The sequence below is a fragment of the Oryctolagus cuniculus genome, chromosome 11, assembly GCF_051225735.1.
Source record: "Oryctolagus cuniculus isolate XC-2025 breed Fujian yellow rabbit chromosome 11, ASM5122573v1, whole genome shotgun sequence".
NCBI classification, from domain to species: domain Eukaryota; kingdom Metazoa; phylum Chordata; class Mammalia; order Lagomorpha; family Leporidae; genus Oryctolagus; species Oryctolagus cuniculus.
The window spans coordinates 55,953,980-56,022,670 of NC_142877.1; the positions used below are offsets into that span (position 1 = coordinate 55,953,980).

The 68,691-nt window shown below is 56.7% G+C and overlaps 2 protein-coding genes and 2 long non-coding RNA genes across 4 annotated transcripts; 2 read left to right on the plus strand and 2 right to left on the minus strand.

The window, feature by feature from the left end:
* Nucleotides 1-8,382: 8,382 nt before the first annotated feature.
* Nucleotides 8,383-15,644, minus strand: KRT8 (keratin 8). Its single transcript, XM_008256496.5, has 9 exons — nucleotides 15,233-15,644; nucleotides 12,360-12,568; nucleotides 11,799-11,859; nucleotides 11,338-11,433; nucleotides 10,558-10,722; nucleotides 10,293-10,418; nucleotides 9,754-9,974; nucleotides 9,572-9,630; nucleotides 8,383-8,762 (listed from the first exon to the last, which is right to left on the minus strand). Exons 1-9 carry the CDS (start codon nucleotides 15,563-15,565, stop codon nucleotides 8,575-8,577), a joined length of 1,458 nt encoding a protein of 485 aa, XP_008254718.2. The 5' UTR covers nucleotides 15,566-15,644; the 3' UTR covers nucleotides 8,383-8,574.
* Nucleotides 12,458-13,298, plus strand: LOC138844216 (uncharacterized). The gene is made up of 2 exons (XR_011379775.2): nucleotides 12,458-12,596; nucleotides 12,914-13,298. It is a non-coding gene; the product is annotated as an uncharacterized LOC138844216 (long non-coding RNA).
* Nucleotides 15,645-21,631: 5,987 nt separating the features above from the next.
* On the minus strand, nucleotides 21,632-29,711 carry LOC103348274 (uncharacterized). Its single transcript, XR_016216753.1, has 2 exons — nucleotides 29,365-29,711; nucleotides 21,632-21,901 (listed from the first exon to the last, which is right to left on the minus strand). It is a non-coding gene; the product is annotated as an uncharacterized LOC103348274 (long non-coding RNA).
* Nucleotides 29,712-46,238: 16,527 nt separating this feature from the next.
* KRT18 (keratin 18) lies at nucleotides 46,239-49,222 on the plus strand. Its single transcript, XM_089308404.1, has 7 exons — nucleotides 46,239-46,696; nucleotides 47,345-47,427; nucleotides 47,725-47,881; nucleotides 48,166-48,330; nucleotides 48,408-48,533; nucleotides 48,706-48,929; nucleotides 49,040-49,222. The coding sequence occupies exons 1-7, from the start codon at nucleotides 46,277-46,279 to the stop codon at nucleotides 49,158-49,160; spliced, it is 1,296 nt and encodes a 431-aa protein (XP_089164530.1). The 5' UTR covers nucleotides 46,239-46,276; the 3' UTR covers nucleotides 49,161-49,222.
* The last annotated feature ends 19,469 nt before the right edge of the window (nucleotides 49,223-68,691 follow it).

Here is a 68,691-nt window from a genome sequence, read left to right on the forward strand (position 1 = left end):
GGATTGGCCCAGCTCTGGCCATTGCAGCCAACTGGGAAGTGAACCAGCAGTGGGTTCAGCAGAGAGTGAACCTCTCTCTCTCTCTCTCTCTCTCTCTCTCTGCCTCTCTGTAACTCTGCCTTTAAAGTAAAATAAATAAATCTTTAAAAAAAAAACAGATTTCAGGTAAAACTAGATTTGTGACTTCTGTGGCCAAGTTGAACTGCACTCCTGGGTGGCTGTGTTATGGGAAAGCAGCTGCGGAGAAATTATTGTTACCTCGGGTCTTTGTCTCACATGGAAGGAGAATTTCCAAGCGGACGGCAAAGAGATTTAAAAGTATTTACTAGAGTCAAGGACCTCAGCCAGTGCAGCGTGGGTGGAGGGGGGCTTCCAAAGGGCTGGCAGCAGCGGGCTTCAAGTACAATTTCTAAGAGAAAAAGTCTTGACAATCATATTGGCATTTAGTTACCAGGCGGGGACAAAAACCCTCAAAAGACCTCATTGACAGTTCTCCATCCCGCCCGCCTGCTAAGGGTGGGGTAGGTAACTTGTTTTCACAGTAAGCCATGAGCTCTGGAAGAGATCCCTTGGTAAATTTGGAGATTCCAAAGGAGGGAAGGGTGGCCTGTTTGTTCTTGCTAAAGATAACATTTTGGGGAAGGAAGCAAGTATTTGATACCACAAATTTCACTGGGGTCCCCTGACTATTTTTATTATTTATTTGAGAGGTAGAGTTACAGACATGAGAGGGAGAGACAGAGAAAGGTCTTCCTTCCGTTGGTTCACTCCCCAAATGGCTGCAAAAGTCGGAGCTGAGTCAGGAGCCCAAGGACTTGGGCCATCTTCTACTGCTTTCCCAGGCCACTGCAGAGAGCTGGATTGGAAGAGGGGCAGCCAGGACTAGAACCCGAGTCCATATGGGATGCCAGTGCCACAGGCGGAGGATTAACCCACTGCGCCACAGCGCCGGCACCGGGATCCCCTGACTATTAACCCATCTGACTCCTCGCAGCTGTATTGACAGAGGCTGGGTGGAGAGGCTGCCCCAGGCCTGGCCCCACCATCTGGGGCCCCAGGAAAGGCTGCAGAAGGAAAGCCACAGCGCCTGCTCCCCCAACCCCAGTGCCTCCCTGCACTCGAAAGACCCCACCCACAGGCCATGGACGCCTCCCCTGCTTCACAGCCACTGCCCCTGCCCGCCCAGAGGAAGGACAGCGTAACCCTGCGACGCGAGCCAGGAGTGCCGATGCCGGAAGAAGTCCTGGAAAATCGCTTCGCGGGCCGGTTTGGGGTAGGCTTTGTGGCACAGAGCCTAAAGCTCCATCCAGCTCTCCCACACAGGTGCAGGGACCCAAGGACTTGGGCCATCTTCTGCTTCACAGGCCATAACGGAGAGCTGGATCGGAAGTGAAGCAGCCGGGACTCGAACCAGCACCTGTATGGGATGCCGGCACTGCAGGCGGCAGCTTAACTCACCGCACCACAACACCAGCCCCTTATACTTGATTCTTTAAGATTTGTCAAATTTGTACTTATTTGAGAGACACGGGGTGGGGGACAGAAAGACCGAGTTCCACTGATCCCCTCAACTCCCCCAAGATGCTCACAAAGACCAAAGCTTGGCCAGGGCCCAAACGAGAAGGCAGAAATGCAATCCAAGTCTCCTTTGTCGGGAGCCATCACCACTGCCTCTCAGGGGCCGGGTCAGCAGGGAGCTGGAATCAGGGGCAGAGGACAGAGCGGAACGCGGGCACTGGGTGTCTTAACCCGAGATATCTGGCATTCTGCTTCTCTCACGCTAAGTCTCCCATACCTGCTGTTCCGTGTCCCAGCGCAGCCACATGGGACCAGAGGCGCCCTTGGACAGGGCAGCCCCAGCAGCCCCCTGTGCCCACCCCAGCCACCCCAGGGCTAACAGGGCACAGGAGGCTGTGCCCAGAAGTGGGCGTGGCCACCGAGGCTCAGTCCGGGGGGGTGCGGCCCCAGGAACAGGGCAGGTCTCACAAAAGCACGGCCAAGCCCTAGCCCGGGACCCAAATGATGCTAACTGTCCTTTGTCTGGTGCAAGCAACGCATCTCCCTCACCACCCCCTGGTCCGTCCATCCCGACCATGAAGCGGAGTGCTAGGACGTGATAGGATGATGAGAGAATGAAGCTGCTCTGAGCCCAAACTTCAGTGTGATTGCTTCACACAACCATAGCAAAGCATGGCTCTCGGTGAACGTGCGAAATGTTCCAAAGTTTTAACTGGCAACCAGCATGTGCGTGTCCTCAAACTTCTTGCCCCCAGACCGACTTTTCTCTCCTGCTTTGGCTGCCTGGATGCAATTGGCATTTGGCATTGCGACCCTCTAAACCAAAAACCTCTACACGGTGCCCGTATTGGTACTGTTGCAGTGAACACACACTCAGAGGAAAATGCAGACGCTGCGTCGCAGGGCACGTCCCATAGTTCCCACGAGGGGGCGCCAAAGCCCAAGTAGAGAGACGCGCAGGTGCAAAGGTGCCTGGAGCCCCTGCGTTCTAGCCAGAGCCCGCCCCGCGCTCCCCACTGCCTTGCCCTCGGCAGGAGCGGGCATTTGGAAGCTCGGGCTTAAAGCCCTGTGTTATCCGAGCCCTGCCGCCAGATAGGCAAATCACTAGGAACTGAGCCCACTGCGTAGAGAACCTGAGGACCAAACCAAACAGCCAGGTGCAGGCGTGCAGCCCGGCAGTTTGGAGCCCGCTAAGACGCCCCCAACCCGCGTCACAGTGCCTGAGTCCAGGTCCAGTGTGGACCCTCCGAGACGGCACGGATGGCCCAAGTCCCTGGGCCCCTGCGCCCACGTGCGAGGAGACCAGGATGGCGCTCCTGGCTCCTTGGCTTCAGCCTGGCCCCGCTCCAGCCGTCGCAGGCATTTGGGGAGTGAACCTGCGGATGGATAGGAGCCCCCCTCCCCCATCGTGCGCGCGCTCTCTCTCTCTCTCTCTCTGATAAATAAAAATGTTCAAAAGAAAGTCGCACCAGGAACCGATGCTGAAGGGACACGGCGCCATAGCAGGACGCCAGAGGCCGCCCAGCTCTGCAGAACCAAGAGGTTTCTTCTGGCTCCGGGTTCCGAAGGTTCAAAGTCGAGGCCTCGTGGCTGGCAGAGACCTGAGTCGGGGCGGAGCCGCACACGGGAGAGACCAAGTGTGCATGTCCGGCTGCGTCTGCCTGGGCTTGGGGGTCTCCAGGAGGAGGGGATGGGGGGCGGCATCCCAATTCCCTAATCCGGTCTCTTCCCCAGGCGCCCCCCCACCCCGCCAACACCTAAGGCTCCGCCCACTCAGGACTTCGGAGTCGCCAGTCCTGCGTGCGTTTGGGGACCGCATCTCACTGGAGCCACAGCACAGGGATGTCGGCTCAGAGCTCGTCCCCCTCCCCCAGGGCCCGGCTCGCTGTGCCGGGTGACCCGAGCCCAGAGGCAAGAACCTTCTCCCTAAAGCGCTCGCCTCCTAACCACGCAGGAGAACATTCTCCGTGGAAATGCAGTGCTTCTGGGACCCAGGGGCAGGTGTCCCGCGGCACAGCGGAGCAAATCCGTGCCTGGGACCCCCGCGTCTGCACCCGAGAGCCGCTGGGGTCCCCGCTGGAGTCCCGGCTGCTCGGCTTCGGAGCCAGCTTCCCGCTGGTGCGTCCCAGAAAGGCAACGGGTGATGGCCCAGACACCTGGGCCCCTGCCCACCACGCGCCAGACCAGGAGGGTGTCCTGGGCTCCTGGCTTCAGCCTGGCCCAGCTGGCTGTTGTGGGCATTTGAAAGAAAGAGCTTTCTCTCTCCTTTCTCTCTGTCCCTCCCGTGTGTGTGTGTCCGTGTGTGTGCCCGTGTGTGTGTGTGTGTCCGTGTGTGTGTGTGTGTGTGTGTCTCCCTCTGTGTCCGTCTTTCACATACTTTTTTTTCTTTTACAAAATTCTCAGTTCAGCGTCCTGGGCTTCCACCAAAACATCAGAGGACAAAGCGGGTGAGCTAGAAGACATTTCTTCAGTTTTAAAAATGGAGTCCAAACCCTCTTTGTTCAAGAAAAAAAAAGCCCAAAGGGGAATCCCCCCCAAAACAGCCCAGAGCAAACTATCCCAGGCCTGGAAGTCATTGGCTGCCCCACCCCCATCCCATGCCCTCTCTGTTCCCCACACCCACACCCACACATGAGGCCGCCATATGTGTGACCCAGGCTGCAAGGCCAGGGGGGCTCTCTATGATGGCAAGGACCAGGGTCTCGTCTGTACCCAGGTCACCTCATGACCCAAGGCAGCTGCCGAGCGGCAGCCATTGTGTGTGCATCCCTGCCAGCAGGAAGGAGAGGTGGAAGCTCTAGCTCTCTGCCTTCAGGGAAGCTTTCTCCAGTTCCCCTTCTGCCCCTTCGATGGTTGGCGGAAGCTAATTGGGAACGGGACTGTAGGCTTGTGGGCACCACCAGCAGTCACGGCCTCACTGGGTCCCCAGAGCCGCCCTGCACACTGCCTCCTCCGCCTGGGCCAAGGTCTGCTTCTCCCCAGAAGCTCACGAGTGTTCACGCTGGACAGCGGAACGAGTGAGGTGGACGGCGCTGGGGCTGACGCTGCTTTTGCCGATGCGTTGGAGGCAGGGAGCAGCCAAGGCCCCCCCACACCCCGCAAGCCCCTGCAACACCCGCCTCTCACTGCTGGGGGAGCCCCAGGCCCGCCCAGCCCTCAGGCATTTGCACAGACACCGCCTGGTGTGTCCTGGGCTGGGCGCGGTTTTCCTCGAAGGCCACTTCATGGGGAGATCCAGGTGCTCCTGGATTTCCAACAGCCCCTTGGAAACCTAACTGGGAAACCCGCAGTCCACCTCCCTCCGAGCACCCTGACCTAGGTGCACAGCGCAGGGCTGCCTGGCGGTGAACACTGCCACCACCCGATCTGGCTTCTTCTGTGTGTGTGTCACCTTCGCGTCATTATTAAGCTGAGAACCGGGGCCGGCACTGTGACGTAGCGGGTAAAGCTGCCGCCTGCAGTGCTGGCATCCATATGGGCACCGGTTGGAGTCCTGGCTGCTCCACTTCCGATCCAGCTCTCTGCTATAGTCTGGGAAAGCAGTAGAAGATGGCCCAAGTCCTTGGGCCCCTGCACCCATGTGGGAGACTCGGAAGAAGCTACTGGCTCCTTGGCCAGTGCCGCGGCTCACTAGGTTAATCCTCCGCCTGCGGCGCCGGCAACCCTGGGTTCTAGTCCCTGTTGGGGTGCCAGATTCTGTCCCGGTTGCCCCTCTTCCAGTCCAGCTCTCTGCTGTGGCCCGGGAAGGCAGTGGAGGACGGCCCAGGTCCTTGGGCCCTGCGCCCGCATGGGAGACCAGGAGGAGCACCTGGCTCCTGGCTTCAGATCAGCGCAGTGCACTGGCCACGGCGGCCATTGGGGGGTGAACCAACGGAAAAGGAAGACCTTTCTCTCTGTCTCTCTCTCTCTCTCACTGTCCACTCTTCCTGTCAAAAAAATAATAAAAAATAAATAAATAAAAAAAAGGAGCTCCTGGCCCCTGGCTTCTGATCAGGGCAGCTCCGGTTGTTGAACCATCTGGGGAGTGAACCAGTGAAAGAAGATACCTCTCTCTCTCTCTCTCTCTCTGCCTCTCTATGACCTCGCTATGACTCTGCCTTTCAAATAAATAAATCTAAAGAAAGAAAGGAAGAGGGTGGGGCAGGCCCCTCCCTGCTGACACTAATGTCAGAGCACGGATGTGGAGACTTCATGGGAAAATGGAATTTAAAGTCTCAGTTCATTTTGATGTAAAAAAAAAAAAAGGTGGTGAAAAATTGTTCATAATGCTTGAAACACACATTCTGAGAAAGCTATGTCTCACAAAAATCTCACACTTTTTGTTTCTTTTGTTTTCCACAAACTCATTCTGAATGACAGAGAGACAGACAGCGCTCATCTCATAGTTCACTCCCCCCAAGAACCCACACCAGCCAGGGCTGAGCTGCAGTGCAATGCTGGAAGCCCCACCGCCTTCCTAGAGTGAGCAGGAAGCCCGGGTCGGGAGCCCGAGTCTGGAATGGGATGCGGGTACTCTGATGTGCTCTGTGCCTACCTTAACCACAAAGCTAAACTCCTACGCCCGCCAGGAACTTCTAGAAGTAGCCGAGTATGTACCCAAGTCGTTACACCTGCCTGCACCCTACCTGGAATGAACCACAAGAAACCGGAAGCATTTGCTGTGCTTAGAGAGAGAGAACCGGAGCGACTGGTGAGCTACCGGGTCTTCTAGAACTTGGGAGTTGCACAGGACATGAATTTACTGCCTATACAGAAACCAGGGAGAGCCAACATTGTTCAGCTAGCATTATCAGAAGGGTGCTGGCCGAGAGTCAGGACCCCGCGGATGCAGCCTTGGATAGAGTCTCTCTTTTAAAACAGTATTTTTCTTTTGCATGGATTTGTTTTGAAAGGCAAAGACAGTCAGATCTCCCGTCGGCTGGTGCGCTCTCCAAACGCCCATAGCAACCAGAGCCGGGCCAGGCAGAAGTCAGGAGCCAGGATCTCAATTCTGTCTCTCCTGTGGGAGGCAGGGACCCCAGCACTCGAGCCATCACCTGCGCCATCCAGGGTCTGCATTAGAAGAAGCTGGAATGAGAAGCGGAGGCAGGACTTGAACCCAAGCATTGCACTGTGGGATGCAGGTTCCTAGGCGGCATCTTTAACAGAGCAGGCGCCAAGCATGCCCCGCCCCGCGTGTCCGCGCCTGTATGAGAGCCGGGGCTCTGGCTCCCGTGGGGATTTACACAGGATGGTGTCTTCCCAATGATCCCAAGGACCTGCAAGAAAGCAGGGAAGGGCTTTCTCCCTGGAGCCATCCTGCCCTTCCCTCAGCTAACAGCCAGGGTGCAGAAACTCCCAGGAGATGGGGGGGGGGGGCTGCCCCCAGCACACCCACTGCCTAGGGCCAGGGCCTGATAAGACAGGTGGCTGGCTTCAGAGAGCAGTCGGGTCTGGGTGTGGCCCCACTGGCAATATTTACCCGGGCAGGAGGTCCCTTCTCCATGGCCTGCACCCCGCCCTCTTGCTTCCTAGAACCCTGGAGACAGACCAGGTCGGGTGGGGTCGAACGTGGGCAGGTGGAAGTTGGTATTGTTTTATGACGCTTTTATTTCAGATCTTTATATGTGTGTAGGTGGGGATAAAAGTGCAACAGAGCGCCCCCCACACCCTCCCCGCTCTCCCTTTGCCCCTCCCCATAAATAATGGTGCTGTCAGCTTTATGGGTGACTGAAGCCCCACCCCCTCCCCCGGATTTCGTGGAAAGGAGTGGGAGAGGGGGATGGCCTGGACGTGCGGGTTGCTAGGGAGCCCCCCCACCCCTGCGCATGTGCCTGCCTCGCCCAGGGAGAGCCCAGGGCCCAGGCAGCCAGCGCCAGATGTCGCCTCCCTGCACCTGCTGCCCCCCGCGGCTGACTCCTCTGCATGTCTGCTTATTCTCTGGCATTTTTGGAAGCGGAGGCCGTGAGAGCAAAGTGGGCGCAGCTGCCCTGGAACCCGTGGCCGCAGGAAGCTGTGCCCCTGCTGCCGCATTCCTGAACCCCCTCCTGCCCTCCGCCTTGTGGACCGCTCCCACAGAGGCCAGCCCCTTCACACACTTCATGGAACCCGTCCACACCCGTAGACACACAGGACACCCCCCACGTGCAAACACAGGATGCACACACGCCCTCTGTATCATAAACAACGCCTAAAAGGCGGGGTGGCCAGGTGGAGCAGGGCAGGTCCTGCGCAGCGCCCTCTGGGGCTCTTAAAACTGCAGGCATGGCACAGCCCGTGGTGAACAGGCCCGGAGCTAGGAAGCACGCAGGAGCCCGGGCTGGGCTGGCCACTGGGCTCCGACCCGGGGCTCTCTGCGAGGAGCCATGGTGGGTTGGTCTTGGGGCAAGGAGCTGGAACCCTCGGGGTAACGCCGCATTGAAGACACCAGGGTCTCATCCCCAAGTGCCTGGGTTCAAATCCCGGCTCAGGCTCCTGACCCCAGCTTCCTTGCTGGTGCAGACGTGCGGAGGCAGCGGGGATGGCTCCAGGGACTGGGACCCTGCCACCCACGTGGGGGACCTGGAGTTTCAGCTCTTTGCTTCTGGCCAGCCCTCATGCTTGCGGGAGTTTGTAGAGCGAACCAGCTTGCTTTCTCAAACCGATTTTCTTTCATTAAATTAAAGCTCTTTTATCTAGCTCAGAGTGTGTTGTACGGGTTAGATGAGTATCTTCAAGCACGCTGAAACCACACAGCTTACAGGTGCAGAATGGGGGCCCAGCAATGGCCAAGCCGCCAAAGCAGGGCTCAGCAAGGGGGTCTCTTGGGGAAGCGGCTGGAGCCAGCCAGCCAGCCCTGCCCTGCACCCTCCCACCCCATGGACATGGAATGTACTTGCAGCCAGGTTAGGTGGGCCGGGTTAGAGCCGGCTGAGTTTTTATTTTGAAAAAGACGTGCATTGATTCTTCATTGGGGGCACGGGCAAGAGGGCAGTAGGCTCCCCCCAGGGTGGGCTAAGGGCTTGGGCTGAGCCTCTCGGGTGACTGTCTTGCTCCCCAACCCCCCCGGGGGACAGCCTGGGGGAGGGGTGTGGCCGTTCACTTGGCCAGCACGTCGGAGGATTCGGACACCAGCTTCCCGTCACGGGTCTCGATCTTCTTCACCACCACGGCCTTGGAGCGGGTAAAGGAGCTGGAGCCCCCGCCGGGGCCGAAGCCAGACTGGAAACTCAGGCCGTAGTTGAGGCCAGGGCTCGCGAGGCTCCCAAAGCCAGAGCTCAGCCCACCTGCAGGGACGGAGGGAACTGGATGAGCACCTGGGCCCCTCAACACAAAGGGGTCTGAGTCTCTTCTCTTTGCCTTTGCCCTGGACAGTGGTGGGAGAGGGGAGCCCAGCCCAGGGCTGTGGGACCAGTGACTGCAGCCATCACTGCTCCAGAGCTGGCTGGTGGCAAAGAGCGCCCCTGGCGGCTGGGTGACCTGGGACAAGGCATGTAACTGCCTCCGCTGCACAGCAGGAAAGGGTATAGGAGTTGTACAGAAAGGGCAGGCATTCAGCATGATGGTTTAAGACGCCACTTGGGAAATCCACAGCCCATATCCGAGAGCCTGGGCTCCTGTCCCAGCTCTGCACCCAATTCCAGCTTCCTGCAGATGTGCAGCCTGGGAGGCAGCCGTGATGTCACCCACGTGGGCAACCTGGATTGTGTTTCGGGCTCCTGCCTTTGGCCTGGCCCAGTCCCAGCTGTTGCAGACATTTGGGGAGTGAACCAGTGGATGAGAGTTCACTGGTGCGTGCTCTCTCTCTCTCTCTCTCTTTCTCTAGCTCCCCCTGCCTCTCATATAAGTCAATAGATAGCTCATTTGTAAGTGCACAAAGCATGCAAAGCCCTGGGCACAGGGCCTGGCACATGGGTGCTTGCACCAGAAACTACACTAAATGGGGTCCTGCATGTCACCCCTCATCCAGGCTTCTCCCAAGAACAGGAGTCCTGTTCTGCCTCTCCCCCAGGGTCACACAGAGCTCCTGAGCCCCAGGCCTCCCCGGTCCCGCCCTGCTCCCTGTACCCCGGGGCAGCCCACCCCCCACACTCACCCGCGTAGCCAGTGGTGGTCTTGGTGTGGATACTCATGTTCTGCATCCCAGACTCCAGCCTGCACCCAGACACACGGGGAGTCAGGGCCGGGCCCTCCCCCTTCTGCACAGGCAGCCCCCACCCCCTCCCCACCCAGGTGCAGGCAGAACCCCCGCCCCGCCCCCACCCCCGCCGGGCGCACCTGCTCTCCTCGCCCTCCAGCAGCTTCCTGTAGGTGGCGATCTCGATGTCCAGGGCCAGCTTCACGTTCATGAGCTCCTGGTACTCGCGCAGCTGCCGCGCCATGTCCTGCTTGGCCCTCTGCAGGGCGGCCTCCAGCTCGGCCAGCTTGGCATTGGCATCCTTAATGGCCAGCTCCCCACGCTGCTCGGCGTCGGCGATGGCAGCCTCCAGGGTGGCCCTCTGTAGGGGGCGGGACAGAGAAGCTGCTAGAGCTGACTCCTCCCTCCCTGCCTCACCCTAAGGTGTCACCTGTGTCCCCCTACCCTAAGTGCACTAGACCTTGAAGTGCTTAAGGCAGCAGGACCCTGTCTGACTGACATATAAGCAGGCTTAGGGGAACACGTCCCGGGCCCCAGCCCCCACGCACTCCCGTCCCATGCTGTAGACACCTGCTCAGCGCCGCTCAGCTTCCCCGGAAGCTCCCAGCCCCTTGCTCGCTCCCACGGTAGACCCAGGTGCGCGCGTCCAAGGATCCCTCCCAGCCCCGCCAGCCCGCACCTGGCCTTTGAGGGCCTCGATCTCGGCCTGGATGCGGCTGATGTTCCGGTTCATCTCGGAGATCTCGGTCTTCGTGCGCCGCAGGTCGTCCCCGTGCTTGCCAGCCTGGGTCTGCAACTCCTCGTACTGCAGGCGGGAGAGGAAGTGAGGAAGTGCCCTCGATCCAAGGCAGGGTGCTGTCTGCAGAGCCACGGGGCCTGGGCATCTCACCCCCTCCATGCACCCCAACAATACCCCCACGGCTCCCAGCAACACGGCTCCTCACCTTGACCTGGTACATGCTCTCAGCCTCGGCGCGGCTGCGGTTGGCGATGTCCTCGTACTGGGCGCGCACCTCGGCGATGATGCCGTCCATGTCCAGGGAGCGGCTGTTGTCCATGGACAGCACCACGGACGTGTCGGAGATCTGGGACTGCAGCTCGCGGATCTCCTGCGGGAGAAGGGGCAGGGAGTGAGGCTCTCACCACACACAAGGGAGCCCGTCCCCCGAGGAATCCCACGCGGCCGGAGCTCAGAAGTAAAGGTGCAGGCTGAGCCACCCTCCCTGTGAGATGACCCTAGAAAGCTTATTGTACTTCTTTCTCCCAGCCCATTCCTCTGTGAAATACAGAGTGCCTAGGACAGCATCACCTGGGCTGACACTGGTCGCTGTTGGGGCGCTGCGGGCTGGGAGGAGCCTCTGGCTGGGTCCTAGGCTGGAGGGGAGCAAACGGGGCCGGGGGAGGGGGGCCTCTGACTGGGTCCCAGGCTGGGGAGGGTGCCAACAGGGCTGGGGGGAAACCTCTGGCTGGGTCCCAGGCTGGGGAGAGTGCCAACAGGGCTGGGGGGAAACCTCTGGCTGGGTTCCAGGCAGGGGGCACCAATTGGGGCCAGGAGGAGAAGGCAGCCTCCGGCTGGGTCCCAGGCTGGGGGTGGCGCCAAAGGGGCCAGGGGGGAAGCCTCTGGCTGGGTCCCAGGCTGGGGGCGGTACCAACAGGGCTAGGGGGAGGGGGAACCTCTGGCTGGGTCCCAGGCTGGGAGCCACTTTTCGGCCCCAAGAACACACCTCTTCGTACAGCTGCCGGAGGAAGTTGATCTCGTCCGTCAGCCCCTCCAAGCGAGACTCCAGCTCAACCTTGTTCATGTAAGCTTCATCCACGTCCTGGGGGTGGGGCAAAGGGCAAGGGGGGATCTGAGCCAAGTGTCCCCCTTCAACTCCAACCCAGGGGCTCCCCAACATCCGTCCACTCAGTGGCCCGGATGTAGGTCCTTCTACCCAACTGCCCTCCCCACCCCACTTTGTGGCCTGATTCTCCAGGACACCTCTGCACCTGCGCTCCAAATGCACCTAACCATCTGTCCTCGGCTTCCTGTCCATGCTGTATTAACCAGAAAGCGCTCTGACACTGAAATAAACCAACCCTTCCCACGACTTAGAAACGCGTCAAGACAAAACCTAGGGAGCCGCAGCCTCTGAGCCCCAGGCCACAGCCCCCAGTGTCCGGCTGGGGTACAGGAGCTCCTCACCTTCTTAATGAGGACAAACTCATTCTCCATCTCCGTGCGTTTGTTGATCTCATCCTCGTACCTGGTGTGGGAGATTCAGCATCAGACGGTGGAGGCGAAGGCAGGGGAGCCCAGGGTCTGGGGGTGTGGTCAGGGCCGGGGCGGTGGGGGGGGGGGGGTAGGCTATCTAGAAAATTCAGCTCATGGTCATGCAAGATGCAAGACAGCTGCTCCTGCTGCCTGCCCCAGCGCAACCTCAGCCAGTGGAGAAGCCTAGAGCAGAAACTCTCTCTCTCTCGCAGATCCATAAAGATGCATGGCACTGGGCATGCTGGCTGAAGGTCAAGGGTCAGAAATAAGCAGGGGCCAGGGCTTAAGTATCAACGTGAGCGCTGGTGGCCACCAGCTCCCTGGTCTCAGGGTCACTGCATGAGCAAATAATTTGCTGTCGAAACCTGGACAGTTAGAGGACGGAGAGGAGGTGAGTCACAGGGTCACCTAGCAACACAGGGCCGCATGGCAGGCTGGGCCCAGGGCAGGCTGCACCGAGCTGGGCGGGCACGCTGGGCTGGGGCTGCTCACTTGTTCTTGAAGTCCTCCACCAGCCCCTGCATGTTGCCAAGCTCCGCCTCCAACTTCAGCTTCTCCTGGCCCAGCGCCTCCAGCTGCCGCCGCAGGTTGTTGATGTAGCTCTCGAACATGTTGTCCATGTTGCTGCGAGCTGTCTTCTGCTGCTGCAGGAGGCTCCACTTGGTCTCCAGCATCTTGTTCTGCTGCTCCAGGAAGCGCACCTGCACGGGGGGAGGATCGAGCAAAGAGGTGCTGAGCCGGCCAGGGATCGAAGGGGGCTGGCACCCAGGCACTGTCTCTCCCCAAAGCTGTGAGGTCCCCCAGGGTCCCCGTCAGCTGTCTGGGAGGATCAGCCAGGACCGGGGCGGGGGACAGGGGCACAGCATGGTGAGCTGGCCGGCAGGTCCCTCTAGCCTTGGCAGTCGGGGCGGAGGGGCGTTTTCATAGCTACTGGCGTGATTTTAAAGCGGCATTTGCAGAATAAGCTTTTGTTTACTTAGTTTGTATGTTACAGACCAACAGAAATAGATAAGCAGTGTAAAGATGCTTTGCTTTCCGTTCTGTAGAAGATTGATAAAGAAAATGTTGGGGCTGGCGTTGGGGCACAGTGGGTGAAGCCGCAGCCTGCGACAGCAGCATCTCATGCAGGACCAAGTTCAAGATCGGCTACTCTCTTCTAATCCAGCTCCCAGCTAATGCACCTGGGAAAGCAGCAGAGGATGGCCCAAGTGCTCAGGTGCCCACGTGGGAGACCCAGTGGAGTGCTGGGTTCTTGGCTTCTGCCTGGCCCAGCCCCAGCCAATGTGGCCATTTCAGAATCAATGGTTGGAAGATATCTATCTCTCTGTCTCTGTCTGTGTGTGTGTGTGTGTAACTCTGCCTTTCAACTAAGTAAACCTTTTTTAAAAGAAAATGGAGATGATTTATATTAAATACTATTGCCACCCTTAGTATTTGGAGTGACTTTGAAGGATTCGTGCAGATGGCAGAATCGGCAACCCCACCCCGAGGACAGCCGTGGCCAGGAGACCTGTGTCCCAGCCACCCGGTGGGAGCCGCTTCCCTTCTCACAGCCTGGTCCCCCCCCATGGCAGCGGCCCGGGCCCTCTCAGGAGCCCCACCTCTGCAGGGAGCTCCGGCAAGAGACCAGGGTGCTGGGCCTGCAGGCTTGACCTCCGAGCATTCCCCTCTGCCCCAACCACAGAGGCCTTGGTCCCTTAGGCTCCAAGAACCCAGATTGCAGAATGACAATAAGGCAACTTTTAGGGGGATTTTTTTTATAAAGAGAAACAACAATAGATTTGTTCCAAGAAGGGGAAATGTATTCTCTTTTTTTGTTGTTAAATACATAGATATATTCTATTTGTCAAGAGATGTCAGTTTCATTTAGAATATTCAAGTACAAAAAAATGAAAATTTATATACGCATATGGCTGTTCAAAAAAGTTAGAAACCATTAAAACGTTCTGAGAATTCTACTACGGCAATGAATGCAAATATCCCTGAGACAGGGCATCTAAATAATGGATTCTTTTTTAATTCACACAAATTCGTAACTCTGTAAACTAGGGAGACTTGGGAGAGAAGGGTATCCCAAGGCTGCAGTCTCGTTCACACAATTCTGCAAATCCATTTTCTTTCCCAGGCTCATTCCAGCCCCTCAAATCATTAAAAATACCAGTCAGGACTAAGGGAACGCTTAGCACGGGCCAATCACTGCCAAGGTCTCTACGAAGATCGTATGTCTGAACAGGCCAGAAACTCTTTGGTTCCGGCATCATCAAGCCCGTTTTTACACATGAGAAAAACGACTCCGCAAGGCAGGCCCCGCCAGGTTGCACCGTGAACCAGCACTGGGGACTGCACAGCTCAACTGTTCTCTGCAAGGCCCCCAGGACCCGCCAGCGCCGACCAAGGCTGCCCTGAGGGCGCTGCGGGAGCCCTGCCAGCGGCTGGGGGCCTCCCCGCAGAGGGGGCGTCGCGGGGGCGGGGGCACTCCAGCTCCTACAGCGGAGATCTGCCTCGGGACTTGGCTCCTCCCGTTCCCACAATGCCTGCCTGGGGCCTGCCAGCGCCCAGGCGCCCAACCCTGGGGCCCCCGAGGCGGCTCAGCCCCAGGGCTGCAAAACCCGGCCTGGCTCCTTTGTGCAGGCGGAGCCGGGGTAGGAAGAGCGACAGAGGCGAAAGGCCGCGAGGGCAAAGGGGCGTGGACGGGCGCGTTATCTGAAGCCATAAACTCTGGGGTTTAACAGGACCCGAAACACGGGCGGGGTGTGCTACGCCCGCAGACTTTGAATCCCGGATGGGCTTTCCTGGCCTCTCCCCTCTCCCTGGCCCTGACAACCGCGCGAATGCAGCCAGGTGCAGGCGCGCACGCACGGTCCCCGCGCCCAGCGCGGAGCTCAGCCCCGCACCCCTCGGCGGGGACCGGGGCGGGGCTCGTCCCCGCCCACTGCCGCCTCCCGGGCAGGGGCCAAGTCCTGACTCATACGGGCGCCCCCAGCACTCGCGCCCTGGGGCCTCAGAGGCCTCCCTCGATATTTGCCCGAGGGAATCCACACATCCTACTTTCTTCTAGAAACCCATCGACCCCCGCCCCGCACCCCGACCCCCGCCCCGCACCCCGCGTTGGAAAGTGTGAAAAGGGGAAGAAAGCGGCAGGTGGCCGTGTTGGGGAGCTCCTGGGGACTGCCCTGCCCCTTCCCCGCCTACTCCCCCAACAGCTGTTCCAGCTGGGAGCGAGGCTGGCGCTGGGGGAGAGACCACTTGGAATTACAGGCACGCCTGTGCCCCACCCCAAGCCAAAGTGGCCTGGATGGGTGGGACCAGCAGGACACCACAGCGAGCCTGGGAGGGTGGCCAGGAGAAAGGGCGGGGACCCTCACCTTGTCGATGAAGGAGGCGAACTTGTTGTTGAGCGACTTGATCTGCTCCTTCTCCTGCGTGCGCACCGCCTGGATGTTGGGGTCCACCTCCAGCTTCAGCGGGCTCAGCAGGCTCTGGTTCACTGTGACGGCTGTGATGCCCCCGGCCCCAACCGGTGCACCACCGTAGCCCCCGGCCAGACCCATGCCAGCACCCCGGAAGCTGCTACCCACGCGGGAGAAGCTCGAGGAACTGATGCGGGCACCGGGCGCGCTCGTGTACGAGCGGCTGCTGAACGCCCGTGGGCCGGAGGTGGACACCTTGTAGGACTTCTGGGTCACTCGGATGGACATGGTGGAGGCTGGAGCGGAGGCAGGAGGGCCGAGCCAGGCGGAGGGTGCAGACGGAGCCGGAAGAGCTGCTTCCAGGTGCAGGAGCAGCTCCCAGGGGTGGCCCTTTATAGCGGAGAGCCCAGCCCACAGGGAGGGAGAAAGGCCTCGTACCTGAGTGGCTAGGTCCAAAGGGGCCGGGCCTAACCCGACACCTGCCACCTCCAGAGAGGACTCAGGTGGGGGCAGCAGAGAGCTGCTCCCACCCCGGAGCCGGCCCCAGCCCTGAGCCCACTCCCGAGCTACCCCAGAAACCCAGGAAAGGAATTCCAAGAAGGAAGGAACCCGCCTGGCCTGCCGTGGGCGGTGGACCAAGCGCGCAAGCTATGGAGACACTTGCGCGGTCGGCCGGACGCTGGCGTCCTGGCTGCTTCCCGCCTGTGGGGAATACACCCAGGCCTGGGAAACCCGGCAGGAAGGGGGCCCCTGGCGGTCAGGGCAGCAGACACCCCAAAGACACACCCTCCTGCTTTGAGTAGCCACAGGGGTCTTAGGAGACCCTTGGGTTCTGAAGCCTCGGCTGTGAGGTCAACCTTTAGCCGTGTTTCTCCAAGTTCCTGCTGTAGCCCCCACCCCCCGTGCCTCGTATGCTGCCAAGGGGGGCTGGGTAAATATTTGTGGAATGAATGAAACACACACAGGTTGGCTGTCATCCCTCTGGGTTTGTACTGAGGGGAGATACAGATCTAATAACAGCACTTTTCCTGGGCCCAACCCAGTGCCCCACACTCCTCCCAAGATCCCAGGAGTCCCTGGGCCACGCTGGGCACTGGGAGCCTTGCAGAGAATGCACAGCCGGGGCTGAGAGGCAGGGAAGGCAGGGTGGGGGGTGGGGTGGGGCACTGGTACAGGGGAGCTGCACTGGGAGTCTTGGACATCCTTCCCACGGCTCCCCGTGGGTCATTCGTGGGAAGTGAGACAGTGTGGTGGGCATGGGTGGAGTGGGCGGCGCTGGTGTGCCAGGCACCAGATCCTCTTCTCTGCCCAGGCCCCCAGCTGGCCAGAGGAGCTGGAGCCAGAGCCAGAGTCCCTGCACCTGTCTCCCTGAACCCATTACCTGAGTGAGTCAGGAGAGCAGGCCAGGGCGCGGCCTGCCCCGTGGGAGGTTAGAGACTGGGGAGCTGCAGGCCTGGGTGGGGCCAGGCGGGGCAGGCTGTGGGTGGAAGGCAGAGGTTTGGGTCCCCAAGGCAGAGATTCCGCCTGCAATTACCTGATGGCTGGGGCTGGGTTCTCTGGAAGACACCGCGGGGCATTGTGGAGGGACTGGATGGGTTGGAGCTTAGCTAAGGGGGCCGACAGGTGCCAGACACCCAGGGGCCCTGGGGAGAGGGAAGGTGGCACACAGCCCCCACCCAGGGAGGCAGCAGGTGCACGGATTGCATCCAGTCCTCCAGGACACACACCAGGCTCCCAAAAGGATAGGCACTTGGGACTCTTACCCAGAGGGACACCCAGAAGCTCCCTCCGGGGGGGGGGGGGGGCAAAAGACACAGACACACTGAAGTCCCTTCCAGAAAGAAAAACCCAGGGACCCCCATCGAGGACACCATAGCCACACCCCTCCCCCTCCCCCTCCTCCTCCAGCCCTGGCCCCGTCTGCAGAGGGAAATCCACTTAGAACCTGCTAACTCGGGGCCCTCCTCCCCCAACCCCTTTCAACAAAGCCTAATGTTCCAAAGCTGTGGTGGGAACACTTGCCCCCCTCCCCTCGCCAACACCCACCCCCAGCAGGGCGAAGTGGCTTCTTCCAAAAGACCAGAACGCACAGGGTTGGGCCCATGCCAAACCTGAGACAGGGGAGGCGGAAGGAGAGAGAGAGAGAGAGAGAGAGAGAGAGAGGTGCTGGTCAAACAGGTATGGCAGCCCTGGCAAGTGAGAGCCAGCTCTCCCTTTCTCCCCTCCCCCACACCGCCGGGCAGGGGGCTCAGAGGGAAGGGGCCGCCCCCACCCCCACCCGGGTCCCCATTTGTGCAGCCAGAGGAGTGTCCCACAGCAACCCAGAGCCCCTCCCGAAATCTCCCTACCCCCAGCTACCTGGGTCCCTGGTTCTAAAAGTGTCCCTAGCTTACAGTGAGGACAAGAGGGGCTGCAAGGCACCGTGGGGGAGTACACGCGGGGTGGGGGGTGGCTGGCTCTGACCTCACCCAGAGCAAGGGCCTCTTTCCTGGGCAGCCCGGCCTGGCCTGAGCTGAAAGCATTTGCGTCTCACTTGTCAGCTCCTTGCTGTCCAGGGACCCCCGCCAGCCCCTCCCCGCCGGGCTGCCCCCTCTCCAATGGCTCCTGCCTGGAAGCCCAGGGGTGGAGGCAGAAGGGAAAGGCCCACGGGACCAGGGCCAAGTGGGGAGGAGAGAGCAAAGCGGACAGGGCGGGACGGCAGGTACAACTCCTTACAAGGCTGTGTTGGTGGTGCTGCGGTCTACGAGCCAGCCACGGCTCCAACAAAAGGCCAGCCAGCTCAGCCCCGAACCGCCTTTTCCTGGAGAGCGCTCCAAGGAGGCAGGGCCGGGGCTGAGGGAGGAGGAGGCAGGGTGCCTGCTGGTGCTCACGGGCACGGGAAGAGATGGTCTCAACAGGCTCTGCCCGGCAGCCAGGGCTGGGGGTACCATATTCACGGCAGCACCGTGCCAAAGAATGGGCACCAGCCAACATCCCGCAGCCATGAGTGGACAAACAAGAGGTGGCCCAGCCACCCAGGGGATTACATTCCCCAAGAAAGAGCGCTGAGGGAGGTCAGCCCTGTGGTACAGCGGGTTAAGCCACCGCCTAAGATGCCAGCATCCCCTATGGGCTCCGGTTTGAGTCTCAACTGCTCCACTTCTGATCCAGCTCTCTGCTGTGGCCTGGGAAAGCAGTGGAGGATGGCCCAAGTCCTTGGGCCCCTGCACCTGTGTGAGAGATCCGGAAGAGGCTCCTGGCCCAGCCCTGGCTGTTGAGGCCATTTGGGAAATGAACCAGCATATGGAAGGTTTCTCTCTTTCTCTCTCTCATATCTGCCTTTCAAATAAACAAATAAATCTTTTTAAAAAAATAAAAAGCTGAGGATCCATGCATGCCAGTCTGGGTGGACCTTTTGTTTAGTTGGTTTATTTTGTTTGTTTATTTGTTTTGTTTTTTAGGATTTATTTTCATTTATTTGAAAGGCAGAATGACCCAGAGAGACAAAGAAAAAGATCTGCCACCTGCTGATTCACTCCCTAAATGGCCTCAAAGGCCTGGGCTGGGCTGGGCCTAAACCAAGGGCAGGGAACTCCACCTGGGTCACCCACAGGGTACAGGGGCCCAAGCACCTGGGCCATCTTCCACTGCCTTCCCAGGCGCATCAGCACTGGATTCGAACCTGTGCTCCACCATCGGATGCTGGTGTCTAAGGAAGTGGCTTAACCTGCTGCCCCACAGTGCCAGCCCTTGGGTGAACCTGGAAAACAATCTGATGAAGGGGCGGGAGGGGGGCAGGTCCCAGAAAGCCACCTGCTGCAGGTGCCCATGCAGAAGAAATGCCCGGAGCAGGCAAAGCCACAGAAAGGAGCCTGGTGGTTGTCCAGGGCCGAGAGGCGGGAGGTGGAGTGATGGGGGTGAACGTGATGGTGAAATGGCACAAGTCTGAGAACACAGTGCACATTGTGGAATCGCACGGCATGTGAGAGCGAGCTCAGGAAAGCCGTACGGAAGGAGAAAGCGGGAATTGTATCTGATGAGCAGGGGCTTTGCGTGGCACGCAGGGGCCAGGGGAGAGCAGGGAAGGTACACAGACTCCCCGCCTCTGAGTTAGAGCGATGCCCCCCAAGGTACAGCCATCACCTTAAAAGCTGGGGCAATTTGCAATGTGGTTGGCATAGAAATAGCTGAGTCTAGCAGAGAGGCGACCAAGCAATTAAGCGGGAAGCCACAGATGGTGGGGTGGCCTCTCCCTCCCTCCAGAAGCCTCACCATGAATAATAAAGTTGATCTGATTATTGATTTTATGCCGTGTGCTCCAGGCCAAAATTGTGCACAGTTAATGCTTAGCAAATGTGTCTTTTCTCTTCACGGTGAGCGGTGCCTCTGATGATCCAAGCCAGCTAGGACGCGAGCGGACCGCCTGGAGGGCCAGCAAACTACGCCCGCAAGCTGGGGTGGGGGACTCCAGCTCGCTCACCAGCTGTGCCCTGGGATCTGGACAAGCGCTTCCAAACCCTGCCAACTCAGAAAGCCCGTGGTCCACGGCCCACCACCATGGGGCTTTGTACACAGAAAACAGGGCACCTTTGAAGGGTCTCTGTGTTCCCAGCCCCCACGCTCCAGCCCCAGCTGCTGTGACCCAAGGTCTATTGTTCTGAGTTCCAGCTGGGTGAGAACCTGAGGCCCAAGGTGGGAGTGGGGCAGGGACCAGAGAGAGGTCTTTTGTTCCTCATTCTTTGAATTCACCAGGTCCAACTTTTTTCTCCACTGGGTGCTCACCAGGTGCTGGCCGGTAAATGGGGGAACGGCAGCAGGGGGCTGGGCGTGGGGGGGCTCCTCTTAAATTGTTCAGGTGCAGGAGGGAAGCTCCCAGCTCCTTTGCCCAAGGCAAGGTGTCTCCTGAAGGTTAGGAAGTGAGCGTTAGCCATCATTAATTCAACCAGCCGTCATTAATTCAGCCAGCTGTCATTAATTCAGCCTGCTGGGGAACGGGTTAATCAGCGTAGGCTCCCAGCCTTAGGAGGAGATGCGCAAACACATAAAGTCACTGAATCCCACACCGTAGTGGTCATACTTAGGGCAAATAGTGCTTTGCAAATATTAATTCACTTCATCTTCATATGAACTCCATAAAGCAGTTGCTGTAATCATGCACACACTCCCAAGGTCACACACAGCAGTGCGCCCCCTTCTCCCTGCTCCTGGCCACTGCCCCGCACCCACCCGCCCCCGCCCGGGCTGACGAGAAGGGCCATTTTTCTTGGTTTCCCGACGCACAGGACCAGAGACGCGTCCACAGCTGGTATAGAGCGGAGAGCTGCACAGCACTGGCCCAAACATGTGGGTGGGCAGTGCTCAGAGAGGGGTTCTGGAGTCTCCGTGGCCCTGCCCCCACCCGCAGCTGAGGCCACTCCTGCCAGCACTGCTCTCCTTTGGGCAAGGTGGGTGGGGCCAGGCCAGGGGCTATGGACAGTCGGAGGACTGACAGACCCAGAGGGGCGGCTCAGCTCCTGGTAGGCAGTCCCCCACCATAAAGGCCCTCACTGCCCACTGCCGGCGTCCAAGGCCAGCCGTGCCACCCACCCACCCCCGCCCACCAGAAACCCACTGTCCCCGGGCATCACGCCATCCCTGTGTGCTCCTCAGATAGGGTTGCTATTGGCCACCATCACCCACGCGAGTCTCAGGGGACCTGTGTGGATCCCAAGCAGGTATTTTTTTTTAGCAAGTGTTTTTATTTTTTTAAGACTTATTTATTTTTTGAAAGGCAGAGCAACAGAGATTGGCAGAGAAAGGGGTAGAGAAAGAAAGGGGGGGGCTCTTCTGTTCACTGGTTCATTCCCCAGATGCCCATAACAGGGCTGGACCAGGTAGAAGCAGGAGCCAGGAACTCCATATCTGGGTCTCCCAGGAGGGTGCAGGGGCCCAGGTATGTGGGTCATCCTCTGCTGCTCTCCCAGGCACCTTAGCAGGGAGCTGGATCCGAGGGAGAGCAGGCAAGACGTGAAGGAGCACTCCGCTGTGGGGTGCTGGTGTCACAAGCCGTGGCTTAACCTGCTGCACCACAACACCAGCCCCTTCATTTTATCTTTGAATTTGACTCTAACTTTTTTTTTAGAAACTTATTAGAAGGACAGATTCAGAGACAGTCTCCCTCTTGTTGGTTTATACCCCAAATGCCCACAACAGCTGGTGTTGGGCTGGGGCCAGAGCCAGGAGCCAGGAGCCAGGAACTCAATCCAGGGCTCCCACGTGTTTATCAGAGCCAGGAGTCGAACCCAGATACTCCAGTGGGGATGTGGGCATGTTCCCCACCAGGCTAACTAAAGGCGTGCTCCTGCCCAGGACTCCCCATATCCAGCTCAAACAGCCTGCAGCACAAGACATCATTTATTAGCTCCCGAAGTTGGGAGGTTCAGGGGCGCATCCAGCTCTCAGCCTAGCCAGGTGAGGGCTCAGTGACGTCACCAGGACCACTTTCTCCACTTCTCTCAGCTCTGTCTCCCTCTGCTGTGGTTTCATCCTGGGACAGGTCACATTCACTCTGTGACAAGGCCGCCACCGCGGGAGTGCATCTCTCCCGATGCTTCCAGCTGATGGTCCCAGGCTGAGTCTTCAGGCTGCGTATCTCTGAGCCAATGCCTGTGACGAGGGAACAGAATGCTGTTTGCATTAGAACCAAGGCAGGCGCCAGGCCCCAAGGGAGGAGCAGTCAGCCCCACCCAGTACAGAAGTCAGGGCAAGGGGCGGGGGCTGCGGCGTAGCTGGTAAAGCTGCCGCCTGCAGCACCAGCAGCCCATGTGGGCACCAGTTTGAGACCTGGCTACTCCACTTCCAATCCAGCTCCCTACTGATACACCTGGGAAAGCAGCAGAGGATGGCCCAAGTGCTTGGGCCCCTGCACCCATGTGGGAGACCTGGAAGGAGCTCTTGGCTCCCGGCTTCCACCTGGCCTTGCCCTGGCTGTTGTGGCCGTTTGGGGAATGACCCAGGCGATGGAAAATCTCTCTGTCTCTGTCTCCCTTTCTGCCTCTGCCTCTCCTTCTCTGAAACTCTGCCTTTCAAACAAATAAATAAGGCGGGGGGGGGGGGCGCAAAAAGATGGGATTCTCTTTGTCCATACAGGCAGAAATGACAGCTGCTTGTTACACCCATTCATGCAAAAGTACACAGATAAAGACCCGGAAATACAGAGATGTAAAGATAGCAGCGTCCACATGGAGCCCTCGTATAAATACAGATTCTACCTGCCCCAAGTCCGCCTTCTGTGCCTTGTCAACACAGTCTGGGTCTCAGATAAAGAAGAGATTCAGCGCAGGCTGTAGGACCTCAGAGGGGGGCGGGAGAGGCCCTGGGCAGGCGGAGCTTGGAAAGTAAGGCGCTGGGTGCAAGGGACAAAACTAGAGGTGACCTGGGCGGGGCAGGGAGGCATGGGGCACAGCCAACAGGATGTGGCCGTTGACTGCAGGGCTGTGAGTCCAGAGTGATTCACAGATGCACTTCCGGTTAGCTACCTGCTGCACCTGGGCACCACACTGGTGCACGCACCTGGCCGTGGGCCACGGGGCTTACCCTCACCGCCGCGCTCAGCCCAGCAGTTTCAGCGCCAGCTTCTCGGAGACAGGACAGCCCCTCCAGGCATCCGAGAGCAGACGCTGCAGAGTAAAGGGGTCGCCCTTGCCTCGTTGGCTTTGCACGTCTCTCCCGCCACGGGGCTGCCTTAAAACCGCCATGTGTGCTGCTGAGGGCCTACTATGTGCACTACGTCTAAACTCAGAGACTCTGCCAGGGACACAGTGCCCGCGTCCACCAGGCCTTGAATGCGCGTAACGAGCAGCTCAGCGGGCTGACATGGGTGAGAGAGAAGGGGCCTGGGCCTGGCCCCCGTGGGCTTCCGATCCCTGTGACTACGGCTCCCAGCACCCCTCGCTGCCCGTGCCCTGCCTGCCCTGCAGCCTCACCCCACGCAGCTTCCCCCATCCCGCATGGTCTTCACCACCCGCACCCAGGCCATGTGACCAGCACCACTCTGAAACACGTGTCTGATACGGCAACCTCCTTGCAGACAGGGCAGTGTCCCGGGCACTTCCTGTTCTCTGCAGTGCCTGCCTGGCCCACCGGTGGGGGCTCAGAGGTGTTGAGGTGTGGAGGGTGCAAAGAAGTTTGAGGTGACAGCGGGACTAGGAGGAGGGGTCTCTAGGAGAGCCATAAGGAGATAACAGGCAAAACTCTGCCTGCATGCAAACCAGAACTTTGCAAATCCAGGTGCCAGGGAGCCAGCCATGCAAATGGAGCCCTGCCCCCCATGCTCACCCCCCTTCTCGAACTCAGCCCGAGACCCTGCCCTGCTGCTGCTGACCGGTGGCGGCGGTGATGGGCAGAAGGATGACGATAGAGGTGGCTCTCACCGACTGAGTTCCTTTGAAGCGTCAGAGCTCTCCCGCAGGTTACTCCTAGTCCTAACATAACCCAGGGGGAGGTAGCATTACCCCATTTTACAGATAAGAAAACTGACACTCCGGGGTCTTCAGTTGGTGTGACGGAGTTAGACTCTGAACCCAAGTCTAATCCTGTCGTGGAGAGATGATGTCCAATTGTTATTATGTTTTTATTTATCTGAAAGGCAGAGTTACAGAGAGAGAAGGAGAGACAGAGAGAGATCTTCCATCCGCTGGTTCACTCCCCAAATGGCCACAACGGCCATTGATGGGCCAGGCTGAAGCCAGGAGCCAGAGCTTCTTCCGGGTCTCCCACGTGGGTGCAGGGGCCCAAGCACTTGGACCATCTTCTACTGCTTCCCCAGGTGCATCAGCAGGGAGCCAGATCAGAAGTGGAGCAGCCTGAACTTGAACTGGCACCCACATGGGATGTCGGCGTCAGACACAGCAACTTAACCCACGAGGCCACAGCGCTGGCCCTGCTGTCCGGTCATCAAGAGCAGTCTTTGAATGTTCTTCATTAAGAGGAGCGATCAAGTCGATAACCCAGAGTAGAAACAGGACACTCACTCATCCAGATTACCTGTCCCGTGTTGGGGCTACCTGAGGGACTTGGAGAGCTCCCCAAGGCTAGCACCTGCTGTCTCGTTGGCTGCCCTGGCCACACTATTAGAAGCACCCAGCAGCTGGAGTTGCTTGCGACTTCAGCATCCCACATCCGAGCCCCCGTTCTGTCAGCAGAGAGGAGTGGAATAGGTCCTGGTGTTCATGCAAGGAAGAACCCAGACGTGAGGCAGAGGGGTCAGCAAGGGGGCAGGGCATCCGTGAGAACAGACGTGCACCTCTCCAGACAGAGTCAGGGGGAGAGAGAGTGCCCAATCATTCAGACAGGGAAAGCCGGGGTCCCCGGTCTGCTGGAGGCCGGGGGGCGGCTCAGGCGAGCGCTGAGCGCTGAGCGTACAGTCTGCGCTCACACTGGGGCTTAGAGGGCAAGGAGGCCAGTGCACCCCGCTGTCTCTCCTTCCCTCTCTCTCTTCTCCTGGACAAAGGGTTTGCGTGGAAGAGCATTCCCTTAGGGCCCCTCCCTGGGGGAAGGCTGGGGCCTCCTGAAATCTATCAGGGCCTGGGCAGGACTCTGCGGTGTACAATACGGGGCTGCTTCCAAGGAGTGCTTTGCTGTCCTTAGGGCCCTCGCGTACACATAGGCTAATTTCTAACTTCCTCCCTAACAGTGCCACTGCTGGCTGCTCAGCTTCCGATCCAGCCCCCTGCCAATGCACCTGGGAAAGAAATGGATGATGACCCAAGCACCTGGGCTCCTGGCACCTATGTGGAAAACCGAGATGCAATTCTTGGCTCCTGGCTTCAGCCTGGCCCAGCCCTGGTCGTTGCAAGCATCTGGGGAGTGAACCAGCAGATCAAGACCTCTCTCCCCTCTCTCTTTCTCTCTGTCTTTCCCTTTTGCCCTCTAGCTATGACTTTCAAATAAATAAATACATCTTAGAGAGAGAGAGAGGGAGGCGGAGACAGTCTCCCAGCTTCCCTGGACTGTAAGGGCTAAGACAAGTCCAAACATGGACACGATTGACACAGTGACCCACGCATAGGTCCTGGAGAAACAATCTGCTGACCTGGACAGTGAGTAGGGGCTGGGCCTGGGCCAGCTCAAGCCAGCTTTGCCTCCAGGATGTGTTGGGCTCGCTGCCATGGCAACACCAGGCATTCTGCGTTGTTACATTCCTCACCAAACTCCAGGCTGAGACACCCACTCCCCAGGGCCACACCCCAGCCTCTCTCCTGCCCAGGTGACCGGCCAGGGAGCACTGGGAGAAGCCTGGGCAACAGAAGTAGCTTCTAGAACATGGGAGGCAGAGGAGGGAAAGCCATCTCTTTCCCAGACCAGAGCCTCCTGCTCAGTGTTCAGTGGCACCGGAAGGCAAAGTGCCAGGCCGGCAGCTCCCACATCTCCCACAGGAACCCTCCACCCCCAGCTCCCCCAGGGCTGCATCCTCTTCCACTCGGCTGTCAGCTCCTACGCAAACTCTCTTTCCGCCTGGCCTCCCTCTCTGCCCCTGCAGCCTCTGGTACCTCCTCCAGGAAGCCCTCCAGGCAGCCTCGCGCTCCCAGGCTTCTCCCTCTAGTCCTCTAGCCTGCAGCCTTGCACTGTGCGCTCTGAGCTCTGACCTGGGTTTCCCAGAGCTGGACATAAGCCTAGGCAATTCCCGGGCCAAGGAGTTCTCCTAAGGTGCTGATTACAGTTTTGTTCGTGCCGGAGCTATGAAGGAAGACGTGTCCTATGCATTTTAGAGCCGAGGACCTAGCCTAAAGGTTGCAAGGTAGCCTGAGCTGCAGGCACTCCGGCACTGACCCTGCTGCCTCTTGGCTCCTCCCTTCCCCCTGTCCCTAGAGGACGGCTATGCCAGGCACTCCCTGGGACTTTTACAACCCCACTAAATCCTCACAATGAAACCCACGAGGAAAGTACACACAGCCTCATTTTACAGCCAAGGATACGGAAGCTCCAGAACTTTCCACACATTTCCTAAGGTCAGCCTAAGCGTAGAGTCAGAGTGGCGGCCAGCTCTCCTGGCGGCCACCCAGAGTCACCTTTCCCCCTGCGCTGGGGCTCGCCAGAGACAGGCAGCGGGAGTCAGGAGACGGGACTGCAGATTCCCTGGCCGGGCAAGATATGCCTGCGGCCAGCCGGCACCCCTGGCGAAAGGAGGTGCCTCCCGGAAGGCCTGCAGGAGCTCCCCGCTGACCCGGGCAGCCGAGGGCCCAGCAACTGACCAAGGGCAGCTTGAGGAGCCCCCCCGGGCTCTGCCCCCTCCCTGGTCCTAGGCTCCTCCCTCTCTGCAGAGCTGTGACCTCCTCCAGAGCCCTCCAGAATTTGTGACGAGAAGCAACTGTTCTCGGATGCGTGGCTAGAATTAAACAAAATCCAGGCAGGATTCTCTTTACACAATTCCTGGGACAATGTGGAGCAGCAGGAAAGCAAATTTGAGGATCCTATCCCAGCTTGATTCTCCTCTCCACTGGGTCTCTAACTCTGTGACGGGGAAAGTGTCACTTCTCCTCTCTGCGTCCCAAAGGGGAGGGACGTTTGACCTCTGCATCCAGTAGTAGTGGGGATTAGATCCTTGATTGTTGAAATTACTAAATTAATTTTCTCTCTTTGAAAGACACACTCCAAATGCCCACCACAGCCAGGACTGGGCCAGGTCAAAACTGGGAGTGTGGAATTGCATCGGGGCGCCCACATGGGAGGCAGGGACACAGCTCCTTGAGCCGCCACCTGCTGCCTCTGAGGGCGCAAGAAGCTGGAACTGGAAGCAGAACCGGGATTCGAACCGAGGTTCTCCAACACAGGTTGTGGGCGTCCTAAGAGGTGTTGTAACAGCTACACCAAATGCACACTCTGATTATTATTTTTTTTAATTTATTTATTTACTTGAAAGTTACACAGAGGGAGAAGGAGAGGCAGAGAGAGGAGAGAGAGGAAGAGAGACAGAGAGAGAGAGGTCTTCCATCCGCTGGTTCACTCCCTAAGTGGCCACAACAGCCAGGGCGGAGCCAAGAGCTTCTTCCGGTTCTGCCACGTGGGTGCAGGGGCCCAAGGACTTGGGCCATCCTCCACTGCCTTCCCATGCTCATTAGCCAGGAGCTGGATCAGAAATAGAGCAGCTGGGACTCGAACCGGCACCCATAAGAGATGCCGGCACTGCAGGCTCACGGCTTAAACCGCTGTACCACAGTGCCAGCCCCAGAAATGATTCTCTTGACCCTTCTTTCTGCCTGGGGCAGGGGGCAGAGCCTTTGAAACAGGAGGGTCCCACACAGGGCCAGGCCTGCCCGCACTGCAGAGGGTGATCAGGCTGAGGGTGTGGGGGAGGGGGCAGCAGGCCAGGGTGAGGCAGGAGGTGCTGAGCAGGTTTCTGGAATGGGGCTCCCAGGCCTATTCTGTGATTTCCTGTGAATTCCTGGGAAAGGCTGAGTCAGACAGAGCCAGGCGGGGGCTATCAGCCTTATCGCCACCGCCCCCGCCTCCAACAGCGCTTAGGAGAGCCGTCTCTGGCTTCTGGAAGCTGAGGCTGACTCAGGGCTGGGGGCGGGCAGCGGGCCCCTGCTGCGTGCCCGGATCACCCTGGGACGTGCGATCCGTGCGATCTGTCAGAAGTGAACCGGGAGCCTGTTTGATGGAGGTAGGGGCAGGAGGATGGGGCCTCACAGGTCGGGAGGATGCCCCGTGTCCCGTAGGCAGCCTCAGATCAGAATCCTGTCCCGACCCGTGGGCTCTGGGGCTGTCGCCTTCATTCTCACTCTGGGACGGGCTCTTGGGTGTGCGGCCTGCTACCTTCTCTCGCCCACCCAGCATTCAAGGCCTTGCCAGCAGTGGGAGCAGGCAGCCGGCCTAGCCGCCTCCTCCCTCCCAAGCCAATGTCCTGAGCCCTAAGCCAGGTGCTAAGGAGGAGAAAGGAGGTAGTGTTTTCCTTCGCTCCCTGCACCCCCGAGAAATTCCTCACTTCGTGCAGGTGCGAAACAGCCCCTGGGTGGGGGGGCTGCCTGAGCCTCCTGGACACGTCCACACTCTCCCGGGATGGGCCTGTCCCTGTCCCCCCTCCCCCACCCACCCACTCCCAGATGCCCCACTGGTGCCCAGCCGCACTGATCTACAAACACCGCTTTGATCCTCTCCCTTCCCCACTGCCTCCAGAATAAAGGAATAAAGGTCAAATTCCTCACTGGCCAGCTGAGGCTGAGCCTTCCCTACCTGGTACCAGCTGCCCTCCCCACCCCACCCCTGCCCTTCTTCCTGCGGCACCCTCCCCACCCCCACCTGCACCTGCTGAAACCTTACCCTTCCCGCAGGCCCTGGCTCCAGGACACCTCATTCATTCTGCAAACATTTACTGAATGAAAACCATACACCTGGCCCCTCCCCCACCAAGCCTGCCCCAGTCATGCCTGCTGTAACTGCTGTAAGTGGCTGCTCCCAAGAGACCCCGGGAGCCAGCCTTTGATCCCCACCCCTGGGCTGGGTGCTGCTTGCCCTTGGGCACGGCCGAGTTCCCTCCCTGATTGTAAACCCCGGGGGCGGCCACCAACCCTGCACTGAACATGGACAGCTGAGGCCACGCTCTTCCTATTTGCTCCCTTGGGTCCTCACAGTGACCTTGGCAGGTCAGCATTCCCTGTCCTCGGTCACAGACCGGGAACCCAAGGCTCCGAGACGCAGCTTGGCCAGCAAGTGGTGGCCCTGGCACCAGGCACCAAAACACCTCCCTAAAAAGCAGGCCTCTTGGGTCTGCCTCAGCGGCCAGCCCAGGAGCTGCTTCGATTCACTGAATGAATGAATGAATTCAGTCCTACCCTGGGGAGTCTGAGCCCCCCTCCCTTCCCCTCCCTTCCTTTTTTCCTCTGTCCCCACCCCCCACTCGAAGGATCCAGAAGACAAGAAAGAAAGAAGCTGTGACTGCTTTCAGGGATACCAAGGGTTGAAACCAGGCCACCCCAGGCCAGAAACAACTCCCCCGCGGCGGGTAATCCAGACCCCAGTGCGGCCAATGGGTCCAGGTGAGTCCCAGCCCTCCGTCCGCCCCAACTCAAACCAGCAGCACATAGATGGGGCACGAGGGGGTGGAAAGGGACCTAAATTTGGTGACTCACCGTCCTTGGGCCTCCCCTGGGGACTGAGGGGGTGGCTGGACACTTGAAATTCCAGCCAGCCCCATGGGAGACAGTTGGGTGTCAGTGAGTTGGACCGGAGGAGGAAGAGCTCTGTTTATTCCCCAAATGAAGGAGTAGCCATGGCAACGGAGGCCAGAGCCATCAGGGCTGGGGCAAAGGTCCTGATTGGGGGTGGAGTCTTGCGGGCCAGACCCAGCGGGCCCTGCTGGCAGCTCCCAGGAACCGGGCCGGCAGCCGGGCCGTGCCAGCAGGGCCTCCTCTGATCGAGCACCCCCTGGTGGGCAGAGCCTGACCTGGGAGCCTGGGGGCGGATGCCCATTTCACAGGTGCACAGGTCCTCGCGCCCCTCCCAGCCCCACCTGTGGGCCTTCTCTACTGAGAAGAGACAGACTCCAGAGCAAGGCGGGGCCTGGGGGCTCTTGGAACGGAGGCAGCAGGGCCGGGGGCTGTGTGGGGGTGTCAACTAAGGAAGAATGGAGATGGCTTCTGAAGGATAAGAGGGAGCCCCCTCGGAGGGCAGGAGAGACCAGGGCAGCAGGTGTGGGGCACAGGTGACCCTGTCACCTTTTCCCTTCTGCCAGTCAACAAAGTTGCTCGGTGCCCAGAAGGGTCTCCATTGCTGCCCCCACCATTTTTTTTTTAAGATTACAGAGAAAGAGAGAGGCAGAGACAGAGAGAAAGAGAGGCCTTTTTTTTTTTTTTTTTTTATGACAGGCAGAGTTAGACAGTGAGAGAGAGACAGAGAAAGGTCTTCCTTCCATTGGTTCACCCCCCAAATGGCTGCTACTGCCGGCGCACTGCACTGATCCGAAGCCAGGAGCCAGGTACTTCCTCCTGGTCTCCCATGCGGGTGCAGGACCCAAGGACCTGGGCCATCCTCCACTGCCTTCCCAGGCCACAGCAGAGAGCTGGACTGGAAGAGGAGCAACCAGGACAGAATCTGGCGCCCCAACCGGGACTAGAACCTGGGGTACTGGTGCCGCAGGCAGAGGATTAGCCTAGTGAGCTGCGGCGCCGGCAGACAGAGGCCTTCTATCCACTAGTACATACCGCAGATGGCTGTGACACTCAGGGCCAGGCCAAAGACAGAAGCCAGGAGCTTCATCTGGGTCTCTCATGTGAGTGCAGGGCCCCAAGCACTTGGGCCATCTTCCACTGCTTTCCCAGGTGCATTAGCAGGAAGCTGAATTGGAAGTGGAACAGCCGGGACACGAACCATCAGCAGCCATATGGGATGCTGGTGCCGCAGGTGGAGGCTTAATTCACTGTGCCAATTCAGCTCCCTGTTAATGCACTTGGGAAAATAGTGGAATTTGGCCCAAGTGCTTTGGCACCTGCCCCAATGTGGGAAACCAGGAAGAAGCTCCTGGCTCCTGGCTTCTGACTGGCCCAGCCCTGACTGTTGTGACCATTTGGGGAGTGAAACACTTGATGGATCTCTCTCTCTCTCTCTCTCTCTCTCTCTCTCTCCATCCCCTCCTTTCTCTGTATCTCTGCCTTTCAAATAAATCTTTGGGGGTAAAAAAAAAGAATCTTGGCCTTGAAAGTCAGGCTCCTTCTAGCTGATCGCATTCATAGCCAGGGAGGCAATGGCTCCAGACCCACATCTGCAGGTACTCATGGGAGCTGCAGTCATCCCCTGGCTGTCCCTCTACAGGTCTCAGAGTGACATCATTGGTAGACAACAGGAGAGGGAGGGCTGGAGCCCCACACACACACACACACACATCCTGGGGGTGGTCCTGGAGCCTGCGTCGCTGGGGGGTTGTGAGGGTGAAAAGGCGGGATGTGTACAGCCGGTGGAGTCAGGCCTGGAACATCCCCGTGCGCAGAGCTGTGGGCCATTGTCGCTGCTGTGCGCTGCTTCTTTGTACACCCTGTTAGACACCAAGGCCAGCCCTCCATCCTCTACATTTCCCGAGTCTTCTTCGCTGCCTTCCGCGGGTTCTCTCGGTCAGAGCACTCGTCATCACTCGCCCACTGGGCTCAGTAACCTCCACTCTTGTCCCTTCATTATAGCCAGCTAGAACGATCTCACCAACATGTATTTTTAAAAGATTTATTTATTTATTTGAAAGGCAGAGTTACTGAGAGAAAGGGGAGCAGAGAGAGAGAGAGATCTTCCATCCACTGGTTCACTCCCCAAATGGCTGCACTCCCCAAATGAAGCCAGGAGCGAGGCATTCCATCCGGGTCTCCCACATGGGTGCAGGGGCCCAAGGACTTGGGCCGTCTTCTGCTGCTTTTCCAGGCCATAGCAGAGAGCTGGATCGGAAGTGGAGCAGCTAGGACTTGAACCGGCATCCACACGGGATGCCAGGATGCCACAACACCAGCCCCATACTATAAATCATGTTAACAAGAGAAACGTGATCTTTGTGAGAGGACAAAGGCGCCTGGCCCAGACCTGGAGGAGGCAGGGAACTTCCCTGAGGGAGTAAGAATACTTGGACTCAGATACGAAGGAAGAGTAAGTTAGCAGAAGACGCTGTAAGGAGGGAAGAGAATGATCCGGAGTGGGGAGTTGCCTGTGCCAAGACCCTGGGTCAGGAGACTGGAATCAAGAGGGAGACAGGTGCAGGAGCAGATGGGGAAGGGGAGGGCCTCGTCCGCTGCCTCCAGGTTCTGGGTCTTTACCATTAAAAAAGAATAATTCGATTCTATTACTCTTTTTTTTTTTTTTTTTTTTGACAGGCAGAGTGGACAGTGAGAGAGAGAGACAGAGAGAAAGGTCTTCCTTTTCCATTGGTTCACCCCCCACCAATGGCCGCTGCGGCCGGCGCACCGCCCTGATCCGAAGCCAGGAGCCAGGTGCTTCTCCTGGTCTCCCATGGGGTGCAGGGCCCAAGTACTTGGGCCATCCTCCACTGCATACCTGGGCCACAGCAGAGAGCTGGACTGAAAGAGGAGCAACCGGGACAGAATCTGGTGCTCCGACTGGGACTAGAACCCGGTGTGCTGGTGCCCAGGCGGAGGATTAGCCTAGTGAGCTGCGGCGCCGGCCCTCGATTCTATTTTTCTTTTTGCTTTTTTTTTTTTTTTTAAGATTTATTTGAGAGTCAGAGTTATTGACAGAAAGAAATCCTCTATCTGCTGGTTCACTCCCCAAATGGCTGCAATGGCCAGAGCTGTGCCGATCCAAAGCCAGGGGCCAGGAGCTTCCTCCAGGTCTCCCATGTGGGGGCAGGGGCCCAAGGACTTGGGCCATCCTCCACTGCTTTCCCAGGAGCATTAGCAGGGAGCTGGATCAGAAGTGGAGCAGCTGGGACTTGAACCAGTGCCCATATGGGATGCCAGTACCACAGGAGGAGGCTTAACCTATTATACTACAGCACCAGGCCCAGGACCTAATTATTTTATATTAAGAATAATTTGGGGGCCAGCACTGTGGCGTAGCAGGTAAAGCCACTGCCTGCAGTGCCAGCATCCTATATGGGCACTGGTTCTAGTCCCAGCTGCTCCGCTTCTGATCAAGCTCTCTGCTATGGCCTGGGAAAGCAGTAGAAGATGGCTCAAGTCCTTGGACCCCTGCACCTGTGTGGGAGACCTGGAGGAAGCTCCTGGCTCCTGGCTTTGGATCAGCCCTGCTCCGGCCATTGCAGCCATCTGGGGAGTGAACCAGCGGATGAAAGACCTCTCTCTCTCTCTCTTTATGTCTCTGCCTCTCTGTAACTCTGCCTTTTAAACAAATAAATGAATCTTCAAAAAGAGAGAGAGAGATGATGTGATGACAACTTAGGGCGACAGCAGTGGGGTGGGGTGGGGGGGCTCCAAAACAAGGAAGGACCACGGGAACACAGCTGGAGCACACGCTGGAAGCGGCCACGGCGTCAGGGTGAGCAGACCCAGTGTGCACGCCTCCAACAACAGAGCTCCTTAGCCTCTTTTTTAAAGAGTTCTTCATTTATTGGAAAGGCAGAGTTAAGATAGAGGGAGAGAGAGAGAGATCTGTCGTGTGCTAGCTCACTCTCCAAATGGCCACACACGCCAGGCCTGGATCAGCCCAAAGCCAGGAGCCAGGAGCTCTATCCTGGTTTCCCACATGGGTGACAGGGGCCCAACTCCTCACACCACCACCTGCTGCTTTTCCAGGTGCATTGGCAGGAGCTGAACTGGAAGCCGAGCAGTAGAGCCTAGGACCTACGCTCTGATAGGGGATGCCAGCATCGCAGGCGTCAACAGCCATCAGCACTGGCCTCCAAGGTTTTTTATTTCATTTACCTGAAAGTCAGAGAGAGAGAGAGAGAGAGAGAGAGAGATCTTCCATCCACTCTGGTTCACTCCCCAGATGGCCGCAGCAGCCAGGTCTCCCATCCAGGTCTCCACATGGGAGGCAGGGGCCCACTTGCTGGGACCATCGTGTGGCTGCCTCCCAGGGTGCACACCAGCAGGAAGCTGAGTGGGAAGTGGAGGCAGAACCAGAATCCAGGCCCTCCAATACGGGATGCAGGCATCACAAGCAGCAGCTCAACCCAGGACACACAACACTCACCCCCACAGAGCTGTTAGAAACATAAAACAGAAATTGACACAACTGAAAAGAAAAATAGACACGTCTAAATTACACTTGGAGGGGCTGGCGTTGTGGTGCGGTGGCTTAAGCCGCCACTTACAACTCTGGCGTCCCATATCTAACAGCCAGTTCTAGTTCCAGCGGCGCTGCTTCCAATCCAGCTCCCTGCCAATGTGCCTGGGAAAGCAGCAGAAGACGGCCAGGGGCTTGGGCTCCTGCCGCTCAGGTGGGAGACCTGGATGGAGCTCCAGGCTCCTGGCTTCAGCCTGACCCAGCCCAGGCTCTTGCAGCCATTTGGGGAATGAACCAGCAAATGGAAGATATCTCTCTGATTTTTTTTCTTCTTTCTCCTTCTCTTTCTTGCTTTCTTTCTTTTTTTAAAAGATTTATTTATTTAGTTGTAAGGCAGAGCTAGAGAGAGAGTCTTCTATCCACTGGTGGAGCAGTGGGGACTCCAACCAGAGCCCACGTGGGATGCGGCACTGCAGCCTGGGGCTTTCCCGCTGTACCACAACGCCAGCCCCTTTCCCTCTCTTTCACTCTGCCTTCAACTAAATAAATTTTAAATAAAAGAAATTGTATTTTTAAAAATGTTAAAAAAGAAAATAATGCTTAGATAATTCAATACTCCTCTCTTGGTAATTGATAAGACAAACAGCTGAAAAATTGGCAAGTATACATAAGACCTGAATAGCACTAGCCACCAATGTGACCTAACTGACACAAACAAAGTTGCACCCAGTGATAGCAGAATCCACCTTCACCCAGCGCTGGATCCACGTTCTTTCCAAGGGTATGAGAACATTCGTCAAGATAGATCACATTCTGGGTTGAAAAAACAAGTCATCAAACTGAAAAGAAGTGAAATCATACAAATATGATGTCATCAAAGGCAGAATAATATCTGGGAAAATGTGCAGATATTTGGCAATTAAACACATCCTTCTAAATAACCATTAGGTAAAAAGAAGTCACAGTGGGGCCGGCGCTGTGGCATAGCAGGTAAAGCTGCCGCCTGCAGTGCCAGCATCCCTTATGGGCAGTGGTTTGAGACCCGGCTGCTCCACTTCCCATCCAGCTCTCTGCTGTGGCCTGGGAAAGCAGTGGAAGATGGCCCCAATGCTTGGGGCCCTGCACCCGTGTGGAAGACCTGGAGAAGCTCCTGGATCCTGGCTTTGGATCAGCTCAACTCCAGCTGTTGTGACCATTTGGGGAATGAACCAGCAAACAGAATCTCTCTCTCTCTCTCTCTCTCTCTCTCTCTGTAACTATGCCTTTCAAATACATAAACAAATCTTTTTAAAAAGAAGTAGCAAGGGCATTTTAAAAAAATACTTTGAAATAAATCAGAAACTATGGGACACAGCAGGGGACTCTGGACCAAGCAGTTACGACAACGTGCCCGGGACGCCCACGAACCCTTCCACAGAGCCTGGCTCAGGTCCAGGCTCTGCTCCCAATTCCAGCTTCCTGCTAATACACACCCTGGGAGGCAGCAGTCCAAGGCTTGATGACCTGAGTCACCGCCACCCACACAGGAGACCAGGGTAGAGTTCTGGATCCCAGTTTCCACCCAGGGCAGCCCTGGCTGTTGTAGGCATTCAGGGGAACAAACCAGCAGTTGGGAGATCTGTCTCTCTTTCTCTCTCTCTCTCTCCCTCCCACTCTCTCTCTTTGCCTTGCAAATAATTTAAAGAGCAATTAGGATGATACTGATAAAGCAGTACTTACAAATGTATAGTACTGAACACTTACAAGAAAGAACAAGAAAAGCCGTGATATAAAAACCTAAGCTCCCAGATTAAAAAAAAAAAAAAAAAAAAAAAACAGGCAAATGAAAACTAATGCAAGCAGAGGGGAGGGAATAATAAACAAAAGAGCAGAAACCAATGACAAAAACCACAGGAAACCAGTAGAGAGCCAATGAAAGCAAAAGCTGGTTTTTTTGAAAAGATCAATATGGTTAAACTTCAAGCCAGATTGATTGACAGTGGGGGCAGGGGGGAAGGGAGGGATGAGGACGCAATTGCCCAATCAGCAGTGAGCAGTGAGTGAGGTGACCGGGACATTACCGCAGAGCCTATGGATACTGGAAGGAGAGTAAGAGGGGTGGGCTAGTGGGTGCCTGTGTCCCACAGGAGTGCCTGGTTCCATTTCTGGTCCCAGCCCCTGCCTGCATCTTCCTGCTAATACAGACCTTGGGAGGAGACAGTGGTGGCAGCTCAACTAGCTGGGTTTTGAAAACAAACAAACAAACCCGGATTTCTTCATTTGAAAGGCAGAGTTACAGAGAGAGAGGGAGAGAGAGAGGGAGAGAGAGGTCTTCCATCTGCTGGTTGGCTCCCCAGATGGCCACAGTGGCCAGGGATGGGCCAGGCAGAAGCCAGGAGCCAGGAGCTTCAAGGGGTCCCCCACAGGGTGGCAGGGGCTCAAACATTTGGGCCATCTTCTGCGGCTTTCCCAGGCCACCGGCAGGGAGCTGGATTCAAAGTGGAGCAGCTGGGACGAGAACTGGCGCCAGCATCACAGGCCGGGCTTAACCCACGGCACCACAAGGCTGACCCTAAGTAGCTGGACTCTTGGGCGACCGTGACGGAGCTCCCTGCTCCAGCTTCAGCCTCAGCCAGGGTCTGAAGTCTTCAGCATTTGAGGAGTGAACTAGCGGACGGAAGCTCGCTCACTCGCTCTCTCTCTCTCCCCCTCCTCCTCCTCCTTCACCTCCTTCTCAAATTAAATTTTTTAAACTAAACAAGATGGGGGAAATGATAAGAATAGAAAAGGATAATAAAGGAATACTGTGAACAGCTTGTGGCTTATAAATTTGGCAACTCAGGTGATGAAATGGGCAAATTCCTTAAAAAAACACCAGCTACCAAAATGCATGCCAAAAGAGTAAGGTAACCCAAGCCATTCTGTATGTATTAAAGAAATTGAGTCATTGGGGCCGGTGCTGTGATATAGCAGGTAAAGCCATCTCCTGCAGTGCTGGCATCCCATATGGGTGCCAGTTCAAGTCCCAGCTGCTCCTCTTCTGATCCAGCTCTCTACTATGGCCTGGGAAAGTGGTAGAAGATGGCCCAAGTCCTTGGGCCCCTACACCCACGTGGGAGACCCAGAAGAAGCTCCTGGCTCCTGGCTTCAGATCAATGCAACTCCAGCCATTGTGGCCAATTGGTGAGTGAACCAGCGGATGGAAGACCTCTCTCTCTCTCTCTCTCTCTCTCTCTGCCTCTCCTTCTCTCTTTGTGCAACTCTTTCAAGTAAGTAAATAAATAAATAAATAAATAAATAAATCTTTAAAAAAAAGTAAATGTCAATGCATGATTAAGAACTCCTGTTAAACTACAAGTAGGAGGGTGGCAACTTCCTCAACCTGATGAGGAGTACCTACACCAAAAGCTAATATCAGAATGCCACTCAAAAAATCAGGAGCAAAGTAAAGATACTCAGTTACACCACTGCTAGTCAACATTGTGCAAGAGAGGCTACACAAGGTGGTAAGTCAAGAAAAAGTAATAAAAGGCATGCAACTTTCATTAGACAAAAAGAAGAAATAAAAACCTAAAAGAACCTACACAAATGCCGCTAGAACTAATAAGAGCTTAGTAGGACTGCAGGACAAATGATCAACCCATAAAAATCAATTACATTTCTATATTCTAGCAATGAACACTGGAAAGTGAAATTGGAAATGCAATCTCATTGACAATCAGCTTGAAAACACAAAATACCTTCCAATCAAACTAGCAAAAAAAAAATGCAAGATTTGTACGTTGAAAACCACAAAACAGTAATGAGAGAAACCATAGCAAAACTATCCGATTAGAAGAGGCACTGAGTCCATAGACTGGAAGACTCAGTGTTGTTAAGGTGCTAACTTTTTGGGCTGGCGTTGTGGCACAGTGGGTTAAGCGGCTGCTTGCAATGCCTGGCATCCCATGGCAGGGTGGAAGTCCCAGCTGCACTGCTTCTGATTCAGTTCCCTGCTAATGTGCCCGGGAAAGCAGTTGCTTGAGCACCTGTGCAAGCAGTGGAAGGTGGCCCAAGTGCTAGGGCCCCCTGCCACCCATGTGGGAGACCTGGATGGAGTTCTGGGCTCCTAGCCCAATGCAGCCATCTGGGAAGTGAACCCGTGGATGGGAGATCCCTCTGTCTCTCCCTCTCTGTCACTCTTCCTTTCAAACAGAATCTGTTTATGATTAGGATTAGTATTAGGATTAGGATTAGGATTATTTAAAAGACAGAATTACAGAGAGAGAGAGAGGGAGAGAGAGAGAGAGAGATCTTCCATCTGCTGGTTTACTCCCCAAATGACCACAACAGCCAGAGCTGAGCTGATTTGAAGCCAGAAGCCTCAAACCTCCTCTGGGTCTCCCATGTTGGTACAGGGGCCCAAGGACTTGGGCCACCTTCCAGTGTTTTCCTAGGCCATAGCAGAGAGCTGGATCGGAAGTGGAGCAGCCAGGACTTGAACTGGCGCCCATATGGGATGCTGGCACTGCACGCTGGGGCTTTAACCCACTGTGCCACAGCGCCGACCCCATCAAATGGAATCTTTTTGAAAAATGATGCTGACTCTCTCTGAATCAATCTGTATATTTTTAAAAATCATTTATTTATTTATTTATTTACTTACTTACTTATGAGGCAGAGAGACAGAGCAAACTCCCCACCTGCTGGCTCACTTCCCCAGTGCCAAAGCCAAAAGCCAGGAATGCAATCCAGGTTCCCTGGACAGGCGGCAGGAACCCAATCACTCGAGCTGTCGCCACTGCAGTCCAGGGTCTGTGCTAACACGAAGCTGGAGTCAGGAGCCAGAGCCAGGTACAGACTCTCTGACACAGATACAGGCATCCTAACCAGCTTCCTAACTACCAGGCTAAACACCTGCCCTGGTCTATAAACTTCACACAACCCCAATCAAAAGTCCCTGTAGGTGTTTATAGAGAAATCAGTAAATGGATTCTAAAAGTGTATATTAAAAAAAAGCAAAAGGCCTGAAGTAGGCCCTTTGGAAAAAGCAGATTAATTTGAAGAACTCACCTAATCTGCTTTTAACATTACCATAAAGATACAGCATTACCGCCAGGAGAGAAATGGACATCAATGAATCACACTAGAAGCCAGGAATAGAACACCTGGAGCAACAGGATTCGCAACAAGTGGTATGGGACAATCAGACAACCATATGCCCCCCAAAACACCAACCTCATACCTTATCCACTCCAGGGGCCGGCGCTGTGGTGTAGCAGGCAAAGCTGCTACCTGCAACACTGGCATCCCTTATGGCCACCGGTTTCAGTCCCAGCTGCTCCACTTCCGATCCAGCTTCCTTCTAATGCACCTGAGAAAGCAGCAGAAGATGGCCCAAGTGCTTGGGCCCTGCACCCACGTGGGAGACCTGAATGGGGTTCCACACTCCTGACTTCGCCTCCCAGTGCAGAAATCTGGGGAATGAACCAGCAGATGGTAACTCTGTCTCCTGGCTTCAGCCTGGCCAAGCTCTGCCTGTTGTGGCTGTTTGGGGGAGCAAACCAGTGGATGAAGGCTCTCTCTCTCTCCCTATCACTCTGCCTTTCTCTCTTTTTCCTTTATTTGTTTTAAAGATTTATTTATTTATTTGAAAGTTATTTATTTATTTATTTATTTGAAGTTACACAGAGAGGAGAGGTAGAGAGAGAGAGAGAGAGAAAGGTCTTCCATCCGCTGGTTCACTCCCCAAATGGCCACACTGGCTGGAGCTGAGCCAATCCAAAGCCAGGAGCTTCTTCCGGGTCTCCCACATGTGTGCAGGGGCCCAAAGACTTGGGCCATCCTCCACTGCTTTCCCAGGTGCATTAACAGGGAGCTGGATTGGAAGTGGAGCAGCTGGGATTCGAACCAGTGCCCATAAGGGATGCCAGCACTGTAGGTCGAGGCTTTAACCCACTGCGCCACAGAACTGGCCCCTTATTCTGCCTTTCAGATGAAAAATGTAAATCAAATGATAAATGTTACTGTGTGCAAACTGTGCCTCAATACAATTTTTTCAACACGAAAGAACAGACGAGGGTAGGTCACGGGTTCAGAGTTTTATGTGATTAAGTCAGAGCGTCTTTGAAACAGTAGGTCACTGTGCCGCCTGTTCTAGCTGGAACTCCCTGTCTCCCAGCCGGTTCTCACTCATCTGCTAAAACCCCACCCCAGCATTCCTCCACCGTGAGGTCTTCAGCCTGGACTGTGAGCTCCAGGACAGCAGCATCTGACTTTCTGTATTTGTTTTCAAAGATTGACTGATTGGAAGCTGGAGAGGGAGTGGGAGAGTGGGGGGAGCAGCTACTGGCTCATTCCCCAAGTGACCACAACAGCCAGGGCTCTACTGGGAGGAAGACAGAAACTCCATCTCCCAGATGGGTGCAGGGGCCCAAGCACCTGGGCCATCGTCTGCTGCCTCCCAGGTGCGTTAGCAGGGAGCTGGATCGCAAACCAAGTAGCTAGGACTCGAACCAGCACCTGAATGACATTTGTCTCCTGCTCTGACCCAGGTCCCAGGCCTCACGCCGCCCTTGCTCTCCATACACCTGCTGTCCGGCGCTCTGCTTGCCTTGGCTTCCCCGCCGAGAGGGCACAGTTTTAAGCCTGGGCTCCTTCATGCCCGCCCTGGCAGTGAGGTCGACGGCTCTCCTCCCTCCCAGCCCCGGAACGCAAGAGTGGTCGGTCTCATCATAACGCCACGCTGTGTAACCCGCACTGGGACCTCCAAACTCATCCTCGCATTCTTCTGTGCCTTGTGGGTGACCCCGTAGCACATCATGTCGCCCCGTCTCCTCCCAGGTGCACGCCGCTCTTCCGATTGGCGGAGAGGCACCCGCATGTGGAGGTCACAGGCGCCAAACCCCAGCTCTGCCACCACCGAGGACTATCACTTTCAGGCGACAGCTTAAGTGTCACTTCCTGTTGTGGGCCGCATGAGGGGCTCCTGGGACCAGCTTCCATGGTTCCTCCAGCTCACCCCAGGGTAACATCAGCCACAGTGCATTGTCACTGCTGTTTAATTGTCCATCAGCCTGATCTCCCCACTTTTTCCTCCTTCCCCTACTACGAATTTCCTGATAGCAAATTCTCTGCCTCCACTTAGTCACCAGCCCCACCCCCACCCGTCCTCAGCCTTGGCCCACAGCACCCTGCTTGCTGGAAGGACTCTGCTCCGGGGCCCCTTTGCAAAGTGACCCTGTGGGTTCATCCCCTCTGCTTTCCTCACACCTGCCTCTCTGCCCACTTCTTCCTGGGAGCCACAAGGGGTCTGGGCCTCCTCTCTTTCTCCTGTCTCTCCCTCCTCCCTCCGTGCCGACTGCCCCTTCCTTGTTCTGGTCTTTTTCCTTCTCCTGTACCTGGCTTCCACCCACGTCTTCTGGGGGTTCTGGGGATGGGTAGCTCCAGACAGAACCCCTGCATACGGCTATGCAGAGTGTTCACTTGTACCAGGGCGCCCGGCCAAGGAGACGAGCAGGCTGCCTCCTTCCAGTATGCATAGAGGCCTCTGGGCTGCCTGTGCCTCCTGCCCCACGCCTCTCCCAGGCTCCTGCCTTGCTTTTCTAGCTGCTCACAGATCTGCCAAGTCAGAGCCAGGGAGACAAGACTGACAGAGACATGACAGGTTGGCTAGATGACTGCTTTTTTTTTTTTTTTTTTTTTTTTTTTTTTAAGACTTACTTTTTTTGGGCAGGCACTGTGGTGTAGTAGGCTAAGCCTCTGCCTGTGGTGCCGGCATCCCATATGGGCATCGATTTGCATCCTGGCTGCTCCTCTTCTGCTCCAGCTCCCTGCTAATGGACCTGGGAAAGCAGTAGAGAATGTCCCAAGTGCTTGGGCCCCTGCTCCTGCATGGGAGACCTGGAAGAAGCTCCTGGCTCCTGGCTTTGGATCGGCACAGCTCTGGCCATTGCCGTTATTTGGGGAGAGAAGCAGCAGATGGAAGACCTCTCTCTCTGTAATTCTTTCAAATAAATAAAATGAATCTTTAAAAAAAAAAAGATTTACTTTTTTATTTGAATGGCAGAACGATAGAGAGCAAGAGCAGGATCTTCCATCTGCTGGTTAACTCTTCAAATGCCCACAACGGCCAAGACTCGGCCAGGCTGAAGCCAGGAGCCAGAAACTCCATCCAGGTCTCCCAAGTGGGTGGCAGGGACTCAGATACTTGGGCCACCCTCTGCAGCTTCCCAGGCACGTTAGTAAGGAGCTGGATCAGAAGTGGAGCAGCCAGGACTTGAATCCGTCACCACAACGCCCACCCCAAGCTGGATGAATCTGAGACAGGTCACCATTCACGCAGGGAGCAGAAAGTTAAGAGGGTGGTGACGGCCAGAGGCATAAGGAGACTGGGAAGGAAGGGAGTGGGCAGGGCAGACAACAAGGGCTGGAGCAGGGGACTGTCACCTGCGCCCCGCCTCCCCCCTCCAGCACCTGCCAGGGCCCCTCGTGCAAAAACTCTTGACATCCATGCATTACGAGGCATCTTCCAAAGTTCATGGCAGCAGTAGGTGTTTAGCCGAGTGGTTAAGAGGCGCACACCCCACACTGTACGTAGTACTTGGGTTCAGTTCCTCACCCCAGCTCCCTGCCAGTGTAGACTTTGGGAGGCAAGAGTAATGGCTCAAGTACTTGGGTTCCTGCCACCCACCCGGGAGACCTGGATGGAATTCCCAGCTCCTGACTCTGGCCCCCAGGCAAGCAGTCACTGGCATTTGGGAGTGAACCAATGGAGGGAAGCCCTTTCTCGCAAATAAATACATGCATAATTTTTTTGAGGTTCACGGGCAGGTGTTTTGCACAGATTAAGCCATCACTTGCAACAACCACATCCTATTTTGGAAAGCCTGCTTCAAGTCCCAGCTCTGCTTCTGCTGTAATGGATAACACACCCAGGGCCCCAGGGCCAGTGATTGGGAGACCTGGATGGAGTTCCTGGCTCAGGCTGGCCCAGCCCTCACTGCGGCAGGCATTTGGCAAGTAGACCAGCAGATGGAAGATCTCTCTTTCTCTTCCTGGCCTTTCAAATAACATGAACATCATTTTTTAAGGTTTATTGCCAATGCATGCTATGAAAAAAAAGTGTGAATTTCAAAATACTTTTGCACCAAAATAAACGTATGCTTTATTTCCATTTTCCACCAGCTCTGAAGTCCCCTTATGTGGCTGCTACCCTGTAGCTCAGGGGCAAGGTGCCGCAGCCCGCGGTGGGAGCTGAGTGAGGTGGGCGACACTAAGGCACCAGGATCAGAAAGGGAAGAGTTCAGAACAGGCAGGGCCGGGCCTGGCGGGGCTTTGCTGGAGGCGGCTAGGGCAGGGGGCAGGGGGGCAGGAGCTTTAACCGCTCCGCCTGGGCGCCAGCACCCAGGCAGCTCAGCGCCTCTCTGCTTCATTCCTGGGGATTAAACCCCCAGGGACCAGCCCAGTGCAGGCAGCGAGAGTAGACGCCTCCGCCTCCTGGGACCCTCTCACCCCAGGTGCCAGGGCCTCAGAAGTCCCCCCCCCCCCGCCCCTTCGCCCCTACCCCTGCCTCCCGCCCTGGGCAGGCAGCACCAGGGCCTCCAAATGGGGCGAGGTCACCGGCCGAGACTCAAAGTCTGCAGAGTCAGCTCGGGCCCTGCACCCCAATCGTGCGCCCCCTCCAGCCCTCCTCTTCTCGGCCTCCCCGGCTGCAGGTCTTGCGCCCCCCACCCCGCCCTGGCTCCTGGCACCTGTCTGTCCCTAATTACCTAAACGTAAACCTAAATGATTTCCGGAGCCCGCCCTGCGCGCTAGGCCGGACGCAGGGCTGGGCTTGGGGGAATCCCCGTTCCTTTGAGCGCCGCCGGGCCCGCCTCGGCTCGTCGGCTCCGCCCCTGACACCTGAGCCCTTGAAGCCCAGTAGGTGGGGACTTCTCGGGAAGAGCCCCCCACCCAAGCCTCTCCTCCGAGCCGACCTCTCGCCTACTCCAACACATCTGGGCCAGTCCCCGGCCACGTGGGCTCCAGCCCTCAGGCCCACACCCCAACTGCTGATCCAAACACCTCCCTCCTCCGGGCCGGGTGAGATCTTTGCCTCCTGCACGCAGCGCGAAAGGGCTCCGGCCTCATGCTCTATCTCGCCACCATCGCCCTGGCCCCGGAACGGCGGCTCTGGGCCCGGGGAGGCGAGCCAAGCGCTGACCCAGCCCTCTCCCAGTTTGCTCCGAGCGAAACCTGTCCCGCAGGTTCCCGCCCCCCGCCGCGGGCCGCACGCTGGAATGCAGCGCCCGGGGGGAGGGGAGCCAGTCCCTGTCGGCCAGGGCCCCTCTGCCGAAGTCCCCCCCCCGCCCCGCGCGTCTTTGTTCTCGGCGCTTCTCGCTCCGCCCCCTCTGGGACTCGCCTATCTGTCACCCGTTCCCCTTCCCACCCTGCCCCCAGCCCAGCCCTCGCCCCTAGCCCAGACCCGCTGAGGAATCTGGCCGCGCTGGGCAGGGGCGGGCTGGCTCTGGGGGCCTGAGGTCGGTATTTGCCGTGATGCCGTAAGAGGTCCGGAATGCGGCCCTGGACATCAGCCGCGCAGATAAGGTGCAGCTGGCCGCCGGCCGAGCTGGCTCGCCGCTCCCGGAGGGTCCCGAGCGGCTGCGGCGGGGCAGGGGTCAGGGCTGGATGTGGGGACGCTGGGGCCTGAGTCTTACTGCTGGGAGAATTCATTCCAGCCCCCACCCCACCCCCACCCCGCCGCAGGGGTCTGCGACGACTTTGGCTTGGAGCGGTCCCCTGACCCCCGGAGGTTTCGGAGCCTCACTGGGCAGACCGTGTGTGTTCCGTGAAGAACTGAGCGAGAATGGGAGACCCTAGCTAAGTCACTTTCCCGAGCTGGCCGCCTTTCAGCGTAGCAAAACCAGCAAAAGGCAGGCCACACACTTTTTAAATCCACAGCCGGCCTCACCTCCCTAAACCTTCCGTGAGAACGCGGCTGCATTCTTCAGATGCTGTTTTGCATCTTCTTTGCCTCCTGGCCTCGGGCAGACCCTGCCCCACCCCTCCCTGGCTGCTCCCACAGAGTGCCCTGGGGGCCTCCCTTGCCCCCCACGATAGCAGACCTGGAACAACCTAGGGGTGATGCCTCCAACCGCACGGTGCTGCCCGTGGGGCTGGCTCCCAGGGCCCCTTCCCGGCCCAGGCCTGCCCTCCTGGGATCAGCTCAGCTGGCGACTGGATAAGAATCAATAGGGCCACTCAGAGCAAAGAGCGTGACCCGGGCCCTGCTGGAAAAACCAGCTGACAGACTGGAAGGCCCAGTGCCCCTGGGAAGTCCCCCTGTTTATCCGGGCGGGGGTCATCATTCAGGCTGGGGGGGGCGCTTCCCTGCCTCCTCCTTCACCCCCTGGAGACAGGTGCTTTTTTATTGGGGGGGGGGCTTACAAAGAGGGGCAGGGAGAGGCTGCGCAGGAGGGCTGGGGCTTGACCGGAAGTTTCCAGGTGTGCTTTCCACCGTGGGGCTCTTTGTTCACCGCTCTTTTCCCACCTTCTAGAACAAGGCCTGGTGCACAGTAGGTGCCGGGGGAAATATCCTGAGAACCACAAAGGCTCAGGAAGTGTCTGTTTACCAGAGGATTTATAGGTGAGGTAGTTAGGTGTGCGGAGGTGAGATTGTGCCACCCCATCCAAATAACAGCGTTCAAGACCCCCCATCTTGGGGTGGGGGGTGGGGGGCCTGTCTCAGAGCCTGGGTTTGTTTTCAGGCAGCTGAACCTACTTGGTGTGGGGTGCATGTGTGTGCACTGAGCCTCCGCGCCATGAGCACGTGTGGGCGGGCGTGTTCCGGAGGGAGCCCAGGATGCAGCCTGCCTTTCCTCCTCTCCAGTTCCCACGAATTTTTCTTCCCCAGGACACCTGGGACTTCAGGCACCCTTCCCCCTTCCCCCCAAAAAAATAAATAAATAAGGTCCTCTGAGCAGGTGGGAGACTTGGGCTCAGGATTGGCAGCTGAAGCGACCCACACCTCCATCCACTGCACACCACCAGTACCCCCAAATTTCCAACCTGCCAGCACCTCCTCTACCTAAGGGAGGGGGGATACAATGATGTCATTTCCTGCCCTGAAACCACAGTGTGGAGGGCTAGCTGCACCTGCTGCTCTTTGTCCCCCTTCGTCGTCCATCTCTGGGGGGGTGAGGGTGGCCTTGGCCAGGTCCGTGCAGGGGGAGGCGGTGGGGAGGGCGGCAACCCAGGGCGCGGCTTCCCGGCTCTCGGCCCACCTGTGGCCCCGGCTTCAGAAGAGGTCCCGGTGGCGGGGGCGTGGCCTGCCGGGAGGTCCCCGCCCCTCCCCCAGCGGTATAACTTGAGTCGCCGTCCGGCGGTCGGCACCTGAGTTCTGGCCTCTCGCCTTCCACCTGGGACAGCATGAGTTTCACCACCCGCTCCACCACCTTCTCCACCAACTACCGGTCCCTGGGCTCGGCGCGCTCGTCCAGCCTGCGCGCCCGGCCGGCTAGCAGCGCCTTCAGCGTCTATGCGGGCGCCGGGGGCTCAGGGTCCAGAATCTCCGTGTCGCACTCCAGCAGCTTCCGGGGCGGCTGGGGGGCCGGGGGCCTGGCCACAGGGGTAACGGGGGGCCTGGCAGTCATGGGGGGCATCCAGAGCGAGAAGGAGACCATGCAAGACCTGAACGATCGCCTGGCCTCCTACCTGGACAAGGTGAGGAGCCTGGAAACTGACAACCGGCGGCTGGAGAGCAAGATCCGGGAGCACCTGGAGAAACAGGGCCCCAAAGTCCGAGACTGGGGACACTACTTCAAGGCCATCGAGGAGCTGAGGGCTCAGGTACGCCGGGGCCCCTCCAGTTACCCTCTCCCCGGCCTCCCATGCCCCAGCACCGGGACTTGAACTGGGCAGGGTGGGCTGGCCCTCCCCCTTGTGCTTCACCCCACCGGTCTCCTGGGAGAGGGTTAGGACAGTCCACCCACACACCCAGGCTCTTAGCGGGGCATGGGGGCTCTTCCCTGGGAGATAGCAGGAAGGGAATGGCGACCAAGCCTGGAGGAGGGTGAGAAAAAGCGGATCGGACACTCTCTGGCCTGGGGCCCAGCAGGGACAGTTGGAGGGTTAAGCGGATGTGGCTAAGGCTGAGTCATTCAGGAGTAAACAGAAGGGCCTACCTGTGGGAGGGGCCAGTCCAGGGGGTGGGGGGCCCCCTGAGCAGGGGGTGCGCAGGTGCCAGGAGAGGCCCAGGGAGAGAGGAGCTCCCGGAGCAGCTGCTCAGTCCTGAGAGCAGAGCGCTGGCACTTGGGAGTCCAGGAAAGGAGGGAACAGGAGGAGGCGGGACACAGGTGTGCAGGGAGCACCTCAGGCTGCTGTTCTGGGGCCTGGACACTCAGCCTCCCTCCCCCACTGGCTCCCATTCACCGAGCAACCTCTCTCTCTCTCTCACTCTCTCTCTCTCTCTCTCTCTCTCTGTGCACGAACTTCCAGATTTTTGCCAACTCCGTGGACAACGCCCGCATCGTTTTGCAGATCGACAATGCCCGTCTTGCTGCTGATGACTTCAGGGTCAAGTATGTCTGGGGCTGGAGGACCAGGGGCAGGGCTACCGCGCGCCCGCAGCAGGGTGTTACTCAGGAATGGGTAGAGCTGGTAGATGAGAGGCCCTGTCTCTATTTGTCAGACTGCTCACTTGTGCAACCCAGTTTAAGGATCCTTCCTCCCGGGGCCAAGAGTGGGCACAGGGACTGCCTCCGGCCTTTTGACTCTGATCCTGGTTTGCAGGGGGCACAGGGCTGTCAGGAGGTGGCATGGCTTGAGAAAGTGCTGGGTCAGGGAGTAGGGGGCTCTGACCACCTCCACTCCCACAGGTATGAGACAGAGCTGGCCATGCGCCAGTCGGTGGAAAGCGACATCCATGGGCTGCGCAAGGTCATCGATGACACCAACGTCAGCCGGCTACAGCTGGAGACAGAAATCGAGGCTCTCAAAGAGGAGCTGCTGTTCATGAAGAAGAACCACGAGGAGGCACGCGGGGACCCCTGGCCAGCTGGGTGGGGGTGTTGGGCAGGGGAGGCCACCCGCCAGTAGCTTTGCGAGGAGGTTTGCAGCCATCAGCCAGGGGCCCGGCTTTATACTCTGATTCAGAGCAAACTCTGTGAGCGGGTGGGCGGCATTTCCAGCGACTGGAGTAGCAAGCCCAGAACCGCCCTGCCCAGGGTATATAGAGTTCTCACTTAGGTGGCAGTCCCAGGAGCAGGGCATAGATGGAGCTCTGAGCCCCTTGTCCCCCTCCCCCCAATCTCCTCTAGGAAGTAAAAGGCCTGCAAGCCCAGATCGCCAGCTCTGGGCTGACCGTGGAGGTCGACGCCCCCAAATCTCAGGACCTGAGCAAGATCATGGCAGACATCCGGGCCCAGTACGACGAGCTGGCTCAGAAGAATCGCGAGGAGCTGGACAAGTACTGGTCCCAGCAGGTGTGCAAGAGGGGTAAGGGGGAGACAGGGAAGAAGATGGGGGAGGCGGGGCCTGACGGAGCTGCCCCACCCCGCAGATCGAGGAGAGCACCACCATCGTCACCTCGCAGTTGGCGGAGGTCAGCGCAGCCGAGACGACACTCACGGAGCTGCGACGCACCTTCCAGTCCTTGGAGATCGACCTGGAGTCCATGAAGAACCTGGTGAGTGCCCCCACCTCCCCTGCCTCGGTTCCTCGACCCCCCCCCACGTCTCAGTCTGAAGCCTAGTCCACACCCCCAGCCCCACACCCCCACCCCCAGCCCAACACCAGGCACACTGGGAGGCTGCTCACCCTCTGCCCCCGCCCCGTCTGCCCCGCCTGTGCCCCTGCAGAAGATCAGCTTGGAGAACAGCCTGCGGGACGTGGAGACGCGCTACGCCATGCAGATGGAGCAGCTCAACGGTGTGCTGCTGCACCTGGAGTCCGAGCTGGCGCAGACCCGGGCCGAGGGACAGCGCCAGGCCCAGGAGTACGAGGCCCTGCTGAACATCAAGGTCAAGCTGGAGGCTGAAATCGCCACCTACCGCCGCCTGCTGGAAGACGGGGAGGAGTTCAGGTGAGTGCTCCCCCCAGTCCATGCTGTAGAGCACTGGGGCGGTCTCCCAAGAAAAGGGCACCGCCCCCTGGACCTTTCGTCTCTGACCGGATGGGGGCCATCTCTTCCAGCCTCAGCGACGCCCTGGACGCCAGCAACTCGATGCAGACCATCCAGAAGACCACCACCCGCAGGATCGTGGACGGCAAGTTGGTGTCTGAGACCAACGACACCAAAGTCCTGAGGCATTGAGGCGGCAAAGACGGGGTGCCCTGGGGACACAGGGGGCCAATAAAAGTTTGGAGTTCACTTGACATCTTTCTTGGCTGTTTTCATGCCTAGGGCAAATGCCCTGACCCTACCCCCGCCCCAGAGTCCCATCTCAGACCGGGCAGAAATCTCCAGGGACCCCAGGGGTTGCATGGGGTTGGGCAGTGGGCAGAGGAGGGCCCTGGGTTCTCTTAGATGGTGATGGGTCCAAGCTGGGGTCGGGGACCCCCTACAATAGAACTGTGGACTCTTCCTCCTGTTCATAAAGCTCCCGCCTGACCACTGCTCATTAGCAGAAATCTGAGCCGGGGCAGGGCCTGGTGCGGGGACAGAGGCAGAGGAGAGAGGATGGGGCAGGGCCAGAGCAACAGCTGCCCTGCCCTGCCCTGCCCTGCCCCTCTGCACTCCTGGACCACTCAGGGCATCCCCCAAACCATGGTTCCCTCGGTTCTGTTCGGCTCATTCAGAGTGGTGGGGTCTGGTCAGGATTAGGGGAGAGTGTGCCCCGTCCCCACCCCTGCCAGGCTGCCATCCAGACAAGTGGGACCCCTGAGCTAGCATCCTGTGTACGTAAGCAAAGCCTCATCACCTCATCAGCCAAGTGGAATGTCCCCATTCCATGCTTTGGATTGGAACTGAGTCATCTCGCAGTGAACGCAGTCTAAAACTAGTCATGCTTTATCTTAAAAAAAAAAAAAAAAAAAAAAAAAAAAAAGATTTATTTATATGAAAGGCTGAGTTGCAAAGACAGAGAGGTAGGCCGGCGCGTGGCTCACTAGGCTAATCCTCCACCTGCGGTGCTGGTACCCCGGGTTCTAGTCCTGGTTGGGGCACCGGATTCTGTCCCAGTTGCTCCTCTTCCAGTCCAGCTCTCTGCTGTGGCCTGGGGAAGCAGTGGAGGATGGCCCAGGTCCTTGGGCCCTGCACCCGCATGGGAGACCAGGAGGAAGCACCTGGCTCCTGGCTCCTGGCTTCGGATCGGTGCAGCGCTGGCCGTAGTGGCCATTTGGGGGTGAACCAATGGAAGGAAGACATTTCTCTCTCTCTCAGTCTATAACTCTCTGTCTCTCTCTCTCTCTCACTGTCTAACTCTGCTTGTCAAAAAAGAGAGAGAGAGAGAGAGAGGTCTTCTACTCACTGGTTCACTCCCCAAATGGCCACAACAGCTGGGTCTGGGCCAGACCAAAGCCAGGAGCTAGGAGCTTCTTCCAGGTCTCCCACATGGGTGCAGGGGCCCAAGCACTTGGACCAGCTTCCACTGCTTTTCCCAGGCTGCTAGCAGGGAGTTGGATCAGAAGTGGAGCAGCTGGAACAGAAACCAGCACCCATGTGGGATGCTGGCACTGCAGGTTGTAGCTCAATCCATTAGTCAATTTATTCGAAAGGCAGAGTGACAGAGGGAGAGACAGAGAGATCTTTCATCCTCTGGGTCACTTCCCAACAGCTAGGTCTGGGCTAGGCTGAAGCCAGGAGACAGGAACTCCATCCGGGTCTCCCACATGGGTGGCAGGGGTCCAAACATGTGGGCCATCTTCTGCTGCCCTCCCAGGTGCATTAGCAGGAAGTTGGATGGGAAGTGGAGCAGCCTGGACCTGACGTGGCACAGCTTTCCTTAGTGCTAGTGCTGGGTTTCGCAGAAGTCCTGCAATGCCCCCCTCACCCCTGCACACATCTGTGCTCTCTGGAGGATGATCCCCAGGCAGTGCTGTCCCCGAGCTGCCTGTCCCAGTCACAAAGGCCCTGCCTTGTGGCCAGCCCTTTGCTAGGCACTGAGTGTGTATGTGGTGAATCACGAAGGGTGCTGCTCCCACCCCACAGGGCTCACGTGGCCTGGGACGTGCATTTCTCTCTTCCAACAAAGGTGCACTGAAAACCTACTGCATGCCAGCCACTCTGCTGGCCACTCAAGATGGGAGGCAGATAATGACCATTAAACACAACGGCCACTAAACAGAATCCATAAGCAAACGGTGGGGAGTGTTAGACAGACACCAGCAAGGGGCCTGGCAGCGGGGAGAGCCAGGGACTCGAGATGACGTGGGGTGGTCCCGGGAAATCGCTCTTCCATGGACACGGGGATCAGGTCTCAGCTGAGCGGTGCAGCCGGTTCTCCCTGCAAGACGGCTGACCATACGGAGGTGCCTGGCAGAGGAACACGAGAGGCAGCCCCCCAGAAAACCAGTCCAGGCCAGCAGGCCCCTGCTGGGAGAGACAGGGTGCAGGCCAGCACTGGGAGGGACAGGGTGCAAGTCCTCATCAGCATGGGGTCCGAAGAGGGTGTGAGCATGAGCCACACAAAATACCAGCTGGGGTGGGGGCAGGCATCAGCATGGGGCACAGCGGGTTAAGCCTTGCAGTGCCAGCGTCCCATATCCGAGTGCTTATTCGAGTCCCAGCCACTCCGCTTTTGATCCAGCTCCCTGCTAATGCGCCTGGGAAGGCAACAAACAATGGCCCAAGTCCTTGGGCCCCTGCCACCCTTGTGGGAGACCCAGAAGAAGCTCCTGGCTCCTGGCTTCAGCCTGGCTCAGTGTCAGCCCTGGTGGCTATTTGGGGAGTGAGTCAGTAGATAGACGATATCTCTTTCTTCATCTCTCTCTCTCTCTCTCTCTCTCTCTCTCTCTTTCTCTAATAAATAAAACAAACAGAAGGGAACTGGGCTCTGGGCTCTGTGTCCCTGGATCCTCTGCCTGCAGGAAGACTTCAGTCCCGAGAGAGGGGCCCAGGTGGGGCATCCCTCGCCCTGTCGAAAGCCGCCATCCCTGAATGAGAGATGCCTGGTTCGCTCCTTTCCAGCCTCTCCCAAGCCCCGCTTAGTCTGCATCTCTGCAGGGGTTTGCAGGGGACAGGGCTTTAGGGTGAGACAGGGGTTGAGCTTTACCTTGGGATATTTCTCGTAGCAAAGCAATAGGGATAATTTTGTTATTTATTTATTAAGATTTATTAATTTGAAATGCAGAGAGAGAGAGAGAGATTTTCCATCCACTGGTTCACTCCCCAAATGGCTGCAATGGCTGGGGCTGGGCAAGCCAGGAGCCAGGAGCTTCGTCTGGGTCTCCCACATGGGTGTAGAGGCCCAAGCACTGGGGCCATCCTCTGCTGCTTTCCCAGGTGCATTAGCAGGGAGCTGGATCGGAAGTGGCGCAGCCGGATTTCCAACCAGCACCCACATGGGATGCCGGCGTCACAGACAGCAGCATTACCCTCTACACCGCAGGGCCAGCAGCTCCTTTTAATTCCATTTTCCGTGGCCGCTCTGAAGTACCCTGGAAGGCAGTGTAATGCTGAAGGTGCCTTCTCAAGTCGCACAGGCGCCCCAGAGGTTGTGATGAGCCTCCCGGGGGCTGGGCCACCCTGAATCCAGCTCACGGGTCCCTGTGAAGAGAGATTCAGCTGCCCAGGGTAGAATGGGTGGTGGACAGGCGGGAGAAGACAGCAACCCCACAAATGGCCTGGGATGAGGCCCCGTCTGCAGGTAGGACAGGAAGTCCCTGGCAGAGCCAGAGCGTCCTGGCTGCAGAGTCCGGCTTGGGAAGAAACCCGAGACGCTGCACCTGCTGTCATTACCCCTGCTGTCAGCCGGCTCCCAGTTCCCAGGGCGCTTAGGCGATTGACCTGGCTACAATCCCGGGAGGTATGTGAGGCAGTGGGTATTACTGGCTCCGACACTGAGATCCACAGCGAACATGTGATTTGTCTGAGGTCACGGAGCTGGAAGTTACAGCAGGAAACCTCAGCTCGGGTTCCCAGTCCCCAGCGTTTCCCTTTGTGTGTTGAATGGTGTAGAACAACCTGCAGAGTTCTGAGGCCAAGGCTCTGTGCTGGGGTGGGGTGGGCTGGGGGACGGGGACACAGGGCAAACGTTCCAAAAGTCCTCTAGGCGATTCCCGTAGGCAGCCGAGACTGAGAGCCAGACCCACGGGGTACTTGGGGTCAGCACCGTGGCCTTCCTTCCTGGTGCAGGTCACGGCTGGGCCTGTTTTCGCAACGCTAGGCAGTGCCTGAGGCCTCTGGGGAAATTCTCCTTGTTCCCCAGTGCAGTGAGGCCACCACTTAAGGGGGGCATTTTGTCCCCCAAGTGCCAAAGAAAGAAATTAGTTATCCCTGTATTATAAACCCAGTCACTTGGCCCACATCATACCTGCCCCCTTTCATCCAGCCCCTGTCTGTATGCAGGCCAGCACGGAAAAGTTAATAAGTGGTGCTGGACCCATATATGGGCACCAGTTCCTATCCCAGCTGCTCCACTTCCCATCCAGCTCCCTGCTATTGGCCTGGGAAAATCAACGGAAGATGGCCCACGTGCTTGGGCCCCTGCACCCATGTGGGAGACCCGGAAGAAGCTCCTGGCTCCTGGCTTCGGATCTGCGCAGCTTCGGCTGTTACAGCCATCTGGGGAGTGAACCAGTGGAGGGAAGACCTCTCTCCCTCTGCCTCTGCCTCTCCCTCTCTGTAACTCCACCTTTCAAATAAATAAATAAATCTTTTTTTAAAAAACAGAAGAGGGGCCTGTGTTGTGGCGCAATAGGTTAATCCTCCACCTGCAGTGCTGGCATCCCATATGGGTGCCGGGTTCAAGTCCCAGTTACTCCTCTTCCAATCCAGCTCTCTGGTATGGCCTGAGAAAGCAGTAGAAGATGGCCCAAGTTCTTGGGCCTCTGCATCCACATGGGAGACCTGGAAGAAGCTCCTGGCTCCTGGCTCCTGGCTTCAGATCAGCTCAGCTCTGGCCGTTGCGGCCATTTGGGGAGTGAACCAGCGATGGAAGACCTCTCTCTCTCTCTCACTGTCTGTAACTCTACCTCTCAAATAAATAAATAAATAAAAATCTTTAAAAAAAAAAAAAACAGGAGAAAAAGAAAGTGTGGATGTTATGGGAAAAATGAACAAGATTTGGGGAAACAGGAATTGGGGATGTTTGAGTTTCTTGTTACCACTATAATAAATCATCACAAATTTAGCAGCTTAAAGCAACACATATTTGCCATGTTAGAGTTTGGGATGCCGGAAGTTCCATCAAGGTGTGGGCAGGGCTGAGGTTTTGGGGGCATTGGTTTCCTTATCTTTTTCAGCTTCTAGGGGCATACAACTTCTGTTGGCTGTGGTCCCATCTTCAAAGCCAACACCATCTCATCACAAGTTCCGAGCTCTCCCTCTCTCCCTTTCTCCTCCTCCTCTACCCCCTCCTCCTCCTCCTCCTTTTTCTGCTCGCTCTCTGTCCCCCTCTCTGTCTCTGATTTCTGCTTGTGTGGTCATCCCACCTCCCCTGACTTCTGACCCTCCTACCTCCTTCTCAATAAGGATCCCCTGGATTGCTTTGGATCCACCCAATCTCCCCATCTCGAGATCCCTAAGGCACATAGCACGGCCTCTTTTTCAGATCAGGTAACATGTTCTCAGGCTCTGGGATAAGGAAATGGACCTCTAGGGTGGCGGGGAGCATTGTTCCATCTGCAGAGGAAGGGAGGGGCCGGGGGCAGTTGTAAGTAGGGCTCTCTGGGACCAAGGTGACATTTGAGACGAGACTGAAGGAGGCGAGGGCATCAGCCTGGCACACCCTGGGGAGCTACGTTTAGGAAGGAACCTGCCCAGGGTGCGGAAGCTGCAACCCTCTGCCTCTGCCCCTACCTCCTTTCTTATTTTTTTTATTAATATTAATTTATTTATTTATTTATTTGAGAGGTAGAGTTACAGACAGTGAGAGGGAGAGATGAGAGGGAGAGATAGAGAGAAAGGTCTTCCTTCCGCTGCTTCATTCCCCAAATGGCTGCAATGGCCAGAGCTCAGCAGATCTGAAGCCAGGAGCTGGGAGCCTCCTCTGGGTCTCCCACATGGGTCCAGGGAACCAAGCACTTGGGCCATCTTCTACTGCTTTTCCAGGCCACAGTAGAGAGCTGGATTGGAAGAGGAGCTGCCGGAACTCGAACCGGCGCCCACACGGGATACCAGCGCTGCAGGTGGAGGATTAACCCACTGCACCTCAGCGCCGGACTCACCCCTATCTTTCGATCTCTCCTTGTGTGTGCTTCATGTCCCCTTGGGACCCCCAGGGCATTGGGAAAGAGTGCCTCACCCACACCACTGCGCCCCTGGGACCCTCCCACCTCTGCCTGCTCTGCTTCCTCCACAGCCCTTCAAGCCTGGACTGTCCTCAGCATTCCCTCTCCGGGGGCCACCTCATTGTCATCCCCTAACTCTCGCGTCACCTCTGGGCTGTTGTCTCCATGTTCACGTGCAGCCCTGCCTGGTCTCTCTTACCCTTTAGAACCTTAGTTTGCAACTTCCGTTGTCTCCTTGTGCCATGTGGCACACTCAGCTGTCTATGCCAGTGCCTGGAAGAAAGGCACCTGTTTCACTCATCTTTGGGTCACCCAAAATTCATGATAATAATGGCAAAATCCTAACCATGGTTATAACCCTAATAACCACACTTAGAGCACTTCCTGTGTGCCAGGCTCTCTACCTGCCCAGTGAGGCCTCCACACCTGCAGATTCCCCGTCTGTGGATCCAATCACCTGTAGATCAAAATAAACTGCGTTGGGGCCAGCGCCATGGCACAGTGGGTTAATCCTCCGCCTGCAGCACCAGCATCCCATGTGGTCACCGGTTCTAGTTCCGGCTGGTCCTCTTCCTATCCAGCTCTATGCTATGGCCTGGGGAAGCAGTAGAAGATGGCCCAAGTCCTTGGGCCTCTGCACCCGCATGGGAGACCGGGAAGAGGCACCTGGCTCCTGGCTTCGGATTGTTACAGCTCCAGCCATTGCGGCCATCTGGGGAGTGAACCAATGGAAGGAAGACCTTTCTCTCTGTCTCTCCCTCTCACTGTCTGTAACTCTACTTCTCAAATAAATAATAAAATCTTAAAAATAAATAGATAAATAAGCTGCATCTACACTGGACGTGTATAGACGCCTTTATCTTGTCCTTACTTCCTCCCCAGTACAGCCTCACGGCTACTTACACCACATGGGCACTGGCTTTGATATTATTAGTCACCTGGCCAGTGCCGCGGTTCAATAGGCTAATCCTCCACCTAGCAGCACCGGCACACCGGGTTCTAGTCCCGATCGGGGTGCCGGATTCTTTCCCGGTTGCCCCTCTTCCAGGCCAGCTCTCTGCGTGGCCCAAGAAGGCAGTGGAGGATGGCCCAGGTGCTTGGGCCCTGCACCCCATGGGAGACCAGGGTAAGTACCTGGCTCCTGCCATCGGATCAGCGCGGTGCGCCGGCCACAGCACGCCGGCCGTAGCGGCCATTGGAGGGTGAACCAACGGCAAAGGAAGACCTTTCTCTCTGTCTCTCTCTCTCTCACTATCCACTCTGCCTGTCAAAAAAAAAAAAAAAGATATTATTAGTCACCGAGAGATGTCATTCGGTTACTGGCCAACACTAAGCGCTTTGCAGAATGCACTTGAGCATTTGAAGATTTGGGTGTCAGAGCAAGAAGGAGAGGCAGAGAGAGAGAGAGAGAGAGAGGGAGAGGGAGAGGTCTTCCATCTGCTGGTTCACTCCCCAGTTGGCTGCAACAGCCGGAGCTGTCTCCCACGTGGGTGCAGGGGTCCAAGGACTTGGGCCATCTTCTACTGCTTTCCCAGGCCACAACAGAGAGCTGGATCAGAAGTGGAGCAGCCGGGACTCGAACCGGCACCCATATGGGATGCCAGCACTGCAGGCGGCAGCTTTACCCGCTACGCCACAGCCGTAATTAGACGCTGAGCAATGAGATCAGCAGGTGAAAGTGAGGTCGAAACCCTGGGTGTTTTGGTTCTCTCGATGGCAAGCCTGGCTGTGGAGCTCTGGGGCGTGTCTCAGGCAGCTGGACAGCCAGACCCCACTAAATCCCACTGCGAGCAGAGAGAACCCCTTCTCTGTGTCCCCAGGCTGGCTTCTGTCTTGCTCAGACCACACCTGAGGGAGTTCAGCAGCACCAGTTGCTTCTAATGTCTAACTCAGGAGACAGGTGCAGAAAGGAACCCTAGAGGAGAAGACGCCCCAGCCAACGGAACATAAAGAGCTGATCAATGACATGGACAGACGCGTGGGGAGTCGGGTGGGGTTGGACCGAAGGGTGCTAAACCGGAGAGAAGAGAAGCATTTTGGAATGAACTGAACTTACTCACATGGGTTCAGAGAGTCTGAGCACAGCGTGCTACCTCCAGCAGCTGGAGTGATTTTATCTCTTCCCTAAGCTAATTCGCTAAAAACCTGGACTGAGTAATGGCTTACCAGCGACAAAGTTCAGATACAGAGTTGCGTCCCCTAACTCGGGGGAGGGGATGCAAAGACTTAAGGGCAGAGGAATGTTGCAGTAGAGGATCAAGGACAACCCCCGTCCCCCTCCCTGAAATCAATAAAGGACACAAGGCCACGCCCCTCGCCGACTTGCGGAGAAACAGGCTGGTGGTTTTCTTGGCAAGGCTCGGCTGAGTCCCGGCATGCTCTTGTTCCGTGCAGAGCCCCGACCGCCGCTGCGGACGCGGGCGGGAGAGACTAGAGCTCGCGGCCCTGAGCTGGCCCGTCCAGCCCACCCCTGCCTCCGCTCCTGCCCGAGCGCTGATTTGGTTCTCCCGCTCTGCAGTCGCCTTCTCCGTGTTGTTGTATGGTGCCGTCCTGGCCCACACAGTCTTCCTGAGGCCGGCCTTTCTCACGTGGCAGGACTGGAATGACAGTAGTCCCTCGGTTTTCCGTTGCTGACATTGGCGCGGATGGGCGCTGCCCCACCTGTTCAGCTGCCTTCCAGGGGAAGAACAGTGCCACGCGCCCCGCTAGGAGTGTTTATAACAGAGCTGCCGCAAACACATGCGTATGGGTTATTGTGTTTTCACTTTTCTTTTTTTTTTTTTTTTTAAGATTTATTTATTCATCTGAAAGTCAGAGAGACAAAGAGGCAGAGAAAAAGAGAGAGAAAGTCTTCCATCCACTGGTTCGCTCCCCAAATGGCTGCAACAGCTGGAGCAGGGCCAATCGGAAGCCAGGAGCCAGGAGCTTCTTCTGGGTCTCCCACACAGGTGCAGTGGCCCAAGCACTTGTGCCATCTTCTACTGCTTTCCCAGGCCATCGCACCGCGTACGCATGTACACACACACACACACACACACACCTCAGCCCTCAGCCCTTATTGGAGCCTGGGGAGGCGGTTGTTTGTGGGTGGCCCAAGACCACCCTGGGGTCTCCCAGGAGTACAGAGCAGACTGGAAACCCGGACATTCCTCCAGCTGGGCTGGGCTTGCTGCTGCTGAGCTGGGGACACCCAGGGTCCTAGGGGCCCTGGTCGGGCGGGGTGGGGGGATCGCAGCTTCGCGAGGGCTGCAGGGCGCAGGGACGCAGCTTGGCCCCCGCCACTTGCTGCGTGGGAGCCGGCCGGGGTGGTGGCGCGGAACCAGGGATCTAAGAAGGGTGGGTGCCACTGCCTCACTGCCTGTCCTCACCCGGACCCGGTCGTAGCGTCCCAAGCTCCCACTCCGCTTCGGGGCCTGCTCAGGTTCCTGCTCTCAGTCTTATCCTGTTCCTCCTTTGGCAGAGGCTGTAAGGGGAATCCCAGCCCGACACAAAGCCGCTTTCTCTGGGCCCTCAGCCGCAGCGAGAACCGAGGCCCTTCAAGAGGCCCAGGATCTGCCCGGACTGGCAGAGCCGCCGCAGGTGCCAGCGCAGCAGGTGCCGGAGAGATCCAGAAGGAAGCAGGCTCCAGACCCAGATGTGGCCTTGGCGGGCACACCTGAGAGGCAGACGCGAATTAGACTGCCCCCCGCTGGAATCCCTGGGGAGCCACTCCCTGGCTGGATGACCTGGGGCAAGTTGCTTAACCTCTCTGTTCCCTAGTTTCTATGGTCCTAAAATATGGTTTAAAAGATTTAAAAAAAGATTTATTTTATTTATTTCAAAGTCAGAGTTACAGAGAGAGCAGAGGGAGAAACATCTTCCAACCACTGGTTCACTCCCCTAAATGCCCACAAGGGCCAGTGCTGGGCAAGGCCGAAGCCAGGAGCCAGGAAGTTCTTCTGGGTCTCCCACGCAGGTGCAGGGGCCCAAGGACTTGGGCCATCTTCTGCTGCTTTCCCAGGCCATAGCAGAGACCTGATCGGAAGTGGAGCAGCCAGGACTAGAACCGGCACCCATATGGGATGCTGGCACCACAGGTGGCGGCTTACCCACTGTACCACAATGCCAGCCCCTTATGGTGGTTGAAAACCCTAATTGAATTAATATATATGATGCTTTTAGGGCCATGTCTGGCCCACAGTAAATGCTACATCCCAAGTGACTTCAGAAACTCGTGGAAGTGGAATCAAAAGATAAGTTTATTTTGGCGCAAAAATCTTGAGGGACGGTGTTTGATGTGGAGGTTAAGGCATCCCATATCCGAGTTTGAGTCATGGCTCCTCTGCTTTCTGCTAATGTGCACCCTAAGAAGTGAATACTTGGGTCCCTGCCACCCATGTGGGAGACCCAGAGGGAGTTCCCGGCTCCTGGCTTCAGCCTGGCCCAGCCCTGGTCATTGCAGCCATCTGGGGAGTGAACCAGCACATGGAAGATCTCTCCCCTCTCTCTCTTTCTCTCTGTCTCTCTCTTTCATGCTGTAACTCTGACTTTCAAATAAATAATTAAATAAATCTTAAAAAAAAAGTCATGAAAAATGCACATTGTAGAATGACTAGGCATAGGTTTCAAAAACTTTTTGCAGCAAAATGAATGCATATTTTCATTTCATTTCCCATGCACGTGTTGGAGTCCCCTCCTCTAAGCTCTGATATTGACACCGGAATCCCTGAGTCCTCCTCCAAGGTTCCACGATTACCTCTCCCCCCACCACTCCCTGGAAGGCTGGTCCCCACCCAGTCATGCCCACCGTTCTTCAGGAACGAGGAGGGTGATACACCACACCGCCCCCCCCTCTCCCCCACCCTGCCGAGAGCCCTTCCCCACTCCCAACCCCGGGGGAAGCCTTATCTGTCCTTAGCGAAGGGACATGTGGATCACCACCTGGCTTATGTCACCCATCAGAGTAAGCAGAACTGGCTCATTCTTCAATCTGGGTCTCCGCAAGCCTGAGTCAGCCACCCTCCGGCTGCCATGACTCCCTGGCATGGAACAGAGACATGCCGACGTACGTGTGCCGGGAGAGATGCTGGCCTGCCCTCCCCACAGGCAGGCTCGTTGTCAGGATCACGCACAGTGATGCAGGAGGAAGTGAGTCACGAGGTCTGCACAGTTCTACACATTCTGCACGGCCAGATCTCCAGGAAGCCCTCCGGGTTGCCTCCACCCTCCCGCTGCCCCCACCCACTGCCCACGTCAGTCCAGGAGGGTAGGGAATTTTGTCTATCCTCTGCACATGGCACATAATAGATGGTCAACAAATGTTTTGTTTTAAAGTTTTACTTTATTTGTTTGCAAGGAGAGAGAGAGAGAGAGATTTTCCACCCACTGGTTCACTCCCCACATGACCGAAACGGCCAGGGCTGGGCCAGTCCAAAGCCAGGAGCCAAGAATTTCTTCCGGGTCTCCCACATGGGTGCAGGGGCCCAAACATCTTCTGCTGCCTTCCCAGGTGCATTAGCGGGGAGCTGGATGGGAAGAGGAGCAGCCGGGACTGGAACCAGCGCTCACTTGGGATACTGGCATCACAGGTACCCACAGTGGCAGCCCTATCAATATGTTTTGAATGAATGAATGAATGGAAAGCTCAAGGTTGGCCTCTCTGGGTGAGAATCCTCCCTGTGTGGTCCATAGGTCCACAGACATCATTTTGCAGCAGCCCCCATGGAACTCTCTTATGCCTTCCACTGAGCTGAACTCTTGTCTCTGCCAGCCTGCCTGACCCCGCCGTGCCCACAGAATTCCCTTCTCCCGTGAGAGTGCCCAGGGGCAGTGGAGCCATACCCTGAGTGAAGATGATCCCACCTGGCCTGGGGCCGAAGCCCTCCCCTCATACCCCACACCCCCTACACGAGCTGCGCATGCGCTCCAGGGAAGTAGCGGGACTGCGCCCCGCTGCAGCGGGAGGGGATCCGGGAGGCTTCACCTCTCTCCAAGAGCAGCAGGGTCGTTGCCCTGTCTCCACTCCCCCCCCCCCCAGGTCGGCTGTCCTTGCCCCTTACCCAGCCCCTCTGAAGATCAAAGACATTAGCTTCTGTCGTTGCGCTTTCTCCAGGCCCTTGTCACCTGTGCCTGTGTGTGTTCCTGCTTTGTGTCCACTGCCAGAGCTGATGATTGACACTCGGCCAGGCTGAAGGGCTGGGAGCCTGGGGTGAGGGAGGGGAAAGGCAGAGGCTTGGCAGCTGCCAGATGTGAGACTTGTATTTTTGGCTCCTCGTGGCCCAGGCCCTCCACCCCGAGTCGGCTCCCTCTGCCAGTCTCGGCTGTCTCCTGCACCTCCCAGAACCCAGGCGACTGTTCGGGGGATGCCTTCTCTAGACACTGAGCCCCACCCCAGGTCTAAAGAAGAATTTCCCAAGCTAGAGAGCCTGGCAGAGGGCTGGCAGTGTGGCGCAGTGGGTAAAGCCGCCACCTGCAACACCTACATTCCGTATGGGTCCCAGCAGATCCACTTTCAATCCAGCTCCCTGCTAGTGCACCTGGGAAGGCAGCAGAGGGTGGCCCAAGTGCTTGGGCCCCTGCACCCATGTAGGAGACCCGGATTTAGCTCCTGGCTCAGCCCCAGCCATCTCGGCCTCTTGGAGAGAGAATCAGTAGATGAAAGATCTCTCTCTCCCTTGGCTCTCCCTCTCTCTGTAACTCTGATGTGGTGTTTTTTTTTTTTTTTTTTTTTTTTTTTTTTTTTTTTTTTAGATTTATTAATTTATTTAGAGGGCAGAGTTACAGAGAGGCAGAGAGTAAGGTCTTGACCACATGGCGGGAGCTGGGCCAATCCGAAGCCAGGAGCCAGGAGCTTCTTCTGGGTCTCCCATGCAGGTGCAGAGGCCCAAGGACTTGGGCCATCTTCTACTGCTTTCCCAGACCACAGCAAAGAGCTCAATTGGAAGTGGAGCATCCGGGACTCGAACTGGCACCCACATGGGATGCTGGCACTGCAGGCTGGGGCTTTAACCCACTAGGCCACAGTGCCAGCCCCAACTCTGACTTTCAAAATAAATAAACAAGAGAGAGATATCTTCCATCCACTGGGCCAGGCCAAAGCCAGGAGCTTCATCCAGATCTCCCACATGGGTGCAGGGGCCTAAACACTTGGGACATATTCTGCTGCTTTCCCCAGGTGCATTAGCAGGGAGCTAGATGGGAAGTGGAGCAGCTGGGACTTGAACTGGCATCTCAAGAGGTTGCTCTACATCACAATGCAGGACCCTAAACTTAAAAAAAAAAAAAAAAAGGTAAGCAGGGCCAGTAAGCAGGTTAAAGCCCCTGCCTGCAGTGCCGGTATCCCATATAAGTGCCGGTTGTAGTCCCAACTGCTCCTCTTCCAATCCAGCTCTCTGCTATGGCCTGGGAAAACAACAGAAGATGGCCCAAGTCCTTGCTCCCCTGCACCCATCTGGGAGCTCCGGAAGAAGCTTATGGATCCTGGCTTCAGATGGGAGTAGCTCTGGCTGTTGCAGTCATTTGGGGAGTAAACTAGCAAATGGAAGACCTCTCCCTCTCTGTGGCTCTACATCTCTCTGTAACTCTGTCTTTCAAATTAAAAAAAAAAAAGTGAGCAGTGTGGCAGAGTATTTAAATCACTGCTTGGGGTATCTGCATCCTACATCAAAGGACCTGAGTTCAAGTCCCATCTCTGCTTCTGAGCCAACCTCCTGCTAGCACACACACTGGGAGGCAGCAATTGATGGCTCAAGTACTTGGGTCCCTGCTACCCATGTAGGAGCCCTGGATGGAGCTCTGGGCTTCTGGCTTCAGCCTGGTATAGCCTCAGGTGTTGTAAGCATTTGGGGAGTGAACCAGCAGATGTAACCTCTCTCTCTCTCTCCATTTTTCTCTCTGTTGCTTGCTCTTTCAAATACATGTTTTTAAAGATTTATTTTATTTATTTTAAGGACAGAGTTACAGAGAGAGGCAGAGAGAGAGAGGTCTTCCGTCTGCTGGTTCACTCCCCAGATGGCTGTAATGGCCAGAGCTGCGCCAATCCAAAGCCAGGGGCCAGGAGCTTCTTCCAGGTCTCCCACATGGGTACAGGGGGCCCAAGCACTTGGGCCATCTTCCACTGCTTTCTCAGGCCATAGCAGAGAGCTGGATCAGAAGTGGAGCAGCCAGGACTAAAATTGGTGCCCATACGGGATGCTGGCACTTCAAGCCATGGCTTTAACCCACTGCGCCACAGCGCCAGCCCCTCAAATACATTTTTTAAACAATTTACTTTAGAAACTAGATGATAGATGATACACATTTCCCATGATCTTTTTGAAGACCTCTGCATATATCATGTATACATATATTACTATGGATTTTCATTTTTAATTAATCCATTTCTTTCTTTATTTAAAAGGCAGAGAGATAGGGAGATGCCATGGCCACTATCTTGGACAGCTCCAAGCTGTAGGATTCCTGTGGGCTGAGCCTGGGCTATCTTATTTACTGTTGTATCCCCAGGCACTTAGCGCAATTCCAACACATGTTAAGTCATCAACAAACTCGGGATGGCTGCTTGCTTTTTTAAAGACAAAAAAAAAAAAAAAAAAAAAAAAAAAGCCCTGTCCTAGAGCATTTTCCAGTTTCCAAAGTAACCATCTTCTCTCACTAGCTTTGAATGCATGCCTGCCTGCACGATGGGGCTCTGTGGGCGGAATACGCCAAGAGCAGGACCCGGGAGAACGCAGGTGTCTGAAGATGTGCACAAATCTCCTACCTCTGCAGCTCCTCTCTACCCAGGACACAGAACTGAGCGGACCAACGGTTCAACTTCTTCAAGCTATGCCCTCTTCAAACACCACCACCACCACCCCGCCTCCAGAAACGCCCAGGGCTTTCTGGCAAGCCTCAATCTAAGCCATCTCAGCCAGAGGACAGTTCTGTGTGTTACAAGAGCAATTGCATGGGCATTACAGCCTGTGGAATGAATACCAAGCTCAGGGCAGGTCGTGACTGTCATTGTTTAAATTCTCCAGGTCTGGAAATTGCCTGCCTCCCTCCCTCCGGGGTCTAGCAGCCCCTGTAATGGAGAGGTGCGGAAGCTGTAAATCCTGCTGTCTTTTCGGGAATGTTCAGTGCAAATGTTGCGAAGCCACCAGGCGCGGCTTCCCACCTCGCCTTTGAGGAAGGGCTTTCCCACCCTCCGCAGGCGTCTCTCCTGCATTCCACACGTGGCCAGGCGCCTACGCGTGGGACGGCTTGGACCCAGATCCAGACCGCCGGCCGTTTCAGCCCTAATCTGATCTGAAACCCAGAGCCTTTGGTTAAAAATGTGAGCAACGCGACCTAAGACAAGGACGCGAGAGGTCACACGGGGAATCCAGGGCCAAGGCACACTGGCGCAGCAGACGCCACGGGTGTTCGGGGGAAGGACCGTGATGAGGGCGGCTCACGGCAGATGTGGCCCCTGGGGGGTGTGACAGGCATAAGGAGCACAGAGTCCCCAGGCTCAGCTGTGCGCCCCGCACACAGTAGGTGCTCAGTAGATACAGCGGATTGGCTTTCTTTGCCTCCAATGACCAGGGCGTCGGAGACTCTGAATCTTGGCTCTTGGCTGCGGCAGTGGCGGGGGAGCATGGGTAGCGAATGCCAAACTTTGGGCACTGCATCACCAGGGCGATAACCCTGAGCTGGCGAGACCTGCCAGGCACACCGTGGGCTGAGCCGAGCTATGAACACCAACCAGAGGGTCTTGTCTCTGCGGCTGTTATCACACATGCCAGCCGTCCTGCACCCCCGCCCCAGGCCTCCAACGTGGATACGGGGGTGACACCCTGCCAGACGAACTTGGCTCTGCCCAGCCAGGGTCGCAGAGGCCCACTGGCCACTTTGGCTCTGCTTTGAGCCCTGTGTAGCACTGGACCTGGGCTTTTGTGGGACAGTCACAATGCTAGCCAAATCAGAGCATTCCTGGGGTTCCCTGCAGCTGTCTCTCCTCTGCCTTCCCCTGCCGGCCTCTGTCACTTCAGCCCAGCCCTTCCCAGCAAGTCCTCTGGCTCCTCCAGACTCCCCACAAGTACCCCAAAATCATCTTTGAGAAGCAGTATGGGGGCCCGGTATTTTAGTGCAGAGGGTTAAGCCGCTGCCTGAGATGCTGGCATCCCATATGAGCACCTGTTCAAGCCATCGCTGTTCCGCCTCAGATCCTGCTCCCTGCTAATGCACCTGGGAAGGCAGCAGAGGATGGCCCAAGTGCTTGGGACTCGGCCATCCATGTGGGAGACCCAGATAGAGTTCCTGGCTCTTGGCTTTGGCCTGGCCCAGCCCTGACTTGTGCAGCCATTTAGGGAGTGAACCAGCAGATGAAAGATCTCACTCTTGCTCTCTCTCTCCCCGTCACTCTGCTTTTCAAATAAATAAATCTTAAAAAAAAATCTGGTGGGGATTGGGGTTCACAGGAAGACAAGACAGGGTGGGGGGACTTGGAGAGCCCAGGACGGGGGCCGTTCACCCTACAGAACCTGAGCTCAATGTTTCCATGCTCTTCAAGCATACGACCGTCCAGGGGCAGACACGGGGATTTCAAGCGGTTCATGGGAAAAGTGACTAAAAGATGATTTTCCTTTGGTGCAAAAAAAAAAAAAAAAAAAAAAATTGAAATTCATGTATCCAAGGAGTCTTCCGAAAAGTTTGTGAAAATGTGTTTTACGAAAAGAGCATGCATTGATTTTGTTTGCACCAAAAGTGCCCTACTTTTGTTTTTAAGATTTATTTATTTATTTATTTGACAGGCAGAGCTACAGAGAGAGAGAAAAGGGTCTTCCATCCACTGGTTCACTCCCCAAATGGCCACAATGGCTAGAATTGGACCAATTGAAACCAGGATCCAGGAGCTTCCTCTGGGTCTCCCACATAAGTGCAGGAGCCCAAGGACTTGGACCGTCCTCTGTGAGGCTGGCCAGTGGGGCTGGGAGTCTGCGGGCCCCTTCAGATGTAGGTACAATGTCCCTCAGAAGCAGGCTGCCAGGGTGGCTGGAAAGCCTGTCTCCAGGCCAGCCGGCCTCTCCCCCACTAATAGCTCCTTGTGCTGCATGTGTGACCTTGTGGCCTTAAATCACACCGTCAGGGTGGGGGCAATCTTCCACCCAGAGCTAGCAGAGGAGGGGCTGAGCCCCTGGGGAGACAGACAGTCTCCAGGAGAACCCCCCACTATCTCCTGGAGCCCTAAGCCAATCAACACACCTATGTGAAACCCCCATCCATGGGCGCCCCCACAGAATGACCCAGTGGAAAAAACAGTAACGCCTTAAAACCCGGGACACTTCCTCAAAGCCAGCGTCCCGCTCGCTCGGGCGCTCTGCCTGCTCTCCTCTCTGACCAGACGCTGTCTCTGTCGCTTGCCAATCAAATAAAAGTTTCTGCCTCTTTGCAAATTGTTTCCTGGCTTGTTATTTCTACACCTAGCTGAGGAAAAGAACCCACGAGACTCACTCCGGCCACCACCCTCCTCTCCGTGTCTGGTAACATCTTTGGCGCCCAAGATGGGGCTCAATAAAAGACTTCATCAAGGTCTGTATTCCTTCCCTCAAGTGGGACCGGATCTGTGGGAATGACCATGGATCGCCCGGCACCTCACAGCTCTCCAAGAACAAGGAGTTTCCCCCTGGCCACGGCTTAGCCACGGCCAAAACTCCAGAGGGATTGTAATAGGGGGAAGGCGGCTAGGAGGGGCAGTTGGCTGAGAGCCTGGAGACCCCCCAAGTTTGCTTTGGCTTCCTAGTGGCCAGACGGACTGCTACCCGAGGACCTTGTCTCTCTCTTGGTGGGATGCCGGGTCATATCCCCTACAAGTATAAAAACATGTTCTTGGTAAGGAAGTTTAAAAGGAAGGGGATTTTTTTGAATAGAGGAAGGACATAGTTTGTAAGAATTGCTTTATTGTAATGGCTCGTTTAGACTGGAATGGAAAAGAAAGGTTTGAGTAAGTTGCAGGAGGCGTGAGGAAGTCACAGAAGGTTATGAAAGAAATTGTTGGATACACAGCTATGAGTTTAGTTTTCTTTGACATAGAATTTAAATCTGATCCTCTGTTAAAGTAACGAGGTTTTTGCAACAATAAGGCCACAACCAGAGATAAAGGAAGGAAAACAAACCCATGACACTTTAAAAAAGTGGCTGCTCCCAATTATCTGGTAATGCAGTCGTAGGCAGTTATCTTGTCTGGGGAGGGACAATGTCCTAAGCCCTGCTCTTCGTAACTCGGTCATAAATCTGTCCTCTAAATCTGACCCAGGTATCTCCTTTGTACACAAGCCAGACCCACTGGCCTCTGGAAGTGTGGTCCTTAGTCACATAGGCTGCAATTTAGACACAATGCTGTAAGGGTTAAGGCATGATACTAATGAACCTATAGATATTTTAAGACACCTAGGCTCAGAGTTCTGTCAAAAAAAAGAAAAAAAGAAAGAAAAATTTCCCCCTGAGCCCGCTGGGCTCTATGTATAAAATGCTCAGATAAGTCCCCCAAGATCCTTACCCACTCTGTCAGATCACCGTGCACACCCCCTGGGTCCCCACAGTTGCTGGTAAAGAGCCTGGGAGGAAACATGAGGCTGCTCTCGGAATACAGCAACCTTTCTTCACTTGCATAAGTCCTGACAGAACAGGAAGTCCAGCAGGCACGGGCTTTGAAGGTCTTCAAGTCATCACCAGTCCGGACTGGCGCGACCTTCTGATAGGCTGGTACAAGAGTTAGGCTGCCTGGGGAGTTGGAGGCAGCATTACTGGGGGGCGGGGGGGGGATAGGCCGTTTCATCAAGGCCCTCATCCTGAGAGGCAAAGGAGTGGAGACCCGGGGCGGGATAAATGAGACAGGGGTAGCAGTGGCAATCCCACACTCGTAAGGCCCGTCCCCAGGGACACCAAGGACACCCTTGTGATGACCACTCACGGAGGGCTGTGCCCCAGGGGTAGGACTGGGCTCGCCAGTGCCTGCCAGGCTCAGTCCTCATGTTAGGGTTGTACAGAGAGAAGAGGCAACCTCTCTAGACAACCCCCATTCTCTCCCTCTACTCAGGTGGGCTCTCGGTCCTCACGGACACCTCTCGCCGTATCCTCAAGAGCTGGGGTCACTTTGGCCCCTAGGCCCTCAGACAGAAGGGCCTGACTTTCTTCTGCACTGAGGCCTGGCCCAAATGCCCCCTTAATGACGGAGAGACCTGACCTCCACAGGGAAGTCTCCATTCTAATACCATACTCCAACTAGATCTCTTCTGTGGGCGCAAAGGCAAGGGGGAAGAAATTCCTTATGTCCAGCTATTGTTCTATCTTAGACTAGATGCTAGCCCAGCAGGGAGGAGTATGCGCCGTAGCAGACATCTCTTGCTGCTTCTATATCAGCACCTCAGGAGCTGCAGACACACGCACAGATCACATCCTACAAAAGGTGGAGTGATTAAAAAGCCCGTCAGTCAAAACCCACCTGACAGGTCAGG

Bases quoted from the DNA above. Each gene is read 5' to 3' on its own strand.
- KRT8 (XM_008256496.5), bottom strand. From the start codon at position 15,565: ATGTCCATCCGAGTGACCCAGAAGTCCTACAAGGTGTCCACCTCCGGC. The intron at 12,569-15,232 runs GTGAGGGTCCCC...CCCCCCGTGCAG, and splicing joins TCGCCTCCTTCATCGACAAG to GTGCGCTTCCTGGAGCAGCA. The intron at 9,975-10,292 runs GTGCGGGCTGGC...CGCCCCCTACAG, and splicing joins TCGAGGCCCTCAAAGGCCAG to AGGGCCACCCTGGAGGCTGC.
- KRT18 (XM_089308404.1), top strand. From the start codon at position 46,277: ATGAGTTTCACCACCCGCTCCACCACCTTCTCCACCAACTACCGGTCC. The intron at 47,428-47,724 runs GTATGTCTGGGG...CCACTCCCACAG, and splicing joins GCTGATGACTTCAGGGTCAA to GTATGAGACAGAGCTGGCCA. The intron at 48,331-48,407 runs GTGTGCAAGAGG...CCCACCCCGCAG, and splicing joins ACAAGTACTGGTCCCAGCAG to ATCGAGGAGAGCACCACCAT.